This window comes from Pelobates fuscus, chromosome 5 (genome assembly GCF_036172605.1).
Source record: "Pelobates fuscus isolate aPelFus1 chromosome 5, aPelFus1.pri, whole genome shotgun sequence".
In the NCBI taxonomy this organism is placed as follows: domain Eukaryota; kingdom Metazoa; phylum Chordata; class Amphibia; order Anura; family Pelobatidae; genus Pelobates; species Pelobates fuscus.
This window is the reverse complement of record NC_086321.1, coordinates 379661853-379733941: the sequence shown is the minus strand read 5'-3', so window position 1 is coordinate 379733941 and position 72089 is coordinate 379661853. Positions and strand designations below refer to the sequence as shown.

Genomic DNA, 72089 nt, shown 5'->3' with positions numbered 1-72089 from the left:
AGCCTTACATTCCTCAAATAGGCTTTAAAAATGTATAAACAAATAGCCAATAAATGTTTTCTGCTGCTACCACCGAATGGTGTCACATAATGTCGGTACACTAATTACATGATTGACATCTCCAGTTCATAGGAACGAAGGTCACAGCCCTGACTGCACAGGCACGTCCGGCCAGTAATTCAGGAGCCCAGCTAGCCCTCTACTTAGCCAGTGTGTAGGAGAAACAAGAAAACCATGGTCCTTTGGCTGCCCTCATCGTATTCAATATTCATGGGTTTGATAAATGGGATTGGAGTCCAGAACAGGCAGACTGTCATTATCTGCACAAGTATTCCAAGTTACAGCCAGTGCAATGTGCGGCCAGAGCCACAGGGTGTGCCAGCATCCCTCCACAGTGCGAACCAACGTCAGACAAAGATTATAATCTGCAAACTGCAAAATACTGCATATTAACTGCACTGCACCCTGCAATATAATGTGTTTTAGCTGCACTGCCTACTGCAAAATACTGCATATTAACTGCACTGCACACTGCAATATAATGTGTTTTAGCTGCACTGCCCACTGCAAAATACTGCATATTAACTGCACTGCACACTGCAATATAATGTGTTTTAGCTGCACTGCCTACTGCAAAATACTGCATATTAACTGCACTGCACACTGCAATATAATGTGTTTTAGCTGCACTGCCCACTGCAAAATACTGCATATTAACTGCACTGCACACTGCAATATAATGTGTTTTAGCTGCACTGCCTACTGCAAAATACTGCATATTAACTGCACTGCACCCTGCAATATGTGTTTTAGCTGCACTGCCCACTGCAAAATACTGCATATTAACTGCACTGCACCCTGCAATATAATGTGTTTTAGCTGCACTGCCCACTGCAAAATACTGCATATTAACTGCACTGCACCCTGCAATATAATGTGATTTAGCTGCACTGCCTACTGCAGAACACTGCATATTAACTGCACTGCACACTGCAATATGTGTTTTAGCTGCACTGTCTACTGCAAAACACTGCATATTAACTGCACTGCACCCTGCAATATAATGTGTTTTAGCTGCACTGCCTACTGCAGAACACTGCATATTAACTGCACTGCACACTGCAATATAATGTGTTTTAGCTGCACTGCCTACTGCAAAACACTGCATATTAACTGCACTGCACACTGCAATATAATGTGTTTTAGCTGCACTGTCTACTGCAGAACACTGCATATTAACTGCACTGCACCCTGCAATATAATGTGTTTTAGCTGCACTGCCTACTGCAGAACACTGCATTTTAACTGCACTGCATCCTGCAATATAATGTGTTTTAGCTGCACTGCCTACTGCAAAACACTGCATATTAACTGCACTGCACACTGCAATATAATGTGTTTTAGCTGCACTGCCTACTGCAGAACACTGCATATTAACTGCACTGCACCCTGCAATATAATGTGTTTTAGCTGCACTGCCTACTGCAAAACACTGCATATTAATTACACTGGAACTGTAAAACCCAGCATGACAACACAAGCCATATAAACAGAGCGATGCATGTGATGGCAATTTCTTTGATGCTGTGACGTGAATGAACCTCTGATTTCCTCCAGATATTTCTGCATTTTGACGTGTAGGTAGACAAGTCATGCTTATGATGTTTGTAATATGTTATAATAACTCCTGGCCAATAAAACATGCTGCATTTTGTGAGATCAAAACACCCTCAATCACTGTTGGCCTTGCAGTTGTCTGAAGAACATATTGAATAGGTCCTATTGCTCCAGCAGTGTCCCTCGGCAGTCGGGGAGAGGCCTATCATCACAACACAGGCCTTTCCTAACTCAATAATCTAGATAAAGCACTGCCCAAACTAATACTACAACAGACCGTGTCCGCCCACAGGGACCTGAGGCCAAAAACCATGAGAACGTTCCGTCTTCCTACCTGCATACCCTAATATTAGTTATCTACCATTGTTATCTGCAGCTAGAACTGGTTTACCATAAATCCATGTGTAAAGAACTCACTCTTTTACATTCGTAATATTTTACCTCCTCGATCATCACAATGGGTGGTTAAAGCATTCCAACAGCAGTCACATCTGTCAAACCACCGGGTATTAAATAAATATTGTATCGAATGGACTATTTCACGCCAAATTACACATTTATGATGCAGTGTTTGTGTAATATTGTAACTTACAATATAACATGTTAGTGTTGATAAATAGTGATGTCCCGAACGGTTCGCTGGCGAATAGTTCCTGGCGAACATAGCTTGTTCGCGTTCGCCCCGGATGGCGAACATATGCAATGTTCGGTCCGCCCCCTATTCGTCATTATTGAGTAAACTTTGACCCTGTACCTCACAGTCAGCAGACACATTCCAGCCAATCAGCAGCAGACCCTCCCTCCCAGACCCTCCCACCTCCTAGACAGCATACAATTTAGATTAATTCTGAAGCTGAATTCTTTTTTTTTTGTATTATTTTTTTTTGTGTGTGTTTGTGTTTATTATACATTATCCTCCATAGCCAGTAACCTGTGTTTATTATACATTATCCCCCATAGCCAGTAACCTGTGTTTATTATACATTATCCCCCCATAGCCAGTAACCTGTGTTTATTATACATTATCCTCCCATAGCCAGTAACCTGTGTTTATTATACATTATCCTCCCATAGCCAGTAACCTGTGTTTATTATACATTATCCTCCATAGCCAGTAACCTGTGTTTATTATACATTATCCCCCATAGCCAGTAACCTGTGTTTATTATACATTATCCCCCCATAGCCAGTAACCTGTGTTTATTATACATTATCCCCCATAGCCAGTAACCTGTGTTTATTATACATTATCCTCCCATAGCCAGTAACCTGTGTTTATTATACATTATCCTCCCATAGCCAGTAACCTGTGTTTATTATACATTATCCCTCCACAACCACTAACCTGTGTTTATTATACATTATCCTCCCATAGCCAGTAACCTGTTTATTATACATTATCCTCCCATAGCCAGTAACCTGTGTTTATTATAAATTATCCCTCCCATAGCCAGTAACCTGTGTTTATTATACATTATCCCTCCATAGCCAGTAACCTGTGTTTATTATACATTATCCCCCCATAGCCATTAACTTGTGTTTATTATACATTATCCTCCCCATAGCCAGTAACCTGTGTTTATTATACATTATCCTCCCATAGCCAGTAACCTGTGTTTATTATACATTATCATCCCATAGCCAGTAACCTGTGTTTATTATACATTATCATCCCATAGCCAGTAACCTGTGTTTATTATACATTATCCCCCCCATAGCCAGTAACCTGTGCTTATTATACATTATCTCCCCCATAGCCAGTAACCTGTGTTTATTATACATTATCCCCCCATAGCCAGTAACCTGTGTTTATTATACATTATCCCTCCCATAGCCAGTAACCTGTGTTTATTATACATTATCCCCCCCATAGCCAGTAACCTGTGTTTATTATACATTATCCCCCCCATAGCCAGTAACCTGTGTTTATTATACATTATCCCCCATAGTCATTTATCGTTGGACCTAGGCAGCATGATGTCTTAGGCTGGCCCAGAGAGTGAGTGAGTGAATAATATAATATATATGTTCAGAAACATATTAGTAATATATGTAAATTGGGTTCATGCAAAGAGGGTGAAAAGGTATTAAAGAAAAACACACTTATTGCATCAAATTTACAAAGCCAAACTTTTAAAAGCTTTCCTCATTACTTTCTCGGGATGAGGAATATATCGGTTGTAGACTGAGGATTTCCATCTGCCCAATCTTTTAATAATATGCACTGGAGTGTCAGTGTTGAAGGAGACCGAAGCTGCCCCTATTCTAAATGAAAGACACAAGGCATGGATACAACCCAATCTTAGGAGTAGTGTTCTGATGTAGAAGATGAATTTAGCCGTACTCAGAGGGATTCAGGGAGAGTAGTGGTGAAATGTGTGTGGCATGACTGAGTGTGGGTAAGTAAGAGTCAAGTATTTTAACTGGGCACTAGTTCTAGGTGGGATAAAGTGGTATAGCGGATGGATGAGTAGTTTGGTTCGTTTTAGAGGTTTGTAGAGAAAGTATATAGTGATTTTTAGCGATATCCAATATTTTTAAGGTGGTCTCAAACAAACATAAAATGCTATATAAAATTTGTGGGAATATCGTTCAACAAGCTTTATTAGTGTCTTCAGTTCAAATTACAGCAGGATGGTCAAGATATAACGTAATAGACACGCAGGTCTCATGGAAACACATATAACAGTAACATAAAGCTTAGGATAAACAAGTGACATTGACATGAATTCCGATATGAAGCTTTTGTCAAGACAAGCATGAAATGTCGTCATGTGGCCTAATTGGCTTGAGTTTCGTCTGCTTTTAAGTTTAAAACGACTTCGTTCAGCACAGACATTTCGGAACGTGTCCTGAACTGTGTATAATAACAAGTAACTTTAAATTTAACAGGTAATCATAGTATTGGAGACATGCAGTTCCCAGTGAATATTGTATGGATAACAATTGGGACGCGATGTGCATTAGAAAGGAATGGTGCGAGAGTAAGTTTAACCCGTCAGAGTAGGCACATGTGTGACCAAGGTGTGGCGTAGGTATTAGGTAGTCTGATAGTTCGAATGTTATATCAGCCTGTAGGGTATTTCGGGTTCGGTCAATCCGCCTATGGTTCGCTTTTCCAATAAGGCGGTTGTGATAGTCAGGTCATATTTAGTGGTCATTTGCTGTGTGGGGTTGTTCCATGTTCGTGTTTTGTGAAACCGTGGCTGAGGTGTGTGTCTCTAATCTGATGAGTGAATGCAAGTGTGTGAAGCAACCGTTAGTAATCTCGGGTTGTATCGAGCTACTTCTGTTTTTCGATTAAGTCACTGAGCTTTGTCCGAGTACTGAAAGGCATGTTAAGTGAGAGACAGAAGGGGGAGATACAGAGGTGGGGGGGGGGGGCAGTAAGATGAGACAGCGGTTTGAAAAGAGGGAGAGATGGGGTGGGGTGGGTGGGTGGGGGTTCCACTGCCCGTGCCCATGGCATCGCGTGGATCGTAGCTTGGCTCAATCTCCATTCGGATGTGGGTGCGGGGTTCCTCGGGTCCGCAGACGAACGTTCCTGTCTGAGCTTTGGTCTGCCACATAAAGCAGCCACGGGCGCCATCTCTCCATATTCTTATCCTCGAGACCCAGAAGGGTGGCCTGTATTGATTCTGCTCTATATATCTCTTCTACTCGTTCCGTCCATTGCGTTATTGTAGGAATATTCGTCTGTTTCCAGTATAGTGGAATCAGCGCTTTGGCCGCATTTAGTAGGTGTCTACGAATGCTTCTCCTGTATGCCCCTATGGGGTCTGGTGTGGAATGTAGGAGGGCCGCCTCCGCGGTTAGGATTTCATCCGTTCCCAAGATTTCCCTTATTTTCCGTTGTACTTCTTCCCAAAATGGTTTAATGAGTGGGCAGTCCCACCATATGTGTAGCGGCGAGCCTCGGTCATCCTCGCATCTCCAGCATGTGTCCGGTATAGTTGGGAATATCCTGTGTAGGCTATCAGGCGTTCTGTACCAAAATGAGAGAAGTTTATAGTTGGTTTCTTGATATTGGGAACTTGACGAACATTTATGGTGCAGTATGAGGATCTTATCCCATTGTGCCGTGGTGAAGGATGTATCAAGCATGCGTTCCCAGCGTCTGCGGAACTGGTCATTGTTGGTGAGGTGTCCCACTAGCATGTGTTGGTACAACAGTGAAATCGACTTATCTAGGGTGGATTTGGTGTCGCAGAGTGTTTCGAACCATGTTAAGTCCCGATGTAGCGTTTCCTTGCCCGGGAGCGTCTGATAGTACGATCTGAGCTGCATGTAACGGAAGGTTTGGAGGCTGGTGGGCAGGTTGCCCTCTAATAGTTCCCTCAGGGGGATTATGCCTGCGTTGTTCAGTACTCTGTGTATGGGGAATGATTCTCCCTCTCCCAGGAAGGACAGAGCCGTCGTCGGCAGACCCCCTCCTATCAGAGGATTATGTTGGATCTGAGTCATCGGGCTCGGCGTTGGAGACACATGCGGTGCTCTCCTGATGGTATCCCACGTTTTCAGTGTCTGTGCTACAGTGGAGGTCGGTTCCAGAGTCGCTCTTGGCAGCCTCCTTGAGTTCCAGATGGATGTCAGGAAGGAGGGGCCTATGTGGGCCTTGTCTAGGTCGACCCATTGTTTGTGTGCCGGTTGGGAATGCCACTCCAGTACACGTTGGAGGACTGTCGCGTGATGGTATTTGCGGAGGTCAGGGAGCGCCAGCCCCCCCCGCGTTTGGGGCAAGCATAAGGTCTCATGTCGGAGCCGTGCCTGTTTCCCGTTCCAAACGAACTTCCCCATCGCAGATCGGAGTGATGTAAAATACGCTGTCGGTAGGGCTTGCGGGATTGTCTGGTATAGGTATAGTAGCCTCGGTAAAATATTCATCTTTAGTATTGCAATCCGCCCGAACCATGATATGTGGGGGTATGCCCATGCCTTCAGATCCTTTTGTATTCGTTGCATCAGCGGTACATAATTCGTCCGGTACATGTCGCCTAAGTCTCTGGTCAGTGTTATGCCTAGGTATCGCATGCGGTTTGTGCACCATCGGAATGGGAACTGTTGTTTCAGCGCGCTTACCTGGGTAGGCGGTGTGTTAATGTTGAGTACTTCGCATTTGTTCATGTTCAGTTTGAATCCTGAGACCTCCCCGTAGGCTGTGAGCATGGCAACTAGGCGGGGCATCGTCGCTTCCGGTTCTGTGATAAAAAATAGGAGGTCATCTGCGTATGCAGCTACCTTGTGTGCTGTAACGCCGTTTTTGAAGCCCGGGACGTCGTCTGAGTTGCGCACTGCCTCTAGGAACGGTTCAAGAGCTAGGGCGAAGAGCATGGGAGAGAGTGGGCATCCCTGTCTCGTCCCGTTATGAATCTGGAAGGATTCGGTGAGTGCCCCGTTCACTTTCACCTTCGCGTTGGGGCAGCGGTATAGCGCATCGATCCATTTCAGCATGTTTTCACCAAAGCCCATTTCTCGAAGTGTGGTCATAAGGAACGTCCAGTCGACCCGGTCGAACGCCTTCTCCGCATACGTGGACAATAGTAGGAGTTTGTCGTTCGACCTCGTCGCCAGGTGGTGGATGGACTGTACTCTAAGGGTGCTGTCCCTTGCTTCCCTTCCTGGGATGAACCCCGTCTGGTCTGCGTGGACCAGTGTTGGGAGTATACCCCCAATCCTGGTGGACAGGATTTTGGTAAAAAGCTTCACATCTACATTCAACAGTGAGATTGGTCTGTAGCTGCTGCATTGTTCGGGGTCCTTCCCCGGTTTCGGGAGGACTGTTATAGTCGCTGCCAGGGACTCGTGATGAAACTGGGCACCGTTTATCAGGGCGTTGAACGCGTTGGTGAGGTTCGGGAGCAATATGGATCGGAATTTCTTATAGTAGTCTAAAGTGAAGCCATCTGGGCCTGGTGCACGGCCCGTCTTGGCAGCCTTAATCGCTCCCGCCACTTCTGCTTCTGTGATCGGTGCGTCTAACATCTCTGCCTCCCCTTGCTGCAGCCGTGTCCCCACGTGCGACACGATGTAGTCCTTTATTTTGTCTAATCTGTGTGTTATTGCATCCGGGAGTGTCGGTCCAGGGGTGTTGTACAGCGAGGCGTAGAATGAGCGAAATTCGGAGGCTATTTTATCCGGGAATTGTGTGGTTGTGCCGTCTGGTAGTCGTAGTTTATGGACCTGGGTCACGCACTGGGGTCTCTTTAGCATTTTGGCCAGCAGCCTCCCCCCCTTGTTGGTGTGTTGGTAAAAGAAGGCCTTCGAGCGTTGTAAGGAACCGTAATAACGATTAGTTATGTGGGTATGCAGTGATCTTCGGGCTTCCAGGAGTTCCTTATATGTCTCTTCAAGGTGGGAGCGTTTGTGTTGTAGTTCGAGGGCATTTATGCGTGTAAGTAATTCCGTCACATGTGCTCGAGATTCCCTTTTCTTTTTGGAGGCCAAGTGCATCAACGTGCCTCTGAGTACACTTTTGTGAGCTTCCCATATAGTCGTCGCGGGCAGTTCGTCTGTGGCGTTTAATGTAAAATAGGATGTAAGTTCCTCAGCGATCTGTTCCTTCACCGCAGGGTCTAAAAGCAGAGAGTCCTGCAGCCTCCACGCCCATGTGGACGGGCGCACTCTGGGGGAGTCCAATTGGAGGGTCACAGGTCCATGATCCGACCAGCTTGCTGAATCAATGTCTACTTTTTGGATGGCGTCGAGGTGTTCCTGCTGGAGAAAGATATAGTCAATCCTCGCGTAGCGCTTATGTATCACGGAGTAGTGGGTATATTCCCTGTCTGCTGGGTGCATTGCGCGCCAGCAGTCCACCAGTCTGAGGTTCTTAAGTGATGTCTGTATACTACGGAGGGCTCCTTGGGAGATGCAGCTGTGACCCGTGGATGAGTCCAGTAGGGGGATGAGTGGTACATTGAAGTCTCCGCCAGCTATCAATATGCCCTCCGTGAACGAGGAGAGTTTGGAGATGGTTCTACGTATGAAGTGCGACTGGTTGGTATTCGGTACATAGAGTGTCGCAAATGTGTATCTACGATCCTGGATATCGCCCTTAAGGAATAAGTACCTGCCGTTAGGATCGGCCATTCGTTCCGTTTCCCTGAACTGCAGTTTAGCGTGGATGAGGACCGCCACGCCTGCCCTACGAGCAGTCGGGTGATAGCTATGGGCCGTGTTGGGATAGTGTTTGCTTTTCAGCTGTGGAGCATGTCCTTCTCTGAAGTGCGTTTCCTGTAGGAAAGCGACCGAAATATGTCTAGAGGCTAGTTCTCGAAGTAATTGCGATCTGCGCTCTGGTATATTTAGGCCTCTGCAGTTCATGGTCGTAACTCGTAGAGGATCAGGAATGTAAGCCATGCGTGTCGTGCGCGAGTAGCGAGTTGTGGTCTTCTATTGCTTGTGCGCCTTTCCAGGCAAAGCCTGCTGCCGAGTAGTACCCCGTGCGAGTTCCGTGGGCACTGTGGCAATGGTGGGGGGGGGGGGGGGGGAGGTAGGTGCGGGTTGGCTGGATAAGAATCACAGGAAGGATAGAGTAGGGAATAGAGATGTGATAAAGTCGGAGTGTGAAGAGATTCCTGACTGCACGAACGTGCAGGCGGGGGGGGGGCGGGGGGTAAGAAAGTGGAGATGAGTTATTCGTCCCTATGAAGAGACGGTTACGGCACCAAAAGATAGGTGTCGAATTCCCTCCTAGGAGGGTTGGTTCGCGTGACCACGGCAGCAGTTGGCAGTCGGGCCTGTCGGGGGATGTCCAACGGCCGCCAACTACCAACTCCCCGTGGATTGAGTTTGTTCACGCGAACTTGTCGGGGGTTAGTGGTTGTGTCCTTATTTGTAAATACCCAATCAGGGTGTGTTGTCTAGATATCGTTTTAAAGTCAGGAGTCCGAGATTACCTAACAGGTGTGCCACCACCATGTGAATGTGTGGATGTTTAATGCCCATGTAAGTGTAGTCAGTGGGCCCTATCTAGGGTCGTCAGAGATTATCATTATCGCCATTATTCGTTGTAAGTCTGGGGGGTAACGTGTGGGGGCGGAGAGTGGTATGTCAGTCCGTGAAGTCCCCCAGTATGTCTCCCCTCCCGGGTTAACATGGGGCGGGGGGCCGCGGAATAAAGTTGGGGCTCGTTTACACCCTCTGGGGGTTGGGTGGTGATTGTCGGGAGGGTTGGGTAGCTTAGTGCGTCTAATCAAACTAGTGGTCAGGGGCGTCATATGCATGTTCGGTCAGGGGTTAGCGGCCAAGGCTAACAGCTGTTTCGGGTGGAGTTTAGGTCTAGGTTCAGGAGCAAGGGCAGGGCGAGATCCCGGTGTGCCGCGGATGTCATGTCGTCCAGAGGGTATTGGGCAGAGTCAGGGGGGGAGGTGGGTGCATTACCATTCATCGCAATAGAGGAGCTGACGTGTCTGGTGTCTTGGCAACCTGTACAAAAAGCATATCATATACCGTATAACATTTCCTCCCCACATGGACAGCACAACATAACATACACAAAATGAGAGGAGCATGGATCCTCTCCTACATTCCCCATGTCCCCTATTCTACGCATGTGCCTCCCCCTTATCCCATCACTGTGTAACTTTTTTAACTTTAGCTTTATTTTTTAAATTAAATTAATTATATATATATCTTTTTTTTTATTTATTATCATTTTTTTTTTTTTTAAGTATGCGTAGAACCCCCTCTGGGCTCGTTGGGTTTGGGGCAGGATCGCTTATGTCTATGGTCCTACTATATCAAGCGTTTAGTGGAGGGGTCCCAGGCCCTATCCTCTCCCAACGTCCCTTTTAAGAGTTGTCAATCTAAGAACTTGGTTTCTTGTAGCCCTCTGGACTCATGGCAACCCCCATGTACATTTATTCTATCTTGAGCGTCCCGCCCTCCCATCTGTACCCCCCCCAGTCACAAAACGTATTGTTCATATAATGTTCACCTTCCCCCCCCAAACCTGGTGGCAGGAGTCCTCCTACTCGTGGGATCTCCGTCAGCAAGGCTGTGTAGCACCGGACCGGTTTCCTGCGCTGTCCCAGGGGAGGAATGGCTGTAGGGTAAATCAGACGGACCGGCCCAAGGATAATCAGCCCTAGTGGGCTTCCCATGTAGCTATCACAAGCTTTCCCCCCTCCCAATAGTAGTCCTGAGTCGGTGCCCCCCCCTTGGGCCGTAAGCCGTGAGCAGGTGATACAGTGCGGGATTGGATGTGGACAGGTAGGCTATGCAAATCAGGGGCCATCGGATCTGTTCCCCGTAGTCAACAAGGTATTACATTCCTCCCAATCCCCACCCCAGAGCATGAAGGGCACAAGGTGCGTGGTCACCCCAAAAACTCCGGTGTGCTGGACGCCTTGGACCTGGAAGCGGTAAAAAGTGGGAAAACGCCGTGGGCAACTATTCGTGTTTCAGACCACCGACAGTCGAGCTGTGTCATAGTGTCGGGGTCGATGTCATCGGGGGACGACTATTCCTCCGGGTTAGCTGGGTGTGGGGGCGCCTCGTGCATCCGGTTCTCTCTAGGGCCCCTCCGTGCATATCGTGGTTGTCTTTGGGGCCTGGGTTCCCGGTCCAGCGGCTCCAGTATCCAGTCTGGTACCGCTATGGGCAGGAGGTCTAGCCTTTGGAGGAAGCGCGGTATTTCGTCTGGCCAGCGTGCGGTGACCCATTCATTTTGGTGTCTCACTTGGATGCTGAACGGGAAGCCCCATTTGTATGGGATATTGCGTTCCCTCAGCGCTGTGGTGACTGGTCTGAGAGCGCGTCTCGCTTCTAATGTGGCAGGGGAGAGGTCATGGTATAGGGAGACTTCTGCCTCCTGATAACGCCAAGAGGGTCTGGTCCTGGCCCGCTGCATGATGCGTTCTTTAAGGGGAAATGAGTGCAAACAGCAGATAATGTCTCTGGGGTCCCCATCTCTTATTCTAGGTCTTAGGGCCCTGTGTGCCCGCTCAAAACGTATGTCTGGTGGCGCTGATGTCCCCAGGATTTGGAGGAAGAGTGCAGTAAGCAGCTCCTCCACGTTCTCCACCCCCTCACTCTCCGGTACCCCTCTTACCCGGATATTTGAGCGGCGGCTCCGGTTATCCAAGTCTTCCACTTGTCTGCGCAGTGTTAGTAGCATGTTACCCTGTCTTGTCAGGGCTGTGTCTGCTGCTGAAGATTGGTGCTGTGCTGCTTGGGCCTGTGCCTCTAAGGCCTGGATGCGGCCTCCTTGCTCCTCCAGGTCTGTGCGCAGTGCTGTGACCGCGGCAGGGAAGCTGTGAGGGTGGCTGTCTGGGACTGCATGTCAGCCTTTGTCACCATGTTAGCTGCCAGTCTCTTGAGTTCAGCTCCGATATCAGCCAGTGTGAGCTGCTCAGATTCCGAGCTGGGTGAAGCTGGGGAAACGGGCGCCATCTTGGAGCCATGTGCCTCGCGGCTCGGTCCCTGCGGGGTTTGGAGGAACCCGTCCATCGGTCCCACAGACGGCGTCGGCGGTGCTGCCCTGGGGGTCTGCTGGCTCTCCGGCTTCTTTGTGCGGCCCATTGAGGTATGCTGTCGGGCTAAGTGTGGCTTATGGTAGCTAGGTGGCGAGGAGCTCGGGACTCACACGTCCATGCCGGTCGGACTGCAGGCCACGCCCCCCAATTTGTGGGAATATCGAATAGTCGTGTACAGTAAATCAGAGAGGGCTCAGAATATCGAACCATCGATCGGTAACATGGATGAAGTAGTAACTATCTGTTTTATTAAATACGCGGTAATATGCTTTTAATGGGATAGGACATTAGGAAAGGTGTGTGATTGGGATAAGTGGTTGTGGCTGTATTTACTTTATCCTGGGACCGACCTGGCTCCTAAGCTTGAGCCGCGCGTGGCTGGATCATTCCTGCCTCCACACGAGCCGCTTGCGGCTTGATCTCCTCTTCTGACTTAGCCACGTGCACTGACCGCAGTGATCGGTCACATGGCCCGCCTGGCACTAAGAGCACGGCTCGAGTCACGAGCTCGCTCTTAAAGGGGCAGTGGGAGCCAAAAGTTGATTCAGGCTCCCATTGGCCCACGTCATTCCAGCACCCCCACACACGAATGTTTTGGGGGCACAATAGCTTGCATTAAAAAAAAACTAAACGTTTTTGACTGTAATATAATAGCAGTCAGTTTCCTTCACACGTGTGCATTTCAGGGCCTGCCACGGCACAGTGTCACACCAGTGAAACTCATATCTGGTGTAACAGTAGTGTACATTAAAAAAAAAAAAACACAGGGGGCTTGTTGTCACCTTTCGGGGACCATTGGTGTTGTACGTGGCTGGGTGGAGGAAGAGACCTTCAATGACATCAGTGAGGACAAGGAATGGGACATGGCTAGCTTGGTATCCAACCTTGTGCAAATGGGGAGTTTGCGGTTGTGCAAATGGACTGTTTGCGGTTGTTTGCGGTGCGTTAAACGGGGAGTTTGGTCTGTCACTGTGAAGCGGGCGTAACCCATACACTACCTGATCGATACAACATAATACCTGATGTTTTAAAGCACGTTATTCCAAACAATTTAGGAATGTTAGGTGATTTATGCCCTTTATGGATTAAAACCAGACTCTGCATCAACTATGTAATTTTCCATGGGAGTTTTGCCATGGATCCCCCTCCGGCATGCCACAGTCCAGGTGTTAGTCCCCTTGAAACAACTTTTCCATCACTATTGTGGCCAGAAAGAGTCCCTGTGGGTTTTAAAATTCGCCTGCTTATTGAAGTCTATGGCGGTTCGCCAGGTTCGCGAACATTTGCGGAAGTTCGCGTACGCCATTCGCGAACGGAAAATTTTATGTTCGCGACATCACTATTGATAAAGTGTCTGTTTAGGAGACGGAAATTGCATTCAGAGTCTCTCTCGAATTTTAGTATTCCCCCCCTTCTATCTCATACAAAGATTTATTTTCCTGTTTTATACACATTTGTCTTGGCTTTTTATTTTGGTTAGATTGTGCCATGTTTGTACTGTTCCCAATAAATTGGCACAGCAAGGAATGCTCTGTCTCATCTTATGTGTAAGTCCTCAGAATGAGGTTTACCTTTTTTAACATTACTTACTTTTGTGGAATTAGCTTGGAATCCTTTTGAAGAGTAAGTGAAAAAAACGTAATGTTACAACATTGTACTACGATTATTATACCTTCCTGATATAAAATTCTATAACTGGGGCAGCAACTTAATTTCTTTTTTTTTTGTTAAATGTTTTTGAAAGCCCAGTATTCTGCTGAAATCAAGTAACTCATTGAAAACTTCCCATTTGTGATTCATCCCGTCTCTCAGATAAAATGTTCCTGTCTGAGTGGGATTCTCCTTTCCTCGCGAAGTGCTTGTGATTCACTACGTGATCCAGTGATGTCATGATATACCTAAAGTAAAATGAATTTCTGTTTTCAGCATTGATGGCGACACTGTAGCCAAACAGCAGTGTTACCGCACAGTCCTACAATGCCACTGGCGGCATTGGGACAGTCAATTACTTATTGATAAATATATATTGTTCAGGCCCCTTCCAAAACTCTTCAATGATACATCTGGAATAATGAAACCTGTTTCTTTCACTGCCTACATTCTGTTCTTGCTCCTTTGCCTTTCCCCAGCCTAGGGCTCATAACTTTACATGTTATAACGTATCAACATTTACAATACAGGATACATGTGTTAGAAGAGCCTTATTCCTGCTATATTGATCCACATTTGTCTGAGAACGGTCACTTTTTCCCCTCAATGTTGTTCGTTCTAATTGCTTCGCCTCCTCTCCCCGGGTCAGCAGATTGTACCTGCTCACTGCAACCTCGTTCTGTCCATCTACCTGGATCTCTCTCTCTATTTCAAATCCAGTTGCTTTGCCCCTAGTCCTCTCTGGACCTAGCTCTCCTCTCACCCTCCTCCACCCTGCTCTCCGTTGCTCACTAATCCACTTTATCCTGTTTGCGCACCAAAGCCTACCTAATTGGAACCTGCTTCCTTAGGAATTTTAAATTTATCCACAAAAGAGCAAAGATACAACAAGCGGCCAACTTGACCATGAAACTCTGCATGACAATGAATCAGGTTATATAGAGTTTGGGTTTTATTGTAGACTATTTCCAAACTATTTGTATTAATTTGTTTACATTTACTCTCAGTACCTCTGAGACAATATCCCAGGATTGCTATCAGCAGTGCTCCTTCTGTGGAACTTCTGGAGATAGACATGTCTACTTGTTGTAGAACATCTCTCTGTAATACTCCATATTCAGTGAAAAGGAATGTATTCCAATGAACTTACTGATTGACACATAAACTGATCCATTGATAAATGGTGTTTTGCATGATGATGGATTTGCATCTTGCTGCCAGTTTTGCTTCTTACAACAAAGAAAATGCACCAAGTTATTCCTAACTTCTCGTCATCTACCTGTGTTTAAAGGACAACTTTTATCCAATTTTCACTTTGTTTACTAAAAGTTTATTATATTACATGAAATAAAATGAAAGGTTTACTCTAGCACCATGATCACTGTAGTGATTTAAAGTGGTTATGGTAATTGTAGTCTGTATGTGCTGCATTTTGCTTTGCGTTTAACCCCTCCACTTCCAGCGGCGTCTTTGGGATGTCATCAGCCAGTGTGGAACTAGAAATGCAATCATTGGCTGAAAGTGGTCAGCGGACACTCTCAGCCAATGTATGTTGACCTCTGCGACTCTGCAGAATCCAAGAGTGCGTCACTAGAGCACCAGGGAGCATCGCAGCCTGGCAAACCGTTACCAAACGCTTTGCCCCATTAGCGAGTAACTGAGCCAGAATACTCCTGGCATCATAACCGGTTACGTCAATAACCCTCCAGTTATATATTTTTAAATAATGTATATTGATTACATTTCAAACATATATTGAAACATTTCATTATATTTAATAAACTTCAGATAAGGAAAAGTAAAAATGTGATGACAATTGTTTTTTAAAATATATAATTATTTTTTCACAAAATTAAGTCAGTAAAACGAGCCCAGAGCATCTCTCTGCAGCCGAACACTTAGTTACATTAAGTGTTACAAGGATCTGTTACTCTAAACCGACTGTAGGCCTGCTAGGTAAAGCATACCTGCGAGCAGGTAAGAGATGATCTATTCGCAGCCGCTGGAAAGAGATAACACAGGCATAAAATAAACATAAGAACTCAAGCACTCGGACTTATTTTCAGGAACATAGAAGGGGGAGCGTGAAACACAACCTCTGCCTTTAGGGAAACAAGCAATGGCCTGGGGGGTTCTGTCTTCCTCAACCAATTACCATTAGACGAGAGACAATGAAAAGTGCTTGTATTGCTAAACGTGACCGAGACACTGAAACATGTATAAGTTATGCTACCATTTCTTTCATTAACTATATGGACTGGGCCGAAATAAATGTAAAACCTTGTATCAGTTTTTCTTAGTATCAGATGTTTTGGGATCCGTGATATAAGGGCCCAATATTGGGCAAGAAAACATATTTAGGGTGTACAGAAAAAGCCGCAGCAATTTGGTTCATACCCATCGTAGTGTCACAGCTATGTTTAGTTTTGGGTACCGAGCAGGACAGGTCCACCCTGAGCATGTTTCTGTTCTGACAGAGTATTCCTGTTACAATCCGTTTTTGCCCTTGAAAATTCATATGAACAGGAAGAGACAGGAACGTTAGGACATTCAGACCCTTCATGTCGCTGCTTATAAATAACAGCTAGAAATTTAAAAAAAATGTTTTGATCCATGTTTCCGTACAAGAAAAAACAACAACGTGAAAAAACAAAACAAAACTTAACATAAAGCTGTAAAAATGCACCTTGAAACTTGTAAATTCAAAACATCTGTAAAAATGGCCCTCATAATAACTACAGACTAAAGACGATTTCTCCTCTAAGTAAAACCACCTGCTTTGCAAAATGCTGGCTGAAATATGCCAAAGTTTTGTTTGCAAAGTTAATAAGGTCGAGTTGGTTTATCTAGAGCACAATGGGTCTCTTTCTAGAAGATAAACAGCACAGAACGCCGGGGATTTGAATTTCAGTGGCCGGGGCACATGCTGTTTGCTCTCTTGGGAAGGAGACTCATTGTACATGCCAAAAGTTCCCATAGTAAAAAGGGGGCAGTGGAATTAATAATACTCCTCTTTGTAGCCATTGTTAATAGATATTGGAATTGATCGGTTTCCAATTTCTCTTTCCTTTTTTTTTAGCACGGACCTGGTACGGGATGTTTGGCTGTGAGCATGGAGAGACTGACACGCTAATCTGGGATCCATTAACCAGGTTTCTCAATCAATATGCAGATATCCAGGTGCACTTCACCAATATGAAACAGAATTTAAAAAACAACTTGCTTTGCATAGACGGTAAACACTGTAACATTTTACAGGCGTATGGTACGCGGACAAGAAAACATTACAGAGTATTGTCCAAGAATAAGACTCGGATTATACTCTTTTTTTTTTTTTTTTAGAGTTGAGATGGTAGTTCATGTATGTTAATAAAAACAAATAACAAGCTCACAAATCATCAAATCATTGCCCAGTGCTGAAACAATGAATTCTATCTATCTATCTATCTATTATCTATCTGTCTATCTATCTGTCTGTCTGTCTGTCTGTCTGTCTGTCTGTCTGTCTATCTATCTGTCTGTCTGTCTGTCTATCTATCTGTCTATCTATCTGTCTGTCTGTCTGTCTGTCTGTCTATCTATCTGTCTGTCTGTCTATCTATCTGTCTATCTATCTGTCTGTCTGTCTGTCTGTCTGTCTATCTGTCTGTCTATCTATCTATCTGTCTGTCTGTCTGTCTATCTGTCTATCTATCTGTCTGTTTGTCTGTCTATCTATCTATCTATCTATTATCTATCTGTATGTCTCTCTATCTATCTGTCTATCTATCTATCTATCTGTCTGTCTGTCTGTCTGTCTGTCTGTCTATCTATCTGTCTGTCTGTCTGTCTATCTATCTGTCTATCTATCTGTCTGTCTGTCTGTCTGTCTGTCTATCTATCTGTCTGTCTGTCTGTCTATCTATCTGTCTATCTGTCTATCTATCTGTCTGTCTGTCTGTCTGTCTGTCTGTCTATCTATCTATCTGTCTGTCTGTCTGTCTATCTGTCTATCTATCTATCTGTCTGTTTGTCTGTCTATCTATCTATCTATCTATCTGTCTGTCTGTCTATCTGTCTATCTATCTGTCTATCTATCTATCTCTCTGTCTGTCTATCTATCTATATATATATCTCTTTATCTCTCTCTCTCTCTCTCTCTGTCTGTCTGTCTGTCTATCTATCTCTATCTATCTCTATCTCTGTCTATCTATCTATCTATCGATCTATCTATATCTCTCTTTCTCTCTCTGTCTGTCTGTCTGTCTATCTATCTCTATCTCTCTCTGTCTGTCTGTCTATCTATCTCTAACTCTGTCTGTCTGTCTGTCTGTCTATCTATCTATCTCTATATCTATCTCTCTGTCTGTCTATCTATCTCTATCTCTCACTGTCTGTCTGTCTGTCTATCTACCTATCTATCATCAAGGCATGACGGTGATACACAATGGTAATTTCAGTATTTATTTAAATAAGTCAGGAGTTTTTGTCACTTTTTCGATCTCACCACAACTTTAACATTGCTCATATATCGAATCTAATGTGCATTTACATTTTGAAACCTGGAAGACAAAAAATGTTTTTGCTGGGGAATGTGATGAGCTTTTATACAAGAAGATACCACTGCTGCGAGGTAAAGCTTTACTGTACACAGAAACCATGTCTCACATCCCTGTCGCAGCAATGCGAATGCGAATTTGCGTTGTCTGCCCCTTGTATCTCCGAGCAGGCGTTGTTCCGAGTAGTTTGTAAAGTGAGATAAGCAAAAGAGAGTAGTATGCATGTGCGGTTTGTCTTTATTGCACTGTGCTTTCCTTTTTGTTAGTACTGAAATCGAACTCGAATGTAATCTATTCGAGTAAATACGGGGTTCACACCTCAAAACCATCACAGATACATTGGAAACCAGAGCTGGATTCCGATTGGTTACGTGACATTCATGACCAATCATTAATACAGCTATAAAATCATGGTACCCAGATCATAAAAGCCAATACTAGCATTCTGTAAGAATCATTTTTTCAACTCAATAATAACAATAAAATGAATAGTATATTTAAGTTTGAGAACTAATGCACCATCGAATCTAATGCACATTCAAATTTTAGAGACTTTATTTTGCCAATAAAGGTGCTCATTAGATTAAATTCGGGGGAATTTATCTGTCACCAATCATAGACTCTTGCTCTCAAAGGGCAGAAGACGGATTGAGCGAGAGGGTATATAACGGCGAAACTGGATTTTACTGACATCATAGTCCACGGTGGTTTAAAGATGTCTCCAGGATCCCAGGATAACATTATTAGCTTTACCACACTTTATATATTGTAAATATTATATGCATTTTTTTTTTTATGTTTTTGTTGGGAGTTTTGTTTCGGGAGTTGAACTACCAGAGATGGCCGGTTTCCTTTAATTTCAGATACAGTTAAATAAAAACACATGAATACACTGCTATGTATCTTACTAGATTTTTTTTTTTTTATTGTATATAGATCAAAATACTGTACATATATTTTATTTATTATTGAATTACTTATATAGTGCCAGACATAATCCACAGTGCTCTTTACAAGTATAGAATTCAGTTATTTATTATTATTTATTAAATTTTAAGGAAGTTTTGTTCCACAGCAGCTGTAATAGAGAAGATCTGATCACTGCCATTCCGGTTGGTGTGAAATGACAAACAGACACACACAAACACACACACACAGACACAAACACATGCACACACACACACACACACAAACACACACACAGACACAAACACACGCGCACACACACACACACTCTCACTCATTATGGCTTGCCCATCAGAGCTGCCATTAATTCTGTACCTCTCTCCTTAACCACAAAATGGACAAGGTTCTGTGGATAGTGAGACACTTTATTTTTCTTTACCCCCCTCGCACAGCAAGCATGTATGGGTAGAAAATAGAAGTAATTCCAGTAGCTGTTCTTCTTATTGCACCAAATTATGTGTATTGCTAGGTCACACGAAAATTCTTTTAACATCATAACTATCTAATCTGAGGCCAATTCCAAACCTTTATCACCCCAGTCCGCACTGTTCCAGTCTGATTTACACAAACCAGGTAGATGTACTCTGTGCCTTCTCACTCCTGGCTCATCAATTGCTCCAGTGCACAGTGTACCCCAATAATACAAAGGCAGCACCTCAATACCGAACAGATACATTGGAAACCAGAGCTGGATTCCGATTGGTTACGTGACATTCATGACCAATCATTAATACAGCTATGAAATCATGGTACCCAGATCATAAAAGCCAATACTAGCATTCCGTACTAATTATTTTTTCAACTCAGTAATTCTAATAATAATAATAATAAAATGAATAGAATACGTTAAGTTCTCAAGATATTTAAATAGTAATGTTATAAATTATTACTGTTGTTTTTACCTTTTGCTCAGTGATCATCGATGGTAGTAATTGTGGCCGAATATCACTATATATAGGAAATCAGAATCCAAGTTTATAAAAGGCGGTAACCAGCTGATCTTTTTATTATTCCCTTCACCTTATCAAACTGTTCTTGAATGTTATCATAGCTTGTAATGACTGTTATCAAGGGGCTGACCTTGAATATGTCTCAAAGGGACCTCAAGGTCAATCCTAGAAGATGACAGTTTGACTCTGAAGAGAATGCTGTTGAATGTCGCAGTCTTGGAAATAGCGTCGTCTTGTTTAAACTTTCTGCTTTGTTCTGTGAATATTAAGAGGGTATTAGTGAGAGACATGCAGCGTAGGCTATATACATTCTCCTGTTACACCACGGAGGTCCAGGGATTTAGAGCAGTAGGGGTTACAGACAGATGGAGACACTGCACAGTGGGGAGTCATAGGAAGGCTAAACGGATTAAACTAAAAAAAAAAATATCAGGATGAAAGTTAAGGAGATTATAGCATGGGCTGCAGAATGGGGGACTGGGAGGTGACCTACAGAAGCAGTGCAGGAATCAGAGAAGCAGGTAATTTTATACAGGTGTAAAAAGGAAAAGATACAGAGAGAATTCGGCTGATGGCGAGGAGGGCAGGATTATATTACCCTACTGGCTTTTCCTTCTCTCTTGCTACCTGTAATTTTTGAGCCACAGGAAAGAGACGAAGTAGGGAAGAATTATTTTTTTTCTTTTTTTACATATGGGAACAATAAAAAGGAGATTCCCCCAGCGTTAATATATATATATATATATCCTCACATCCTTTGAATTCATGCAAATTAAAGAGCTTCTGCGTAAACCTGGGAGAAAGTGCTTATTCGTTTCAATTGAATATTTGAGAAGCAACCTCACAAAAGGACTATTGTTTTACCGTATACAGGCTCTTTGTGGCTTATGCAATTGGTTACTGGAGGCTCGCGGTTCATTGAAAACCAGAGACAGAGCTTTTGTAATTCTAGATGTGACCAATTAAACAAGCTGCAGCTACCACTTGGCTGAGCAGTCTGCATCCCAGCTAAATATGTAAAGAGGAAAGTCCGTCTCTGCATCCATTCTGGGAGGGTGATGCAAACGGCGTAATTGCGTGCAGATTATTGGAAAACCAACTGACACAGCCCAAAGTAGAGGCAATAGGAGCCGGATCAAGGCAGCGTCATTAGGTGTTAAGTTGAGGTGCTTTTAGGTTCATTCATTTTAATCCAGATCTCCCAGGGCTTCTAACAAAGTGCCTACACTTTGCGCTCAGACAAGGGAGCGCAGATAAAACGTACACATTTGCCTACGATCTTACGAGGAATATTCCTTTCAAAGGACAAAAATATGCCAACCAATGGAATACATCAGATCTTGAAGATTCAGTTTGGTCTGATCAACTGTGATAACAAGTATTTGACAGCAGAAGCTTTTGGTTTTAAGGTCTACGCCTCTGCTCCAAGCTTGAAAAAGAAGCAAATATGGACTCTAGAGCAGGATGAAGTAGACAGTTCAGTGGTCTATCTCAAAAGTCATCACCTGGCGAGGTACCTATCGGCTGACAAAGATGGCAAGGTGTCTTGCGACGCTGAGAAACCAGAAGGTGACTGTCGTTTCTCCATCACTGCCCAATCAGATGGGAGGTGGGCCCTCCAATCTGAACCCCATAAACGGTTCTTTGGGGGATCGGAGGACAAATTACAGTGTTTTGCCCAAACGATCACAGAGTCAGAACTCTGGGCTGTACATCTTGCCATTCACCCTCAGGCTAATCTCCTAAGCGTCAGCCGGAGGAGATATGCACATTTGAGCCAACAGGAGGATGAAATCTCTACAGACAGTAACATTCCCTGGGGTGTTGACTCCCTTATTACCTTAGTATTTCAGGACAAAAAGTACTGCTTGAAGACTTGTGACAACAGATACTTGCGGAATGATGGGAAGCTGGTTAAAGATCCTGATGACAGGACTGGCTACACTCTGGAGTTCAAAGCAGGGAAGTTGGCCTTCAAAGACTGCACTGGGAAGTATTTGACACCGATGGGACCCACTGGTACTCTGAAATCGGGGAGGAGCTCCAAACCTGGCAAAGACGAGCTCTTTGATCTGGAGGAAAGTCATCCACAAATTGTCTTCATGGCGTCCAACAGAAGATATATCTCTATAAGGCAAGGTAAACAAATCGGGACACCTCCATAGGTCATGTAACATCACCCCTATCCAAAACACAACACAGCATTTAAACAACCACTCATAATGCTCATAATCGGCAAAAACTTAATTTTAGATACATAGGTATTTATGTATTGCTCATGCTGTTTAATCATTTTATGGTCAATCGTACGTCATTTTTTTATATTCAGACAGAGATAATTAGTTCCATATATACTTCTAATCCCTAATGTGAAAATAATTTATTTGGGTAAGTCAATAAATTGTGAATTATAAAGATTTGTTAAAACACCTGCAAATTTAGGCCAAAATATGCAAGTTGGAAAGATTCTCCAAGTCAACTATAATTTCAAGTGTTGATGTTTTACCCTATTTGCCCCAAATTAAGCAGATTATAGTACACTTTAGACGGTTAACACATTAAAAATGGTAACAGAATAACTCCCGAAATTTCTATAAGTGGTGAGATCAGGTGCAGGGCTGTTCTGAGAAATTGTAAGTGACTTACTAAAAACTATTTATAAACTAAAATATAATATAGAACAAGTACAATGTATATTTTTTTATCTTATTTCTAAACATATTTATTGTAGTTTAAAGACACATTACTGGGAGTATTATTGCTGTGGAGCTCTGTTATACATTCAGACACATTACTGGGAGTATTATTGTTGTGGAGCTCTGTTATACACTCAGACACATTACTGGGAGTATTATTGCTGTGGAGCTCTGTTATACACTCAGACACATTACTGGGAGTATTATTGCTGTGGAGCTCTGTTATACACTCAGACACATTACTGGGAGTATTGTTGCTGTGGAGCTCTGTTATACACTCAGACACATTACTGGGAGTAGTATTGCTGTGGAGCTCTGTTATACACTCAGACACTTTACTGGGAGTATTATTGCTGTGGGGCTCTGTTATACACTCAGACACATTACTGGGAGTATTATTACTGTGGAGCTCTGTTATACACTCAAACACATTACTGGGAGTATTATTGCTGTGGGGCTCTGTTATACACTCAGACACATTACTGGGAGTATTTTTGCTGTGGGGCTCTGTTATACACTCAGACACATTACTGGGAGTATTATTACTGTGGGGCTCTGTTATACACTCAGACATATTACTGGGAGCATTATTACTGTGGAGCTCTGTTATACACTCAGACACATTACTGGGAGTATTATTGCTGTGGAGCTCTGTTATACACCCAGACACATTACTGGGAGTATTATTGCTGTGGAGCTCTGTTATACACTCAGACACATTACTGGGAGCATTATTACTGTGGAGCTCTGTTATACATTCAGACACATTACTGGGAGCATTATTACTGTGGAGCTCTGTTATACACTCAGACACATTACTGGGAGTATTATTGCTGTGGAGCTCTGTTATACACTCAGACACATTACTGGGAGTATTATTGCTGTGGAGCTCTGTTATACACTCAGACACATTACTGGGAGCATTATTACTGTGGGGCTCTGTTATACACTCAGACACATTACTGGGAGTATTATTGCTCGGGAGCTCTGTTATACACTCAGACACATTACTGGGAGTATTATTGCTGTGGAGCTCTGTTATACACTCAGACACATTACTGGGAGTATTATTGCTGTGGAGCTCTGTTATACACTCAGACACATTACTGGGAGTATTATTGCTCGGGAGCTCTGTTATACACTCAGACACATTACTGGGAGTATTATTGCTGTGGAGCTCTGTTATACACTCAGACACATTACTGGGAGTATTATTGCTGTGGAGCTCTGTTATACACTCAGACACATTACTGGGAGTATTATTGCTGTGTAGCTCTGTTATACACTCAGACACATTACTGGGAGTATTATTGCTCGGGAGCTCTGTTATACACTCAGACACATTACTGGGAGTATTATTGCTGTGGAGCTCTGTTATACACTCAGACACATTACTGGGAGTATTATTGCTGTGGAGCTCTGTTATACACTCAGACACATTACTGGGAGTATTATTGCTGTGGAGCTCTGTTATACACTCAGACACACCAACAATATGGAGCTGCTAGAAAAGAGGGACAGAAGGATTGGATTTGGGCCTAAAAGAGGACATTTAAAAATCAGAATATACAAATCGGCAACTTGCATTATGTGTTATAATCAATACTACACCACTGAGTGCAGCAGATAGAAGCGCATGTATAAGTTTGTTCAAAATAAACTATAACAATGTGCAGCCATTCCCATGCCATAAACGTACAAAAATGTGTTTATTTCGCTCTTAACTACGATGTTGTGGCATTATCAAACGCATGTTAACCTCTGCATAATAAAAAAAAAAAAAAATCAGAATATAGCCTGTGGGAGTTTACACAATTTAAACAGTGATTTGACGGAGGTGACCAACAAGTCCCTCACTACATGTTGTGGAACTATTACTCCCATGATACTTTGCAAGCTTGTAGACTTGTTGTTTATTACCTGTTGTGGCGCTATGACTGCCATGATGCATTGCTGACTTGCAGTCTGTCAATACATTATGTGAACGAAGATTACACACTATAGGTACTGCTTATATATTTGTTTTATAGATGCTTCACCACGGAGAATACAAATATGTATTTCTAATGCTATAGTGTTACCCTACCCGTTTGGATTATTGGGTCTGCAAAAAAAAAAGAAGTTTCCCTTTCCTTTGCTCATCCAGAGTGCTGGTCTCACAGCAGTCGCCCCTCTCCATGGCTGAAATCATCAATACGGAAGCATTGAGAGGCTAGTGCTCATGCGCAGCATATCGCAGAGCCAGCAGCAATCAGCATTTCCTCATTGAGTCAATGTATCTCTATGGGGAGTGTTTAGTGTCTGCTGAATGTCACTCCTGCAAACTTTGCAGTACTGCAATCAGGAAGTCCCTTTAGTGACTGTCAGAGTGACTGACAGTGAACCAGTTCCTTAATGCAAATATCTAAACAGCCAATTACGTGGCAGCAACACATTGCACAAACGCATGCTGACAGGGTGGTTTGAGTATCTCAGAAACTGGCGCCGTCCTGGAACGTTTTCAGAGAATGATGCAAAAAATAAAATATGGCTAGCTGCAGTTCCAGGAACAAAACCACTTTAAGTAATTTAACTCAGAGGAGGATGGCCACACTGGTTCAAGTTGACAGGAAGGTGACAGCAACAGAAAGAACCGCACATTACAAAAGTACAAAACATACAGGTATTTCTGAACACACAACACGTCCAATCTTGGAAACAGATGGGCTACAGAGGCACACCACACCAGGTTTCCATCCACGACCAGCTAAGAACTGGAAACCGAAGCTACAGCAGGCAAACTCACATAAAACCCCACCGTCGGAGACTGGAGAAATTATTTGGTAAATCCCGGTCCATCCCGACTCATGTCCCTGGTTCCGGCTGGTGGACTAGTGGCATAGAGAATATTTACCTGGTGAAACTAGGCCCCTTAATACCAAATGAGCACAGTGTAAATGTCACAGTCTACTTGAGGACTGCTGACCATTGTCCTGTTTGATTGTACATCCCTCCACGGCCAGTGTACCCTTCTTATCCTGGCTACTTCCAGCAGGATAACACCATGTGACAAAGCACGAAGCTGGTTCCACGTTTAGTTTCTTCAATGGCCTTCGCAGTCACCAGACGCCAATGCAATAGATCACCTTTAACATGCAGTGGTTGGGGAGATTTGCAGCCTGAATGTGAAGATGAATCTGCAGTAACCGGGTGAAGCTATCATGACACGGACCAGAATGTTTTCTAGCACCTTGCTGAATCCACGCATTGCGTTCTGCCTGCTCTGTATAGAAAGGTGTATTTAATAAAGTGGCCACTGACTATATGTTACTATGGAAATAAAATGCCCACATTTTATTCTGTGTGTCCATGTGGCTATTCCTTTTAGCAGAGATTTTAAAATCACAACCAAGAAAACAAACAATATCCAACACAGGTTTGGCTCAGTAAAGTGAGTATTTGTAGCGTCACATTGTAGCTCTGCGGACTGGTAATGTTCTCATCTCAAACTCCAGGCAGATGCAGTGATTCCTACTCACTGTGTATTTTCAATTACATTAAACAGACTAACATGTTTGTTCTTTGGCCTATTATACTCTGTGTCTGAGGAGCGTAGGCTTTAAGCCAACAAATACAGGTTTTTGGGGATGCAAGTATTTACTAAAAGAATGATCCTGTGAGCTCTAATTCTGGTAAAAGTCCACGTATCGGTGTGCAAGTCAAGATATCATAAAAAACTTTGAGTTATTTCTTTATTAGCTCTTTGAGAGCTGTACGAAGCCATACTCTGTAGAAAGCAATATCGCTGATAATGTGCAGTCATCATGGGAGTTTACATTCCGCTATGACATAATCCTTTATATGCCATGTCATTTTCCCCCAAACCTTCCCACGCCCCATTCAGAGCAGCCCAGCTGGCAATCACGGTGTAGATCTGGTCTGTCTGTTGCACGAGTTCACCTGTCCAGGTGTGAAGGCCGTTTCAAACAATAATCATACACCAAACTTGATGTATCATTTGATTACTTAGAGTCATGTCTCCAACAAGATAACTTTCCAGTTCCCACATAATTCTTCAAAACGTATGCTCTAGCTTTAGAAAGTTCAATTGAACTACATGGTCCTACACCCACTAGTACCTTACTTAACTTTTTTAATTTTTAGAGTCTCGGCAAACTGCTGAATATTTCCCTTGCAGAAGAAAAAAGACAACAAAATTAAACTAGAAAAGCTACAATTTCTGGGGAAATTGTGAAGTGTTCTTGCCTCCACCAGTAGTCTACAACTGGAGTGGGCGGAGTAACTGTTATTATTTATTTATATAGCACATTTAATTGCAATGTTGTTGCCCAAAGTGCTTTACATTTACATTAAAACATACAGTTATAAAAACATTAGCAGGTGTAAAAGGCTTTGTCTATGACATCACTTGCTGCTGCAGCCTGTAACAGGTCAGAGTATTTCTGCAGTTGCCATCTTCAAACGGTCGTATTTTAAAAACTATAATTCCTACAGTGAAGAGCTTTATATTGTGAGAATCACAAGACCCAGACCTACATTTTGATGTATAGTATGTCTCTGAGATTTTAACAATAAAGGCACAGTCGCAGTTTAGAAATTGCCCTTCAAATGTGAGCTTTGCAGAGTGGAGTTTCAATGAATGTCAATGTGAGGCGTGAGTTGCAAACAAATGGTCATATTGTGAAAACTATCAGGACTATGGCTTAGCCGTGGACATTTCTAGTGGCAGCAGGGATAGCTGAACGTTTTGATATAAGATTTGTGTAGGTGGGCCTGAAAATGAGGGAGTGGTGGCAGTTTAGAAATCATGACCTGATTTTTCAGCTTTTGCCAGCTCCCACTCTAGCTTTGCCATTCATTCCTATGGGACAAATTTCGCCACAAGAACGACGATATTCCGTGAACCATTCGGCGAAACGTTCCACAAAGTAATAGCAATCCGATCGGGAACAATCTGCACGTTTTGGTATATTTTTGTCTATGTAGTGTAAAAACTGTGGGAGGAGTTAGGGTGGCAAATTTGGCTATAATAAGAATAATAAGAATAATAATAATAATATATATGTGAGATAACATTAAGTGGTCTTGCTATGCAAGAACACTTAATTAAAAAAGAAAGTAAGGCGGACAGTGTACCCGTGTGCTGTAAAAGATGCCTTCTAGTGTGCTATTTACAAAGCCAGGTCCACAGAGAAGTGTAAGATGATGCTTTGAGCCAATGCTGGAAGTAATACGACTCTCATTCGTCCCATCGGATACTCTGTCAAAACTCACTAGCAGTAACCATGTCAACACATCCAGGTTTATAACCTTAGGGACGATGACAGACCGTACTTTGGACAGCTGGAGTAACACACTTTTTTTTAGATAGCAAAATATGCAAAAAAGTAATTATAATCAGTATAATAGCGATTATAAATGGTGTCTTATACATTAATAGTTTCACGTCCCAAGTTCTCCAGGCTTTGCCTTCAAGGTGATAATTAATACTTGTGTTCAGTTTGGATTTGACAAGATGGTGAAAACTAGAATCCTAAATTTGTCATATTACCATAGCAACCACAGCGCATGTTTTGATGCTATTACGCAGTGACAACCCAGGAACACAATATACAGTCCTGTCTTATAGGACACCCATGATCTGATGGACCAATGCAAAACCAATGTGTCATGTCAGAGATCATGTTTGATAAGACTAAGCATGTTTAAGAGATCAATACATAGAAAATGTGGCATTTCACCCAAAAATATTCACGTGATAAGTTGCTCAGCTCCTCAGCAGTATCTTCTGCCAACAATAAAGGGAGGGGAGGAATCAATCTTGAGAATTAATTATTATATATACAATGTTTTATTCTGAAACATACTTATCCCTAGCCCTTACCATGACAATAAAGGCTCGGGCAGGAGTGGGGCGGTGCGGGGGGTATTGTTACACCTGCCCACATGGACCTGTCTCCAATGGTGTAAGTAACAAAGAATGCACCATGTTATGACAACATTCCACGGTGCTGTACATTTTCAAGGCCCTACGTACAAAGCGTAAATACTAGTAGTGGACAGGTATCTCAATATGGAGACTGCCTCCTAAAGTGACACACATGGCAGAGTATTTGGCAATTCAGAAAAGGGAGAGAGCTATAACTGGATAACATTCACCCAAACTGTTCAAGGTTTTAGTATCCAACTACGGCGGACACTCAGAGTTTGGGAACAGACCTAAAGATGATGATACAGATATATTTCGACCAGCATTATCCTAGCGTTGACAAGAATTGTTTCAGTTCTTCTGCATCCGTTTACTCTCACAAACCCACACAGGAGGGGAAGGCCCAAATCATTTGTCTGTATCTCACAAGTATTCAAATCTAATTTTGTTGAACAACCAGGAGATAGTGTATCCTGCCAGTGAGACAGTGACATTGAGCTGAGCGGCCGAGAACTGCGGTATGTAGGCCAGAGCCTGATCCATCTCACCAGGAGCCTCGGAGCAGAGGAAAGAACTTATCAGCTTATATGACATTACTTGTTAACACAGCAGCAGAGGGGCTGGAGTTCAGTGCTTATCATTAATTCCTCAAGTATTACTCGAGTGCTTTACACCACTCCACTTGTACTGCTGACAATCCAATTGATGCCCTCCGTGCATTTAGTGGATTTAATCATATCCAGACGTATTCGGAGCTGCCAGGTCATTTTATAATTCAATGTTTATTTGTTATCAAGGCACAGCTGGTACAGACTGAGGCTAGCTCACCTTGTATATACGTATCTATCCTACATATCGTCATTCACTAATATACCTACAAATGAAAGCAGTTAATATGTGCATTAAAAATGCCAATGTGCGCAGACATGCTGTCTGCTTGACACGGGATTTTCATAATTAGATCACAGCAGGGAATCGGTTACTTATGAAGCAGCCTGATGTGTCAGGCCTTTTCTGTCAGGGTAAAATAGTCCCTTACTTATATCTAATTATATCTGAAACAATTAGCCAGAAAATAAAGAAACACAAACTGTAGTTTAGATGAATATCAATCTTTATTTCAGTATGAATTGTCAAGAATTCAAAGCAAATGTTGAATTTCAAGCCAAAATAACAATGTTTTCAGGTCACCTTAATAGCTTGCCTCATTTACCTATTGTACAGCGCTGTGGAATATGTTGGTGCTATATAAATAACTGTCGTCTATTTAGGCGTTAAATGTGAAGTTCCCTGTGAGTTCCTGGCAGTTCCCAGTTTAGTGAATAACCCTGACAGTGTTCTGATGAAATGAAGAATGGCTATGAAGGAGAACGCGTGGTGTGAATTAAAGCAGATTTATATCTAATAGGGTGTAGGCATTCTATAGAATATTAGACTTTACAATATTCCGTTTTCTATCGTAATATTTCCACATTCTAAGAAAACGATTACTTGACTATTTGGTTTCAGTGTCACAAATGATATATTCAGATCACACTTTATGTCATGCTGTAGTCTGTAGCTCAGTTGATGTACAACCCCTATAATTCTTAGCCAACCTATGGTAATTGCAGAGAATTCTGGGAGTTGCAGTACAACTGTTGGAGGGGCAGGTGTTTCCTGAGGACCACCTTGGTTAGATAGTGTCTTCTGCTTAAAGGGACATTATGGTTACCAAAACAACTTTAGTGTAATGAAGCAGTTTTAGTGTACAGATCATGCCCCTGCAGTTTCAATGCTCAATTCTCTGCCACTTAGGAGTTAAATCACTTTGTTTCTGTTTATGCAGCCCTAGCCACACCTCCCCTGGCTGTGACTGACACAGCATGTATGAAAGCAAAATGGTTTCATTTTCAATCAGATGTTACTTACTTTAAACGTTTTATCTCCTGCTTTGTAAATTTAGCTTTTTATTACATACAGGAGGCTCCTGTAGGGTCTAGCAAGCTGTTAACAGAGCAGGAGATAAGAATTTATAAACTAGAAAAGCTACAATTTCTGGGGAAATTGTGTGAAGTGTTCTTGCCTCCATCAGTAGTCTACAACTAGAGTGGGCGGAGTAACTGTTAGTATTTATTTATATAGCACATTTAATTGCAATGTTGTTGCCCAAAGTGCTTCACAGTTACATTAAAACATACAGTTATAAAAAATTAGCAGGTGTAAAAGGCTTTGTCTATGACATCACTTGCTGCTGCAGCCTTGCACAGGTCAGAGTATTTTGGCGGTTGCCATCTTCAAACGGTCGTATTTTAAAAACTATAATTCCTACAGTGAAGAGCTTTATATTGTGAGAATCACAAGACCCAGACCTACATTTTGATGTATAGTATGTCTCTGAGATTTTAACAATAAAGGCACAGTCGCAGTTTAGAAATTGCCCTTCAAATGTGAGCTTTGCAGAGTGGAGTTTCAATGAATGTCAATGGAAGGCGTGAGTTGCAAACAAATGGTCATATTGTGAAAACTATCAGGACTATGGCTTAGCCGTGGACATTTTTAGTGGCAGCAGGGATAGCTGAACGTTTTGATATAAGATTTATGTAGGTGGGCCTGAAAATGAGGGAGTGGTGGCAGTTTAGAAATCATGTCCTGATTTTTCAGCTTTTGCCAGCTCCCACTCTAGCTTTGCCATTCATTCCTATGGGACAAATTTCGCCACAAGAACGACGATATTCCGTGAACCATTCCGCAAAACGTTCCACAAAGTAATAGCAATCCGATCGGGAACAATCTGCACGTTTTGGTATATTTTTATCTATGTAGTGTAAAAACTGTGGGAGGAGTTAGGGTGGCAAATTTGGCTATAATAAGAATAATAATTACTAGAAAAGCTACAATTTCTGGGGAAATTGTGTGAAGTGTTCTTGCCTCCACCAGTAGTCTACAACTGGAGTGGGCGGAGTAACTGTTATTATTTATTTATATAGCACATTTAATTGCAACGTTGTTGCACAGTTACATTAACCCCTTAAGACCGCAGCCAAATGTACAAGTTGTGAACCAAAAAAAATGTAAACAAACCACAGATTTTGACTATATGTCTGTTCAACAATAATTTACCTCTTTCATATTAAATGCACCCACACTTATTATATATCATTTTGTTCAGGGGAAACAGGGCTTTCATTTAACATCAAATATTTAGGTATGGAACATAACGTAATATGAATAAAATATAAAAAAATGAGAGAAAATATGATTTTTTTTAAATTTTCTTAGTTCTATGTGACATTCTAACTGTGAATGTCATAATACTGTTTGCTTTTACTGCAATAAAATACACATATTTGTATTCAGCGATGTCTCACGTGTAAAACAGTACCCCCTATGTACAGGTTTTATGGTGTTTTGGGAAGTTACAGGGTCAAATATAGCATGTTACACTTTTCAGTTTTTTCACATTGAAATTTGCCAGTTTGGTTACGTTGCCTTTGAGACTGTATGGTAGCCCAGGAATGAAAATTACCCCCATGATGGCATACCATTTGCAAAAGTAGACAACCCAAGGTATTGCAAATGGGGTATGTCCAGTCTTTTTTAGTAGCCACTTGGTCACAAACACTAGCCAAAGTTAACGTTAATATTTGTTTGTGTGTGAAAAATGCAAAAAACTAATTTGAAAGCCAATTTTGGCCAGTGTTTGTGACTAAGTGGCTACTAAAAAAGACTGAACATACCCCATTTGCAATACCTTGGGTTGTCTACTTTTGCAAATGGTATGCCATTATGGAGGTAATTCTTATTTCTGGGCTACTATACGGTCTCAAAGCCAATGTAACCAATCTGGCGAATTTCATTATGAAAAAACTGAAACGCAAGCCTTATATTTGACTCTGTAACTTTTGAAAACACCATAAAACCTGTACATGAGGGGTACTGTTATACTCAGGAGACTTTGCTGAACACAAATATTTGTGTTTCAAAACAGTAAAAAGTATGACAGCAAAAATATCGTCAGTGTAAGTGCCGTTTGTGTGCGAAAAATGCAATAAATTTCACTTTCCCTGACGATATCATTGTTGTAATAAATTTTACGGTTTTGAAACACAAATATTTGTATTCAGCGATGTCTCCCGAGTAAAACAGTACCCCCCATGTACAGGTTTTATAGTGTCTTGGAAAGTTATAGGGTTAAATATAGTGCTAGCAAATTAAATTCCCTATACTTTCGGCCTGGGTTGTTAGGCAGGTCCTGCAAATTGTAATTAATAAAAGGACCTAATTATGTAAAATTATTACATAAATATATATGTAAAATTATTATATATACACGTGTGTGTGTGTGTATATATATATATGTATATATATGTATATAATTTTTTTACTATTATTTTTTATTTATATATAGTTATACATATAGTGATGTATACGTATATACTTGGGTATATACATATATATATTATTTTGTTCTACGTGTATTTTGATATATATATATATATATATATATATATATATTAATATCAAAATACAGTTAGAACGAAATTACACACATATATATATTTTTTTTTTTTATTTTTTTTTTTTACGTATTTACATATTTTTTATTATAATATATATATATAATTATAATTATGTATATATTTAATCAATATCCTTCTACGTGTATTTTGATATTAATATATATATATATATATATAATTATATATATATTATATATATATATTTATATATAAATATTAAAATACACTTAGTGTATGTGTAAATGTGTGCGTATATATATATATATTATATATAGATCATATATATAATATATATATAAATGATGTAAGTGTATTTTATTTTTTACTTTAATTTTTATTTTTATTTTACTTTAAGGGGTTAATAGGGGAGGAGAGGGGCAGAGACAGTGTCAGCCAGTGATTTTACATCACTGGCTGACACACAGGATCAGTGATCACAGTGACAGGCTGTCACTGTGATCACCTCCTGCAGATCGCGGTAATTGGCCACAGGGGGAGTGCCTGGGTGGCCAGGCATGCCCCCCACCGCGATCTGCAGGGGGATCCTGATTGGAGTTACTATGGGTCAGCCAATAGGCTGACACATAGTAACTCTGATCGCAGTGACAGGCTGTCACTGCGATCAGATCGCAGGGAGAGGCTGTCTCTGCATTCAGATCGCAGAGACAGCCTCTCCCTGCGATCAGACTCTGCAGATCGCGGTCACTGACCGCAGGGGGACTGCCTGGGGGGCCAGGCATGTCCCCCGACCGCGATCTGCACAGTGAAAACGCGGCCGGCTCCATGTGTCAGCCGATTTTAAAATCGGCTGACACATGGTAAATACCGATCGCAGTGACAGCCTGTCACTGCGATCGGAAGCTGCAGACCGCGGTCCCCAGGCACAGGGGGGCTGCCTGGGGGGCCAGGCATGCCCCCCGACCGCGATCTGCAGCGGCCATGTGCCGCCGGCCACGTGGGGCTGAAGACCGCCCAGGACGTACCATGCCGTCCTGCGGCGTTTAGAGCCGCCCAAATAAGGACGGCATGGTACGTCCTGCGGTCTTAAGGGGTTAAAACATACAGTTATAAAAACATTAGCAGGTGCAAATTGCCCTGTCTATGACATCACTTGCTGCTGCAGCCTTGCACAGGTCAGAGTATTTTTGCGGTTGCCATCTTCAAACGGTTGTATTTTAAAAACTATAAATCCTACAGTGAAGAGCTTTATATTGTGAGAATCACAAGACCCAGACCTACATTTTGATGTACAGTATGTCTCTGAGATATTAACAAGGAAGGCACAGTCGCAGTTTAGAAATTGCCCTTCAAATGTGAGCTTTGCAGAGTGGCGTTTCAATGAATGTCAATGGACTGCGTGAGTTGCAGACAAATGGTCATATTGCGAAAACAAACAGGACTATGGCTTAGCCGTGGACATTTTTAGTGGCAGCAGGGATAGCTGAACGTTTTGATATACGATTTATGTAGGTGGGCTTGAAAATGAGGGAGTAGTGGCAGTTTAGAAATCATGTCCTGATTTTTCAGCTTTTGCCAGCTCCCACTCTAGCTTTGCCATTCATTCCTATGGGACAAATTTCGCCACAAGAATGACGATATTCCGAGAACCATTCAGCGAAACGTTCCACAAAGTAATAGCAACGCGATCGGGAACAATCTGCACGTTTTGGTAAATTTTTGTCTATGTAGTGTAAAAACTGTGGGAGGAGTTAGGGTGGCAAATTTGGCTATAATAAGAATAATAATAACTAGAAAAGCTACAATTTCTGGGGAAATTGTGAAGTGTTCTTGCCTCCACCAGTAGTCTACAACTGGAGTGGGCGGAGTAACTGTTATTATTTATTTATATAGCACATTTAATTGCAATGTTGTTGCCCAAAGTGCTTTACATTTACATTAAAACATACAGTTATAAAAACATTAGCAGGTGTAAAAGGCTTTGTCTATGACATCACTTGCTGCTGCAGCCTGTAACAGGTCAGAGTATTTCTGCAGTTGCCATCTTCAAACGGTCGTATTTTAAAAACAATAATTCCTACAGTGAAGAGCTTTATATTGTGAGAATCACAAGACCCAGACCTACATTTTGATGTATAGTATGTCTCTGAGATTTTAACAATAAAGGCACAGTCGCAGTTTAGAAATTGCCCTTCAAATGTGAGCTTTGCAGAGTGGAGTTTCAATGAATGTCAATGGAAGGCGTGAGTTGCAAACAAATGGTCATATTGTGAAAACTATCAGGACTATGGCTTAGCCGTGGACATTTCTAGTGGCAGCAGGGATAGCTGAACGTTTTGATATAAGATTTGTGTAGGTGGGCCTGAAAATGAGGGAGTGGTGGCAGTTTAGAAATCATGACCTGATTTTTCAGCTTTTGCCAGCTCCCACTCTAGCTTTGCCATTCATTCCTATGGGACAAATTTCGCCACAAGAACGACGATATTCCGTGAACCATTCGGCGAAACGTTCCACAAAGTAATAGCAATCCGATCGGGAACAATCTGCACGTTTTGGTATATTTTTGTCTATGTAGTGTAAAAACTGTGGGAGGAGTTAGGGTGGCAAATTTGGCTATAATAAGAATAATAAGAATAATAATAATAATATATATGTGAGATAACATTAAGTGGTCTTGCTATGCAAGAACACTTAATAATAATAATATATATGTGACATAACATTAAGTGGTCTTGCTATGCAAGAACACTTAATTAAACAGAATTTGCAATAAAGGAAGTGTAAATATTAGATGAATCGTTACAGGAAGTGTTTAGGAAGGCGTGACTAAGCGATGGGTTCCTAAACAAAGTAATTTAACTCCTAAATGACAGATAACTGAGCAGTGAGACTGCAGGGGCATGATATATACATCAAAACTTCTTCATTACGCTAAAGTTATTTTGGTGACTATAGTATCCCTTTAACGTTCAGCACAAATTGCAGAATAATTTAAATTACCATTTGCCAGCACCAGCTTGCTAACTCTTGGTGTGCTGGCACTGTACACAGGGCACTGCAAGCTTTCTAACTCTTGGTGAGCTGGCACTGTACACTACACACTGCAAGCTTGCTAACTCTTGGTGTGCTGGCACTGTACACTACGCACTGCAAGCTAGCTAACTCTTGGTGTGCTGGCACTGTACACTGGTCACTGCAAGCTAGCTAACTCCTGGTGTGCTGGCACTGTACACTAGGCACTGCAAGCTTGCTAACTCTTGGTGTGCTGGCACTGTACACTGGGCACTGCAAGCTAGCTAACTCTTGGTGTGCTGGCACTGTACACAAGGCTCTCCCAGCTTGCTAACTCTTGGTGTGCTGGCACTGTACACTAGGCACTGCAAGCTTGCTAACTCCTGGTGTGCTGGCACTGTACACTAGGCACTGCAAACTTGCTAACTCTTGGTGTGCTGGCACTGTACACAGGGCACTGCAAGCTTGCTAACTCTTGTTGTGCTGGCACTGTACACAGGGCACTGCAAGCTTTCTAACTCTTGGTGTGCTGGCACTGTACACTACGCACTGCAAGCTTGCTAACTCTTGGTGTGCTGGCACTGTACACTACGCACTGCAAGCTTGCTAACTCTTGGTGTGCTGGCACTGTACACTAGGCACTGCAAGCTTGCTAACTCTTGGTGTGCTGGCACTGTACACTGGGCACTGCAAGCTTGCTAACTCTTGGTGTGCTGGCCCTGTACACTGGGCACTGCAAGCTTGCTAACTCTTGGTGTGCTGGCACTGTACACTACGCACTGCAAGCTTGCTAACTCTTGGTGTGCTGGCACTGTACACTGGGCACTGCAAGCTTGCTAACTCTTGGTGTGCTGGCCCTGTACACTGGGCACTGCAAGCTTGCTAACTCTTGGTTGCTGGCACTGTACACTGGGCACTGCAAGCTTGCTAACTCCTGGTGTGCTGGCACTGTACACTAGGCACTGCAAGCTTGCTAACTCTTGGTATGCTGGCACTGTACACAGGGCACTGCAAGCTTGCTAACTCTTGGTGTGCTGGCACTGTACACTAGGCACTGCAAGCTTGCTAACTCCTGGTGTGCTGGCACTGTACACTAGGCACTGCAAGCTTGCTAACTCCTGGTGTGCTGGCACTGTACACTAGGCACTGCAAGCTTGCTAACTCTTGGTATGCTGGCACTGTACACAGGGCACTGCAAGCTTGCTAACTCTTGGTTGCTGGCACTGTACACTGGGCACTGCAAGCTTGCTAACTCTTGGTTGCTGGCACTGTACACTGGGCACTGCAAGCTTGCTAACTCCTGGTGTGCTGGCACTGTACACTAGGCACTGCAAGCTTGCTAACTCTTGGTATGCTGGCACTGTACACTACGCACTGCAAGCTTGCTAACTCTTGGTGTGCTGGCACTGTACACTACGCACTGCAAGCTTGCTAACTCTTGGTGTGCTGGCACTGTACACTGGGCACTGCAAGCTTGCTAACTCTTGGTGTGCTGGCACTGTACACTACGCACTGCAAGCTTGCTAACTCTTGGTGTGCTGGCACTGTACACTAGGCACTGTCAGCTTGCTAACTCTTGGTGTGCTGGCACTGTACACTGGGCACTGCAAGCTTGCTAACTCTTGGTGTGCTGGCACTGTACACTACACACTGCAAGCTTGCTAACTCTTGGTGTACTGGCACTGTACACTACGCACTGCAAGCTAGCTAACTCTTGGTGTGCTGGCACTGTACACTACGCACTGCAAGCTTGCTAACTCTTGGTGTGCTGGCACTGTACACTGGTCACTGCAAGCTTGCTAACTCTTGGTGTGCTGGCACTGTACACTGGTCACTGCAAGCTTGCTAACTCTTGGTGTACTGGCACTGTACACTAGGCACTGCAAGCTTGCTAACTCTTGGTGTGCTGGCACTGTACACTAGGCACTGCACACTAGGCACTGCAAGCTTGCTAACTCTTGGTGTACTGGCACTGTACACAGGGCACTGCAAGCTTGCTAACTCTTGGTGTGCTGGCACTGTACACTAGGCACTGCAAGCTTGCTAACTCATGGTATGCTGGCACTGTACACTGGTCACTGCAAGCTTGCTAACTCATGGTATGCTGGCACTGTACACTACGCACTGCAAGCTTGCTAACTCTTGGTGAGCTGGCACTGTACACAAGGCTCTCCCAGCTGGCTAACTCTTGGTGTGCTGGCACTGTACACTGGTCACTGCAAGCTTGCTAACTCATGGTATGCTGGCACTGTACACTAGGCACTGCAAGCTTGCTAACTCATGGTATGCTGGCACTGTACACTACGCACTGCAAGCTTGCTAACTCTTGGTGTACTGGCACTGTACACTGGTCACTGCAAGCTTGCTAACTCTTGGTGTGCTGGCCCTGTACACTACGCACTGCAAGCTTGCTAACTCTTGGTGTGCTGGCACTGTACACTACGCACTGCAAGCTTGCTAACTCTTGGTGTGCTGGCCCTGTACACTAGGCACTGCAAGCTTGCTAACTCTTGGTGTGCTGGCACTGTACACTACGCACTGCAAGCTTGCTAACTCTTGGTGTGCTGGCCCTGTACACTAGGCACTGCAAGCTTGCTAACTCTTGGTGTGCTGGCACTGTACACTACGCACTGCAAGCTTGCTAACTCTTGGTGTGCTGGCACTGTACACTGGGCACTAAAGTTGCACAGAGTGTGCTTTTACCCTGAGAGTATTTGCTGTTAGAAAGTGCATTTTCCTGTGTGCAGCTATACCTTTCTATTGCTATTTCAAAGCTTGATTTGTCAATTTCAGAGATTCTATATGTTGCCAGTTGGTTATACAATTCAATCTAAAAATTAACAAATCAAAAAACATTTTTCCCTATGCACATTAGTATTGGTTAGAATAGGATAAATTCTGGGTTTAACCTTGCTCGCCATTATCTGGTTGCTAAACAATGTAATAGAGTTACTGGTGATGACACGGAATGCCCCAGAATGTTGTCTTATGAGGGTAACGGGAAAACTGCGTCAGATGGTAAATACTGAGCAATCAGACGTCCTGCCGCTGTTCTGCAGGTTCCTGTGTTCCGGACGCTATCCTGTAGCCATTTTAGTTTGCTAGAATAATAATTTTTATTTTGTCAGTTTCTAGTGAGTGAATAAAAGACATTTTCTTTTCCAGTAAGCCAGTTCCCTCTCTGCTGTGATCATTTAATACAGTCGCGCATGCAAAGTACTGCCATCGAGCCAACTAATGAAATGAATGCATACAAAGCGTAGGTGTACAGCCTATCCACAAGCAACTCCCATTCATTTCCATGTAGAGACACCAACCATCTCAGCCGCTGTGTTACACAAAATGACATTTATAGAGATGGGGCAAGAGTAAAGGCGAGGAAAGGAAATATAGAGATTCTTTCTCCTACATCTACATAAATACTAGCTGGCACAAAGCATTGGGTATTGATTCCAATATCTTAACATTTAGCATGCCAGCAGATATAGTCATACAAAATTAAGCCCTGCGCTCAAACTCCACGTACTTCTGGGAGGCAGCAATGACTATAGTACACATCAGCCCCAATACATAAAATAAAAAAAATTAAAAATCTAAAAAGGTTACCTGCACATTATACCAAATCCCCATACACATTTAAATAACTGGAGGTTGAGTGATGGAGCCTGACTGCCGAGCAAGCCGCTGAGCTCCGGGAATACCTCACTGAATAATCGCTGTCTCTCTACAGCTAGCAACATGCTTTATGCTCCTGTTAGTACCATTTGCTGTACAGGAGAGGGTGGTCAACGGTTCCAAGATGGGAAAAAATTGTGGCCTATGGCCGCTCACCTCTTTCCTCGGTCGTTGATGTGGATCCGTCATGTTCCCACCCCCCCTCCTTTGGCCAGTGGGGGTTACTCCGGTCCACACTAAGGCACTGACCCGCTCACCCAAGCTGGGCATGGCTGTTCCCGCTGAGCTGACTCTTGGCAACATGCGCTCTAAGATGGCCGCCGGCGGGAAGGCTACAAGTTCCCAAACATCCAAGATGTGGGCCTCACAGGAGGAGCGGATAACAAAGGCTTTTGACCACTTCTGGTCGCAACTCAGGGCTCAAATCCATAGACGATGGGAGAAACCTGCAGCAGCAGCAGACACCCATACTGACCCCTTACACAGAGGTACCAAGTCGCAACCTTCCAGACGCAACTCTGATGCGGCCCTGACATCCCTGAAGCGGAGGCAAGTGCCTCGGAAGACGCTTGGATGCAGACGGCGCTGCACTGCTGAGGATTTCTATCCTCCTGGGCCAAGGTACAAAATGGAACTACCCCCTGCACGCAACTCACACTCATGGAAGGCCCTTAGTCACTTAAAGAAGAAGCAACCTATGAGATCCCTATGGCGGATGGCCGCACCACACTGTACGGGCCCTTGTGCACGCTACCACATACCCAGAACCCGTGTCGACAAGCATGCTCCCTCCACATACAGCCCACACACCAGGATGGCTAGCGTCTCTGGGTTACGAAGTGGCAATAATCGGTGGATACCAGTGCCAGCAGAGTACCAAGATAATATCCTGAAGACCAATCTGCCGTATTCTTACCCCCTGGCATACTCTACTGACCTGCCGGCTTCAGGAGTTGAGTGAACGGGGACTGTGGCTGTAGATGAGCCTGTCGATACAGCCTGATTTATATACGTAAATTAGACCTATTGTCTCTTAGCTTCTTCTCACACACATAAGGCTCATTATGCCGTTACATTAATACAATGCCAAAGTGGTTTAATTCCAGCGGTGTGTACACCTTAACTCTAGTGACCGTGGCATAAACATACAACAATGTTAACTAATAACTGTCTTCTCAGTCACATCAACACTCTTGTCCCACTTATCTTCTTATAACAAAATGTGCTCATGATATGCATGCCAATGTCTTAATATGTCTGAATTTCTGTGTTTGACAATGCTGTCGTGGCATTGCTAGCCCTGTCTGTTATATTATGCACAAAAAATAAATAAAGAATTTACAATAACTGGAGGTTTTTTAGTATCACTCCAATAGCCGTTAAAGTGCTAGCTCACCTGCCACGTCAAGGCAAAGTCTCTAATGAGACAGAGAAGGGTATATTTCAAAACCCCTTATTTTCTGAACTTTGATAAAATTTTGTTTTCTTATCAAACTGAAATAAAATATTTCACCCTAAATCAATCAGTCAAGAACACAAGTTACTCAGACCGTAGCAAAATAAAATAATGTTCTGTTATGTTTGACAAATCTTGTAACGTGTTTATTAATGTATATAAATTGCATATTTTGTGAAAGGGAGCCCAACGTATGCTGCACACATGTTCTCCCCAGCCTCCTGAGCCTGTGCAAAGCCTCTTATGCAAAATGAAGACTAACAGTCAAGATTAATATCGGGTGAGGGTCGCGAGTGCTAGACCAGCCAGCCAGATGGAAATACGGCAATCAGATTAACAGGCTCAATTAGAGGCAATTGTTTGGGAAGGGAATTTGCAGGATTGGCCAAAGGAGGTGCAGTGATCACATCCGCAGACTGGGCGATGAGCTGATGCTGGGAGGTATAATTTGGAGAGGGCAATTGGTAGTGACAGACGGGCAAGGCATGTCACAAGAGGGATTACAGGCTGCTCATCTGATAAATGCCAACACAGACACAATAAAAAAGTGTGGGTTAGGGGATGGCTGGCAGGAGGGACCGGTGGGGTGAGGGGGGGGGGGAATTGCCCCCTGGGTCACTAGTACAGAGAGGATTGTTGGCTCACAGCAATTCTAAAATATATACTGTAGCTACATTGCTTTCTTGTCCTCCCAGTATTTTAGTCCTCCCAGTATTAGAATGAATCAATAAAAGATTAATCCACGCTCTATGTCCACTTACTAATTTTAAGTGGTCATGGTGCCTGGATTTTCTGCTCCTGTTGGTGTCCTCCAACTGCACTATTGAGGCATCTCTAAATGAGAATTCCGGGCTGGCCAATATGAATTCTGTGCATATTTGGCATGCGTGCTAGCTCCAGAAAGGCAATTGCGGCATGTTATTCTGTTATTAAAGGGGAACAATCACTCCGATGGATTTTTAAGATTATGTTAAATTATTCCCTAGATTTAAAAAAAAATGTGTTTGTGAGGTCTGTAAAATAAAATGTAGGAATTCACACGGCTGTATTTACATCTATCCTCCAACTGTGCGCCTACATCTTGGCTCCCTGTCAAACATTGTTACAAGCTCTGACCTTTCGATGAACATATGATGAATAAACATTGTTTCTGCATCTCCAAAAATACAACGTGTGCATTTATGGTTTCCTTTAAAAATGCTAAATTAATTTAAATGTAATCCTAATGAAGTTGTTATGGTGCAATGAGGCCCCTTGAGGCACTCTTACTTCATAGGGTTAAACCGTTCTCGAACGGTTTAACCCCAAAGTTGCCTCTAGTGACAATGCCATTGGAGGCAACTTTGGGGTTAAACTGGGGCCTCCAGGGGCCTCCTTGCATCATAACAACTTCATTTAGATTAAGTTGTTTTGGTGCCTGGAGTGTCCCTTTAAGTGGCTCTTCAATTCAAACCTGGAAAAATCCCAGGGTCAAGATGTTTCCGAGCTCAGAATAAATATAGGTGGTATCTATATTTTTATATAGATCTTATCCTGAAATATACAGGCTGGTTACTGAAAGCGTAGGGTTGCAGAATAAATTGTAGCTTATTTGTGATGGGCGTTGACATTGCATGAATTCTCCAAAACAATCTCAATTCTTTAACTTTCAGGTGTAAACGTCTCAGCCAACCAGGACGAGGAGACAGATTATGAAACATTCCAAATGCAAATCGACAAGGAGACCAAAAGGTGTAGTTTCCACACCAATGCAGGAAAGTACTGGACCCTGGTGAGCCACGGTGGCATTCAGTCCACAGCCACTGAAATGTAAGTGCCACATCCATCCTTTAATTGGTTCATTTCCTTGCTTTGCCCACGAAGTGCTAGGGCAAACCAAAGATGTCTGTTACTCGCGGTGGTTGGTGTATGAAATGCCATTTGCAATTTGTTTTTAATTAATTATTTTACGCAGACATATTGCATCATAAACAGGAATATACTTGTGTCATAGTTATAAAATTGAGTTGGTACAAGAGTGAGAATATTAAATATTATGACATGCAGTGACATTCTTGCACAGATTTTTATATAAGCTGACGGTTTTTCACAATTCGAACCAGGGGAGACACAAGGAGGAAAGATAGGGAAGGGTAGAGGGGGTTCTGTTGCTATTTCGTGGTGGACCAGTTCCTTTTTTAGGATCAAACTGAGTGGCCATCTTTGTAATCGAGCCAGGGGTCCCAGGTTATGGGATGTGGCGGAGGTCTTGCGTACTATAGCCGTTAAATTATCCATGATTTATTAATCTATATTTTACTCTTTTTTCGCGTTATACATCGATGGTAGACATAGAGTGAGCAGTACAGCCATTTTACAAGCCACCCTTATTAAGGATACTCCCCTGAATACCACCTATAGCTGGGGGTCTTTATTAATGCACCCTGCTAGCCATGTATTGGCTCCTAGCAGACAGCGAAATTATAAAAATGTGACCCTACTATATTAGTTGAGCTCTGGATGAGATGTCACAATTGTACTAAGTACTGAGTGTGCACAGACTGTACAAGACCGGGGAATTGCTGAAGATTACACGGTAAGGTTGGCGCACGGAGAATCAATGAAATGAGACAATGCCTCTATCTCTAGGTCTACGTGGGGCCCATTAACCGTCAAAAGTAATTACCCTCCATTGCTTTTGTAGTTGTAGTAATGCAATGTATTACCCATCATTCTGCTAAATTATTCGGACAGATTTCAGGTTTTTACAATCCCCCAATCTGCTGGTAGGCATATTCCATGTAATGGCTATGGTTTAGGACCCCTGAAGAGCCTTCTTTTCTGTTACTACTTTGCGATACAGAGCAGTTGTGGCAAACCATCTCCTTTCATCTTGTTTGGTGGCTGTCACCCCACCTCTTCTAGACTGTAAGCTTGCTTGAGAAGGGCCCTCATCTACCTATTGTTCCTGTGTAATTGTCTAATTTATTGTTAATTTCCCCCACCTTCATAATATTGTAAAGCGCTGCGGAATGAGTTGGCACTGTATAAACACCAATAATTATAATAACGGTGAATAAAGGAGCTGTAATACCTTGTCCTTGTGAGCAGCTCTGAGTGGTCTGTGAAGAATTAATTCACTGTCCCTAATTCCTAGTGGTCATGGGTTGAGAAAGACCCATGACTTGAGGTCAGATGAATGCTCCAGTCCTTGGGGGGAAACATGTACATTTCCAATACCGTCACATGTTATCATCTTCAACCCATTAAAGCCAATTAAATTATTGTCCCTCCCCCTTTAAACACAAATTCATTGCTGATTATTCAGAACAGCACAGAAGGCCTTGGAAATGCTCAGCTTAACAAGAAAGTCATTGTTCTGGGACTGAATGAATCATGAGACTTTCAGTCATTTACAGGATGAACCATTATGTTTTTTTGGACACTGATTGAGAGCATGGACACAAACATCCTCCACCATGGGAATGGCCCGATCTCTATCCGGTTCAGTGCAGAGATTTATATTAATTGTTCTGTTATAATATAAATCAAGGCTCCTCTCTAACTATGGCATTAATACAATAGTTTTAGAAGAGAAAAGTGATTTCATATTTAGAAAAAAATATTTTAATATTTTTTTTAATAAATTGATTTTTTTAATATGATTTAAAAAAACATATATAAGAGCAATGCTATGCAAGTTTAGCACAACACGTGTTTTTTAAATGTAGCTCACAACCATCTGCTGTGCAAAGATTAGCCATCAATATAAAACAGTGTCCAAAAATGGACATCGTCAGAGGAGTAAGTGCCAGTTTATCTATAAGTCCTAACAATTTTTTTATTATTATTTTTGAAAGGCATTTTTGGAAAATGTAACTGTCATAATGAATAAACTGCAATGCTACCTTGGATGCAAAGTATAAAGACACTGTGTGTTCTTCCATTGTCGAGCCTAACAGGGGGTCATACAAACAGGGAGTCTATGAAGTCTAGTTTGTGTTTCATGTGTGCGCATGGAATAATAGATACAATGATTGTCAAGGCTAGTGGCGTCTTGGAACTTGAGTCTCAGGCTGACTTCAGAAACGGCAAAGGATGTTTTTTCACAGTTTGGTAAATGAACGACTACATTACAATCCAGCATCGATAACCAATCAACAACATTTTCTGACTTTCGCAAAATATTGCGAGATGATGTTCAAAATTCTAAATTTGTGAATTTTTTTTCCCCTGCTAGTAATGAAGTCAGAAAATGATATCCTCTAAAAGCCATTCCAAAGCCATGGTGTCATTGTTAATTTCATGATATCAAGCTTGACATGCTGATATTGCAAGGTTAATGACAAAACAATAAATAAGTTGCCGCCTTGCAGGGGTCTTTCATTACATCGCAGGTTGAAGGATGTGGACAGCAAAGTGTATTGATGAGGTTACAAGGTCACATGCGCGACCTTGCAGTCTGTTTCTTGAAGGTATCTGTAAGGGACATTCCAAGTACCGTCCACATTTTTTGTTATGTTATCAAATGTGCTAGTTATATTTTAGTTGCAGCGCCTGTTTGTTAATGAATGAGGAATCGTCATTCGTCTGTATCGTTATTTAACATTGCACGCACACATCATCAAGCCACGAGAGGTTTTAGTGGCGTTCGTTCCGCTAAAACCAAGTACTGGTTATTAGTTAGTAAAGTCCTATTAAACTTCTATTCAAGTCCTTTCAGGTGATGAAATTGCTATTTGTTTCAATGGTTTTATTAAACAAACACTCCATTTAGTAGATATATGCCCAAAGAATGCATGCATGTATTTTGTCCTCCATGTTTTCTCTGTGGCCATATGAAAATACGGCTTACACAAGCTGCAGACCAGCTGTCTGCAGCCTTTGAAAGCCCTCCCCCTCATCCTAGGCATAGTTTGCAGTCTGTGCCGGGGAATACACCAATCAGAGGATTCTCACTGAGCAGGCTTGTCCTGGAGCCGATCATGGCTTTCCAATGCTTCTCAATGAGCTGTGGTATGGCTCATTGAAAAGGGGAAGGCAGTGCGCTCCATCTTAGTGTTACTGCCCCCAATTATAAAAGTTCCCATTTCTAATGAAGCGTCGATTTATCATTTGATAAGTTTTTTTTAAATTATTTAACATTATTGGATAAATTCTTCATAATATCATACCAAATGAGAGTGCGTCCAAAAATATCAAATCAGGGGGTGAAATTGTCACTTTTATAAACCCTCACAAATGTGACACATGACGCACCTCAGTAAGCTGTAGCGTCCCTTTAAACTGTTGAGCCCCTTTTTCATTGAACCGGTTATGGTCTCTTTGTTGCCCGAAAGTATCAGAAACGCGGGAATGTGATCATGTGGACATTGTTACCAGTTCTTCGCGCACTGATAATGTGTCGAGAAATATTGATTGATTTTTTCGTTAGTGGAAAGGATTTAAATATACTCTGGCTTATTATGAGAGATTACCTCCAGATTCTCAAATGAATGTAAATGATAGAAAAGGTCGTATCTGTGTTGGCTTCACCAGAATAGTAGGAAATGTTTTTTTGTTGGGGACTTTTTAGAGCCTCTATGATGGCGGGCTGTAATGAAAAAAAATCCCTAAACAATCGTTTTTGTTTTCTCAATATATCAAAATGTATTGTCTCACATATCTATCGAACTTTACACATATTTCAGCGAGGTACAAACGGTGATAATGTGACTGGTATTCAAGTCAGGGACTTTCCACTGAAGAGGTTTAACTGAGACTGAAACATGGTTTCGTTTTGTGTCTTCATAGTGCTGCCAACACGATGTTTGAAATTGAATGGCGAGGCAGGAAAGTCGCTCTGAAAGCCAGCAATGGAAAGTATATCTGTACAAAGAAGAACGGGCAACTGGCAGCAGTCAGCGACTCAGTTGGTGAGTCATAATGCAAGGAGTACCATGACTATGTGTGATGTGCCAGCACTGTTGGACAGCAATGGCTACTGGCTCATGCCAACCACTTCCTATCCTTGCTTGGTGCTCATCACAAAATATCAGCAGAGACTGGTGATCCTCTATGCCCATCACAGAATACCAGCCATGACTGGTGATCCTCCATGCCCATCACAGAATACCAGCCGTGACTGGTGATCCTCTATGCCCATCACAGAATACCAGCCGTGACTGGTGATTCTCTATGCCCATCACAGAATACCAGCCGTGACTGGTGATCCTCTATGCTCATCACAGAATACCAGCCATGACTGGTGATCCTCTATGCCCATCACAGAATACCAGCCGTGACTGGTGATCCTCTATGCCCATCACAGAATACCAGCCGTGACTGGTGACCTCCATGTCCATCACAGAATACCAGCCGTGACTGGTAATTATCTATGCCCATCACAGAATGCCAGCCGTGACTGGTGATCCTCCATGTCCATCACAGAATACCAGCCGTGACTGGTGATCCTCCATGCCCATCACAGAATACCAGCCGTGACTGGTGATCCTCCATGCCCATCACAGAATACCAGCTGTGACTGGTGATCCTCTATGCACATCACAGAATACCAGCCGTGACTGGTGATCCTCCATGCCCATCACAGAATACCAGCCGTGACTGGTGATCCTCACTGCTAGTCCCATTACACCAGCAACTTACCCTTACTTAACCTAGATGTTCCTCTCATAGAATGTCAGCCATTTCCACATCCTGTTTGGTACATTTCTGCAGAATCTAAAAATAATGTTACCCACCTGCTCACCCGCACAAAGCTTACTCTAGCCATTTCCTAGTAAAACCCTGTAGTTTGACTTAATTGTATAAACTTCACCCATATATAGTTAGAAGAAGAGGACCACTCTACTCAATGTCACACAATGTAGCTTCAGCAAACACGAGTCTGTTCAGATTTTGTACATGTAAATAAGGGAAGCAGGTGGCACGATTGTACACAAAGGATAGTAAACAGAGCCAGGAAACTGTACACAATATCTCCTATTACTGTGCTGGTAATGGGACAATAACTCCAGCAACACAAAGGACATAGAGCCATTTACATATTCTATTGTTGTTGTTGTTTTTTTTTAATAATGATATTAAAGGGACAGTGTAAGTAACATAAAAACTGCAGCGCAACTATTCCAACTCAATATAGAATGTCAAGTCTATGGGCCACATTCCTTGGGTTTTTTGTTAAACCAATTTGGAGCAGTTTGACAAAAGGCAGGGCTTTCCGTGGCACCCAGAGACCATCCTCAGTTGCATTGATAATGCAGAATTTACATTTATCAATATCAATCAATACCAACTGGGATAACTACCCGAGGCTGCGCGCACAGGGATTGGGATTCCCCAGAGCTCTCTGCCCGAGATATAAATTCTGCATTATTAAATCGGCTTGGAGAGGGTCTGTCTCTGAGTGCCTTTAAGAGTCCTGGAGTCCCCAGAGTCTTAGGGTCAAACCCAGACAGTACTCTATGCCAACAAGTCTTCACCTATGACTCCCTTCTGTAAGTCTACATGTCAAGTACTCCACTAGTCTCCACATTACAGTAAGATAAAGAATTATCCAAGACAGATTTACCTAAACGAAAGAACTAGAGACGTGGTAAAAACAACAATATATCTAATAATATAAAGGCCTTTACTGTGTACTTCGATTGAGATATTACCAGAGTGAATTGTTTTCTGTTTTATCTTATTTTAAAGGTGAAGATGAGGAATTTATACTAAAGCTGATAAACAGACCAATTCTGGTCCTGCGTGGAGATCTGGGCTTCGTCTGCTACCATAAAACATCAAACACGCTCGATGCAAACCGTTCCTCCTACGATGTTTTCCAGATCATCTTTAACAATGGCGCCTACCAAATTAAAGGTCAGGTACAAACACAACGCTCGAGGGGTAACAACCAACTCAAATATCAGATTGGGGCCACGTGGACGACAACCTTGGCCATTTGCTATCATTTTACCCTTTAGGTTCTGGGTTGCCCCGACCAGGCAGTCCAAGACTTACAGCACTGAATGTATGTATATATATATAGACAGGGCACATCTTCATCCTGTCTTTAACCCCTTAAGGACACATGACATGTCTGACATGTCATGATTCCCTTTTATTCCAGAAGTTTGGTCCTTAAGGGGTTAAGCACGCCTATGTTTAATTTTTGGGTGATGCCTTTTCAGTGTGTATGTAGAATTCATTTCTATATAGAAATTATAGATACTGTAGGCTAATAATTGGTACAGGAAAAACGTGATCCAGCCTGCCAGAATGAAATTATGAATCATTGGCTTTCACAATGTAGGGTGAGCTTCGGAAAATAAATATATTAAGAAGTGCTGAAGAGATTAGAATAGCAGGCTTCCCGCAACACATGGCAACCTTGAATTCAATAAAACAACAGTCCAGAAAAACAAATAGATATTTATGTCGACTGACACCAATATGAAACAAAAGGAATCTAACACAGTCCCAGTACACATGCCATTATACATGTATTATCAATAAATGCTACTGCAACACTGCGTACTTTTTATCTTAATTAATGTAATGTTCTTTGCTGTTTCCTCAGGCCAGGCCGGCAAGTTCTGGTACATCTCCAGTAATGGTACTATTTGCAGCGATGGAGACATGTCGGAGGACTTCTTCTTTGAGTTTCGAGAACATAACCGTCTGGCCATCAAGGGCAAGAATGGCAAATACCTGCGTGGGGACCAGGCCGGCACGCTCAAGGCAGATGCAGAATCGGTTAATACAGCTACCCTATGGGAGTACTGAGGGACACAGAGCGCCACTTAGGACATTAGATGAGCGGCCTGGTGACCTGGGTCAAAGAAGGACAGAATAAATAGGGTCGAGGTCCAAACTAGGACCATTATTAGAGACTGGAAAAGAGAGACTGTTGACCCTGAGACTTTATATTTTATAGTGGTCCACAGTTTTGATTAGATTGTTGTAAAGCTATAGAGGGCACAGTGACTCTCTAGAAACACTTTAGAATCCGGGGAGATGCATGTAATTACCCACCGAAGAGTTTAATATTTCTATTATAGAGTAAGATATGTATGTTATAAAATTTGTATATTTGTCCTCTGTGTGTACAGTGTGCTACATGCAGGTACAATCAGTTATACTCTGAGGGTGGAATTAGAAATGTAATACTATTACCGTATGATTGAACTACCGTATATATACTCTGTTATGTTACATGTTCCATAGTTGGACACTGCAGTCATACGAGCAGTTAATAATTCCAGGATAGGTCTAAAAACAAATCAAATAAGTATTTCAATAAATGGACTGAGCTCCACCCCGTTACTGACCAAGAGGTACGACTAGCTAAAACCTAACACACCTCCTTGGCTGGAAAAGGGGCGACTGATTCACAAATATCTAGTTTAATAAAGATTTCTTTGGCGACAAATTAACTCTGTGTTGATGTAAGCGGTCTTCTTGGGATGTAGGAAGATCACTTAAAAAATAGAGACTGAATGAATGGAAGCATCTGCCAAGAGAAACTCATATCTGGAAACGCTCTGGTTTTGCCCCAAACTATGGATTTTACAGTTAACTGAAGGGTCCCCAGGGCACGACCTGATTCTGTGCACGTGGCAGCCATACTTGGTAACATTATTAGGAAACGGGTCCATAGCTCTTCCACTGCCTTTTAAGGCAAAGAAAGGATGTTTCCAGACCCGAATGTAGGTAAGGCTGAGTATGATGGGGTGGGTAGTTCACAAAAATCTGCAGAATCAAACTACCACTGGTAGCGCTCTAGAGAGCTGCTTATGGCAAACAAACAGAACATTCTGTAAATAAACAGAACATTCCATTAATAAACAGAACATTCCATTAATAGGCAGAACATTCCATTAATAAACAGAAAATTCCATATAAAAAGAGATTTCCATAAATAAATAAACAGAACAGAATAAACAGAACACTCCACATATAAACAGAATTCCACAAATATATCGGGTCAGACAATAATAATGCCTACACCGACATTAACATTATCTGGAAAAATGTTCAAACATTTACAAATATTGAGAGAAAAAAAAAGTGTTAGCTTCCTTTTAAGTGACAGTTTCCAGCCCTTCCCTTGTAAATACCAAGTAGGAACCCGAGGGGAAGACTCAGACTTCCTGTAGTAATAGCTAAAAAGGGTGCTGATTCTGATTCTAGCCAATCCCCGCTCACACAATATTCACATTTCAAGCTTCTCTGTATGGAAATCCTTAGCTGGACCTGCCTGAATGGAGCTGAGTCACTCACTGACTCAGAAGCGAGAAACCATGTTATTTTATGGTTTGACAGAGAGATGTATGAGAGATCCGAATTGCAAAATCCAACCGCTGCCACCATGGGGATTACTTGCTTCGTAGTGAGCCGAGAAACTCACATCTCTGGTTTAAAAAAAAACACAAATCTGGCCTAATCTGAGATTTCCTACACCTCAGTTATTTTCTTGCTCAGCCATAGCACAAACATACACAGCAGCGCTGTACAGGATTATTGTCTTATTCAGAGACAAAATGTGCTGATGGCTTGCTTACATTGGAACATTGAGAACGACATGGTCACAGTTATAGTGTATTTATCTGTGTCTGGTCACGCCGAGCTGCATTAAAACACAGGATTCTATTATTTGGACTCAGAAAATGGAAACATTCTAACTGCGGCATTCCACGTACATTCCTTACTTCTGAAGGGTAACAAGGGTGCCAGCTCTCTGATAGCACTAAATATCTGCCCCAGAGACATCGGGATATATTGATTTTTGCACAGCAAATCACAAGAATGCATAAACTAATACTATTTATATATACACACACACACATAACTGAGACCAGGCCAAGGCTGAAAGACATCGACAAAATAATTCTGTCCAAATATGACATCACAGCTGGAAATGGGCCAATGGTGAGGCTGCCATCATTGAATTACTATCAAACACAGAGGGCGGAGAGACCTTGACAATCTGTCTGTGCTTAGAATGTGTATAGTATTATCTAGATCTCTATATAAAGGGCAGACTACGGATAGTGTGCTATATCCATACAAAGCACTGACGATAGCAGGAAGCAGCTTCCATTAAACTGAAACTTGCTGGCTAATTATTAAGTTAGCGCCGCGTACAATGATATGGATTGGCATGTAATAACGCATAAAGCCATGTATTAAAGGGAAACTGTCACAATTCTGGAAATGACACCATTACATAAAGTATTCAAAATCACCTATAACTGGTGTTACCCTTCCTTCATGTGATTCTTGTGTTTTCTTTTAAATGTATATTAAAGTCTTAGCTAATGAAATAATCCCAGTCCGGTTCAGTCCTGGCACAGCCAAGGCACAGGTTGCATTGGAGGAGGAGAAATAGACACATTGTTGCTGTTTCCCAACCTCTATGCTGACTGCCAGGTGCAAAGGGCGGAGCTTATAATAATGATTGTCAGGGAGCTAAGATGGAGGCGCCCAGTTCTAAATACAATGCTTTGGACTGTTACATCCTATTGTAAACATATAAATATAGTACTGACAAAATGGCATCTGTGTAATAGTAAGAGTTACACAGACAAACTGATTAATTGGAGCACACCATAGAGCTCTGTATAACCTCTACAGTTACTCCAACAAGTTACAGGCTCAAAGCTTTAAAAATGACCTCCAAAGTGGAAGTTAGGTTCTAGAACGCCATGACTGCTTGGTAAAGTAGATATTTGGACACCATTAGTAAGCCTTCACCAGAAAGCAGACTATCAGTGCTCTTAAAGGGCTAGTCCCTGCATTCCGAGGGAATAGCAGCTAAACTCAGCTCCACTTCCATCTATAGAAGGAATCTTACCTACACAGTGGTGTATCCTGGTTTTGTGCTGAATAGGCAGGACAAAACTCAGGTGCCCCCCTCCCCCACGCCACCCATTCCGCCCGCCCCACCTTCTAAATACACACACACACATTCACTGACAGATACGCATACACTAACAGAAACACACACACACTAACAGACACACACACTAACAGACACACACACACACACACACTGACAGACACACACTAACAGACACACACACTCACCTTACCTACACAGTGGTGTATCCTGGTTTTGTGCTGAATAGGCAGGACAAAACTCAGGCGCCCCCCTCCCCCACGCCACCCATTCCCCCCGCCCCACCTTCTAAATACACACACACATTCACTGACAGATACGCATACACTAACAGAAACACACACACACTAACAGACACACACACTAACAGACACACACACACACTAACAGACACACACACACACTAACAGACACTAACAGACACACACACTCACACTGACAGACACACACTAACTAACAGACACACACACACTCCTTCACATTAACACTATTTTTTTTTTACTTTAACCCCCCCCAGCCTCCTCACCTTTGGGAATGCTGGGGGGGGTCATCTTTCTCCCTGGTGGTCCAGTGGCTGCTGGGCGGTCGGGCGACTGGCGAGGGAGCACTTCCTCTGAGCTGTCTGCTCAGCTCCCTCGCGCGCCGCAGAGTGAGGCTGGGAGGCGGAGCCAGAATATGACGTCATATTCCGGCTCCCAGCCTCACTCTGCGGCGCGCGAGGGAGCTGAGCAGACAGCTCAGAGGAAGTGCTCCCTCGCCAGCCGTCCGCCAGCGCCGCCCAGCAGCCCGCCGGCATGTCTGTTAGCCGCAAGGCTAACAAGACATTTGCCCAGGCATTTGGGGGTGGCTTTTTTTGCCGCCCCTGAAAAATGCCACCCAAGGCAAATGCCTTGTTTGCCTCGTGGCTAAAACGTCCCTGTACCTACATGTATGTAATAAATGATTAATATACACCCGGCTCTCATTGTGGCAGACCGAAGGCTGCACTATATGCTTCTCATTGACTGTTACAGACCGAAGGCTGCACTATATGCTTCTCATTGACTGTTACAATGTATTCTCTCTCGAACACACAGTAACTTTGCGGCTGGAAGGCCAGTTTCAGTGATGGACCAGTGTCTGCTTTTACCATATGTAGGGAGACTCGGCCCCTTTGTGTTAGAGATCTGGATCCTCCTACAGTACACAAACTCCTTCCTAAAATGGAAGTCCCTTTATTGCTGTTGTAGAGTTCTAGAAGGAAGGGCCGAGAGTTATTTTTGGGTTTTTTAAATACTTTAACTGCTTCTAAGCAATGCATTGGTCCCGGTGTAGTCATGGCTTTGTTTGTGCAGTCTCAATAGCTGAAATGCCTATCCAGTTTTATACAATAAACGACGTGCAATTTGTACCATTAACCCATGCGTTACTATATCATTTTGAAATAGTAGCAAACTGTGTTTTTCATAGGATTCACAAATACACGGTCCCGGTACATTTTGCTGATGGTGCCATCTAAGGTTGCCAGACCACGTTTGCTGGACACACTCTACTTGTACATGCCATGATTCCTCGGACAGCACTTTTCATGTACTGCTTCGGATTGTTGGGCAGTTGTCTGTATTGAAGAAAGATATAAACCTGCCATCTCTGGTGACACCTGGGAACATACAGAAATATCCGTCACCCATTTACTGGACTCACGTGTGGACGGCCCACACCTTAACCTTCGGAGCCTTGCAAAATGTTAACCATTTAAAGACTCTTTGACATGTATCCTGATGGTGGATGTGTTCTCCCTTGTTTTTTGCGAAGGGTAATACTGTTACTGTTAGAACACAAAGTTCTATCCCTGCTATTGGCTTCATTAAAGGGACACTCCAGACCCTTAAAGTGCTCTATGTGTGAAGAGTGTGTCCTCTTTATTCAGCAAAAGGGCAGATTTTAACAGAAACTGACAAATTCATAAATTAACCTTGTTACGCCCATCTGGCTTTCAATCAGACAGCAGATCCGGTTACTTCTTGGTTTGGTTAGCTCAGTGGAGCTAAATTCAAGATGCAGCAATTGCCCAGAGCACCCGCCTTGCAAAGACTTCTCATTGAGCTGCATTGGGAAGTCTGTGATTGGACAGCCACAGAAAGTCTGGGCGGGGTTAGAAGGGGAAGGTTTGAAAAGGCTGCAGACAAGAGATCTGAATCTTTTGCAAACTGAATTTAAATATACCAAGAGTGAAAAAAATTCATAATTAAACGTGTGCATGTTTTTATCCATGAAATATTGATATTTTTGGTATTCAAGCAGTGGAGTTTCACTTCAAGCTGTATGGGCAGACCGTAGAGGTGGGTGCCTGACAATGCACAGATACCTGCTCTCTTAATAATGGGCACTGGCACAGATGAAGATTATCATAACAGAGGTAAAACGGGGAGAGGAAGGGAAGGCAGCGACTGGCACTTACCCAGACACTTCCTTTGACATATTAAACAGATATTATAAAGCTTTGGTGAAAGTGGGTTATTCGCCATTACCCCTCATTGGTATTACGTAGAGGAGACACAGCCTTATCTGAGTCAGTAATGGATTAGCTCTCTTCCGATGCCAGCTATTACCAGTCCGGTAGGTGTGCATATTCTACATATACCTACGTATATTGTGATGCTGACAAGAGAGAGAAGTGAACTGGAGATAAGCAGACGCAGCCTGGAAGTGGGTGAAATGCGGCTGTTTAGCGAGTAAGTCCCTTCACAGATAGCGAGTGCTACAGGGACAGACTACACTCTCTTCAAATGAAAGCTGTATTCCGCCCAATCAGAATTCAAATCATGCTTACAAATAAACCAGGGCATCCGCACAAGGCTCACAGTTAGCATCCGAGTGGCCCTTCCGGTGAGTTCAGAGGACATAAGCCTGTGTTTAAGGTCAAAGCCAGTTCCTGCTTCCCCACTACCTGTTAGTTTAACATTTCCTTTCTTGGTTTCGTGTGACTCAAGCCATTAAGTTATTTACTTAAGGCAAAGCCTTTAACAATGAAGAATAGATAAGCATGGATTTATATAGGTGTTACTTACTACATCCCTGCGTGGCCAATGGATGGGTGGACTCAGCAATGAGTCTTATTCATCCAAATTGTATTATTGTGTTTTGTATTTTAATATGTTCGTCACTGCCATACATCATAGGAAATAGACAATATTTTATGTTCATTGATTTATTAATTTGAAACCATAACCTACATGTTCTGCTATAGTTTCTGGACCCCATGCTTTGGCCTGTACATCGTACCATATATATTTTACGGAGCTTCTACTAAAACAAGCTAGAATCCAGAAAAAAAGATCACAGGGGTGAGTTCTGGGACCGGATTCTGACACAAACTTCACTACATACCTTAATATTAAAACGTTTATGTTCTTTGTATGTTTGTATGTTTATAATGAAAGTTTATTTAACAGCCTTTTCATATGACTTCATCAGATCTCCTGCCTGATTCTCTGATAGGGTCTCACAATCTTTATCATCAAATTCATTCATCGAGTAATCGGTGTATTATCCGTACAAACCTTTCTTATCGTTACCTTATCTTTATTTCTATGCTCAAATAGTTAACTTGGTTGTAGCTCTAACTGATAAATAAATTAAAATAAATAAATACAATGACACCTAGTAGAATAAACAACATGTGTTCCTTAACATAGTCCATATGCTGTGAAGCTGATTGGCACAGCAGAAGGTAACGTGGTATTTACAAATTATCTCACTGAAATTGTATGTTAGGAAACCACCAATAAGCCCTGGGAAAGCCTATAGACATAAAATATTAGGTGGGTCTCTTCTAAATGATATCTATTCCTGCTCTAAAACATTTCATAAAGATATTTACTTGGTCCTGCACAGAAACATTTCATATATATACACTGTATCCCGTGCAGCCAGCCTTTGCAGCAGTTACGAGATTAAATTGTTGCTGACTGAGAGAATTTAAATTTACTCATCCATTGTCTTATGTTATGTTGAAAGTCAATTCGAAAATGAATAGTAGAGATTGGATTCAAACAGGATTAACATAGGACAACGAAAACATATTTTGTTATTATTCAATAACCTCTGTGCCAGGCAGTGGAGACCAGTCCATGGTAGCAGATGTAGCGTCAACCCCTCCCAGTTATGAAGCAAATTAAAAAAATACAAAAAACAAATCTATTGGCAATGTAAGGATTACTGATAAGTGTGTGTTAGAAAAAACTTCTGTTTGCCATGATGATATCTGCAGTTTCCGTTCTCCCTTTTATTTATGACTGGAGATGCAGCTGGGTTTGAACAGGCCATGGTATCTTATGGAGTTAAGTGGGTAGAGCCTAACCAGTCAGGACTTATGTCCTCATATGTCCCCCTTTTGCATTTAAACCAAATAAAGGTAAATAAAATTTACTCACCCATGTTCCAGCACTGGGACTCCACCCTTGTAGCCCCCAGCTCCGCCTTCAAAGATGTCAACATGCCGGCTGATGTCTTCTTGATCTCCAACGATTCTTCAAGAGAAGCAATGGATTGGAGCTAGGCATGAGCGGACAAACGCCGCTCTCCTCCAATGAAATGTTACTAAAGGAAGCACCTCTAGTGGTATGAGGAAGACAGCCACTAGGGGTGGATTTAACCCCGCAATATAATCATTGTGCTTCTACAAAACAGCAATGTTTTACACTGCAGAGTTAAAATTACACAAACCCAAGCCCAACGTGCGAGGGCACTCATTAACCCAGTGTGGACCCTGCAGAAAATGAACCCAGGGACACATCGCAGGGCACTACCCACATGATCCCAACCAGGGCATGTTCCATGAGAACCCATTGTGCACACTGCAGGAAGATGAACCCAGGGACACATCGCAGGGCATTACCCACATGATCCCAACCAGGGCATGTTCCATTAGAACCCAGTGTGCACCCTACAGGAAGATGAACCCAGGGACACACCGCAAGGCACTACCTACGAGATCTCAACCAGGTCACATCCTATGAGAACACAGTGTGGACCCTGCAGAAAGATGAACCCAAGGACACATCGCAGGGCTCTCCCCACATGATCTCAATCAGGGCACGTTTTATTAGAACACAGTGTGGACCCTGCAGGAAGAAGAAAGCAGGGACACATCGCAGGGCACAACCCACATGATCTCAACCAGGGCACGTTTTATTAGAACACAGTGTGGACCCTGCAGGAAGATGAAACCAGGGACACATCGCAGGGCACAACCCACATGATCTCAACCAGGGCATGTTCCATGAGAAAACGGTGTTGTCCATTTCCACCTTGGAACCTGCTATGTGCAATGAATGAGAAGTCCACTGGCAGCTGCGGTAAATAGCTCGACCTGACCTGAACTGACAATTATTCTGGCCAAGCCAAATCCTCCTTTAGTTCAGCTGTAGAAGCAAGTCCCCCACTGGAGCCAACTTGGCTGAGTTTGGAATTGCTGAGCAACGTGACAAAAGTGAACTTGTACTATTTACTATGATCCAACTTTGTGAATAGCCTCAGAAGTGGGCTACTCGGACCTGAAATTATAATAAGGACTATTGACCCATTAATCACCACTGTATTAAAACTCAATGGAAATCACTGAGAAGTTAGGTCAAGTTTACTTTTTACATAGTGGAAATGCAAATAAAAATATAATCTTTTTATTTAGTATATACTTAGTATTAATTGTCAACTTTTTATTATTTCTGGAAACAATGGATGCTTGTAATATAGACTTTGAGCGCATTATTTAACAATGAATGTGTATAAGTCAATCATTAAATCCCTATTTTTTCAGTGAAAATCCTTGTTTACCCAAAATAACCACTTATCTGCGAAAACCATCTAAAAGGTAAAGCTTTGAAGTCACCCCAGAGTGCTCTTTGAGAGGCTGAATGCTTGCTCATGATTTTAGGATTCGTGAACAAACACTTACTCTTGCCACCATGGTTTTGGGTCAGACAAGCTGAGTCTCTGATCAAAGAGGAGAAGACAGGGTGAAGGAGGAAAGCAATGAAAAGGAGTATTTACTAATGTGTGAGAATAATGAAATGATACACACCGACTCTGTAACTTATATACACAAATTTATTTTATTCATAATATTGTAAAGCACTGCGGGATCTGTTGGCGCTATATAAATGGCAATATATAATAATAATTTTAAATAAAAATAATGATAGTTTTCCTTTAACCCGGGAAGCAATGAACCTGTATTGGTGCAATGGAAGCTCTTTAGACCGATTTATCGGATATCGGAGTTATCGGATATTTATGGCAGAAACGTCACATCACATCCTGTAAAAGATTGGCGAGAATAAAATCACGTTTCATTCCACGAATTTGTTAAATGAATGGCTCAGGGCTTACTGCTCATTACAAGCATAACCTCTTGTCGTAGCCAAGTTTTCAAAAGAAAGAGAAAAAAAAAAAAGGCGGCTTTCCACATGTAAATAGTTTTATTCCATAATTTCGAGATTCTGCTGAATGTGTGAAGGGGTTAATGAGTTCTGGGCCAGCGAGAGGTAAGACTCTCTCACAGGGCTGTACTACAATGCTATGCAGTAATTCCAGTGGAATGTAAAACAGCCAGAGGGCTCTCCAGTGCTCATGGGGAGCAGGGAGGGGTAGAAAAGAGTTCACACAGAAACACACAGAAGTTTCACCTTATAAGGACAGAGCCAGGAAAGAGGAAGTTTAGGATTGGTCCGTGAGACGTGTTCAAACTGCACATTATTCACATTTTTTAAAAACAAAGGGCATAATCACTGCAGCACAGTTTAAAATGCACCTGTCAGAAATGCCACAGTCGACACTTTAAATATAACAATATTTCTTTTATACTTTGTATTCACAAAATTGTTAGAAAAAGCCTTGATAAAACTAATTATCTGAAGTTATCAGAAGTTATCTGCATATATGCCCATTCTGCCTGCACTGATAAACTCCATGCGAGGGTAACTGCGATGGCTTCCATAATGCAATGCACACAGCTGCAATAACTGCATGTTAGAACCGTGCATTAGGGAACACTATAGTACTGGAATACATATTTATCTCCCAGAACCTGCTCTCTGTGGAGATTAAAGGTTCTTACACGTATCATTTTTCCACCACCGCAGCTGGCCCCACCTCCCTGGCTGAAATTATCAGACCCTAAGCTTTTCCATAGGAAAACATTGGAAGGCTGTTGTGCATGTGTGACGAAATGCTGTGCAAATTAAATGAATGCCTCTCTATGGAATGTTCATTGCCTCTGTACCAGACTAGGAAGCATGTTATCCACTGTGTGATTGACAAAAGGTGACAGACCATCTATTGTCCATCAATTGTCCAAGTGATCCTATGTTTGGCAGTTTAGTGAACGGAAAGAAGGTAAAAATGTTGCTGCAGATCATATCTTCCAAGGCTGGAAAGCTCCATATTGGTGGGGATTGTGGGAGCTATAGATTAACAGCAAGCAGAGAGCCTCTGGCTTCATAAGGATCATGGGATATGTAGTTCAATAGCTCTAGAGCTAAAATCAGCTATGGTTATACAGTCAGGTCCATAAATATTGTCACATCGACACAATTCTTATCTTTTTGGCTCTATACACCACCACAATGGATTTGAAATGAAATGAACAAGGTGTGCTTTAACTGCAGACTTTTCAGGTATTTACATCCAAATCAGGTGAACGGTGTAGGAATTACAACAGTTTGTATATATGCCTCACACTTTTCAAGGGACCAAAAGTAATGGGACAATTGGCTGCTCAGCTGTTCCATGGCCAGGTGTGTGTTATTCCCTCATTATCCCATTTACAAGGAGCAGATAAAAGATCCAGAGTTAATTTCAAGTGTGCTATTTGCATTTGGAATATGTTGCTGTCAACTCTCAATATGAGATCCAAAGAGCTGTCACTATCAGTGAAGCAAGCCATCAATAGGCTGAAAAAACAAAACAAACCCATCAGAGAGATAGCAAAAACATTAGGTGTGGCCAAATCAACTGTTTGGAACATCCTTAAAAAGAAAGAATGCACCGGTGAGCTCAGCAACACCAAAAGACCCGGAAGACCACGGAAAACAACTGTGGTGGATGACCGAAGAATTCTTTCCCTGGTGAAGAAAACACCCTTCACAACAGTTGGCCAGATCAAGAACACTCTCCAGGAGGTGTGTGTGTGTTTGTCAAAGTCAACAATAAAGAGAAGAGTTCACCAGAGTGAATACAGAGGGTTCACCACAAGATGTAAACCATTGGTGAGCCTCAAAAACAGGAAGGCCAGATTAGAGTTTGCCAAACAACATCTAAAAAGCCTTCACAGTTCTGGAACAACATCCTATGGACAGATGAGACCAAGATCAACTTGTAACAGAGTGATGGGAAGAGAAGAGTATGGAGAAGGAAAGGAACTGGTCATGATCCAAAGCATACCACCTCATCAGTGAAGCATGATGGTGGTAGTGTCATGGCGTAGGGGAATGTATGGCTGCCAATGGAACTGGTTCTCTTGTATTTATTGATGATGTGACTGCTGACAAAAGCAGCAGGATGAATTCTGAAGTGTTTTGGGCAATATTATCTGCTCATATTCAGCCAAATGCTTCAGAACTCATTGGACAGCGCTTCACAGTGCAGATGGACAATGACCCGAAGCATACTGCAAAAGCAACCAAATAGTTTTTTAAGGAAAAGAAGTGGAATGTTATGGAATGGCCAAGTCAATCACCTGACCTGAATCCGATTGAGCATGCATTTCACCTGATGAAGACAAAACTGAAGGGAAAACGCCCCAAGAACAAGCAGGAACTGAAGACAGTTGCAGTAGAGGCCTGGCAGAGCATCACCAGGGATGAAACCCAGCGTCTGGTGATGTCTATGCGTTCCAGACTTCAGGCTGTAATTGACTGCAAAGGATTTGCAACCAAGTATTAAAAAGTGAAAGTTTGATTTATGACTGTTAATCTGTCCCATTACTTTTGGTCCCTTAAAAAGTGGGAGGCACATATACAAACTGTTGTAATTCCTACACCGTTCACCTGATTTGGATGTAAATACCCTCAAATTAAAGCTGAAAGTCTGCAATTAAAGCACACCTTGTTCATTTCATTTCAAATCCATTGTGGTGGTGTATAGAGCCAAAAAGATTAGAATTGTGTCGATGTCCCAATATTTATGGACCTGACTGTAGTTTAATATCTGCTTAAGAGAGCCGAGCTAGCACTTTCTACGACCATGCCTTAGTGACAATTGATTAGACCAGGGATGGGTAACCATTGGCACTCACTCCAGATGTTGTGAACTAAATCTCCCATAATTCTCTCACAGCCATAATGCTGGCAATGCATCAGAGGAGATGTAGTCCACAGAATTGAAGGTTGCCTAACCTACACTCAATAGAGCATACTATCAGAAAACACTCTCACCAGCAACCTTGACTTGCTGAATTCACGCTACACATCACTCATGTTTCCTGTAATTGGTTTTATAATAAACTGAAAATGGTGCATACTGTGTCACTAGTACAACATTGCCATCCCATCTCCTGGAATCGTCATGCACATGGTAAAGACAAACATTAGCTTTCTCTTGTTTAAAAAGGGTGAGCTGTCTAAACAGTGATTTTCCATACTGGTAGTTCTCTCTTGATATAGTTAAGGCAGGCATTGTTTACCCTGCCCCAGGATCAATTCGTTTTGTCCTAATGTCTTATTATAAAATAGCAGGGAGGGGCTGCACAATGTCCAAATGTGGTCAGCAATCGATAATCATGGCTGTACAAAAATTCTCACCTCGCACTGTGTGTTACAAAAAAACAACTAAACTAAACAACTGATTGGGCAAACACTGAGTCTATTGGGAACATTCTACCACCTTTTTCACGATCCTCCCACAAGCCTGCCTGAGAGTAATGGGAGTTGCCTCCCAAATATTTTCCCGTTAAACGATACATGGCAGAAGCTTTGTAGTGCAATGCAAATTAAAATGCCACTCAAAAGCTACGAGTGAATAATACGTGAATTTAATTCTTAACAGGGAATTGTTACATTTGATTTATTTTATTTTGAATCCAGCACATCAATATTTGCAATACATATACAGCATTTATGCATCTCCTATGTCACTATATCGATTTGTTTTATAATATTTGATTACTTAAACTGTAATCTGAGAGCACAGTTACTTTCTTAAGAGGCATAAACTGGGCATCTTTATTCAAATTAACTCTTCCCATAACCCAACAGCTAAATAAAATTGTCATTAAACACGACTAATATTATGTAAATTTTCCAGTATTTAATTTTCTCTCATATTTATGAAGATTCAGCTTGTTAACCGATACATGATTATTTACTAAATTCTAAATTTTTGCAAATTAATTCCACATTTCAAAACTAGAGCTGAGTTTCTGAATGTCTCCAAGTTAATCTTTTAGCCCAACATTTGCAATTCATATAGAGGACGATGGGAGATTAATTTGCATGAAATGCCCTGCCTGTGCCTTTCCAGGAGGAAGCTGTAATAAGTGCAGATTATTAATCAAATTTAATTTACAGGCAGCGTGATTTGCATTCCATGATGCTCTAGGGCAGGCTTCCCCAAACTTCAGCCCTCCAGATGTTGCTGAACTACTACTCCCATGATTCTCAGCCTATCTGTTTCATTCATAGAATCAGTAGTTGTAGTTTAGCAACATCTGGAGGGCCGAAGTTTGGGGAAGCCTGCTCTAGAGGAAACACCGCTGGTGGGTGCATTGTCCCTTTAAGAAGGGCACCTATACCACAGGTGGGTGGTCAGTTAGTATTTATATAGCGCCAGCAAATTCCGTAGCGCTGTTACTACTAAGGCTACTCTGGCCTTAAATTTGAAATTCACTTTGAATACTCACTTTAGTAAATACCTCTATAAGAATATTGTATAAACCTGGAAGGGCAGAGACTATAGAGGACACAATTGGGCAGCCGTGCTTTAATAAACATATTTGTTTGTGCAGCCCCCCTTTGACCAGATGCTGGGAAATCTGCCGCTTAGCAGTTAGCCATCTGACATACTGTCTCGAGAACCATATCTTGTTTTTTTGTTTATTGCCGTTTCATGGTTTGCGCAAAAAAACCTGTTTATGTGTTCTCTTTTTAGAATGTGCAAATAGTGATTTTTAGGCAACATATGTATTATCTAAGCAATTGCGAAATCTAGTTCCCTGTCTTTGCATTTTCTCAAAGCAAATGCCCATAAATAGAAAGGTTTGGAGCATTAGTAACCAATACAATACGTTGCAGTCCGGTATTGTTCCACCACAGGTTATCCAGTCCATACAGTCAGATTCTATCCGGTCATTATTTTAAAAGCACATAGGTTTTCTTCATATGGACCAGCCACTCGGAGGGCCCACAATGGCCAACATTTTACCCCCAGGACCATCATTCACAGGGATAAGAGAAAAGAGGCAACACAATCTTTTCATTAGGTTCCCAGCCCCCACAAAAATAAGGAAATGGCAGTATAATTTTTGTCTAAGATCCCAGCCACCTATGAGCTTGTCACCCACTTAGGCCATCTTGAAATTGTTAATACATGAGTTTATATTTTAACAATTAATTATCACACTTGATTTATTTTATTTTCCAGCACTTTAATAATTACTACGCAATAATTATTTCTGTATATGGATTTGTTTTCAAATAATTTGATTACTAAAACTATAATCAGATCAGTTGCTTTCTTAAAAGGCATAAACGGGGTAACCTCGGGTTCTCAGTTGGCAATGAACAGTCAATTTCAACTGTTGTTTACTTCATCAACAAGGGGCCTTGGCAGAAACCAGTTAAGATCCCACAGGACCCAAGCCAGGTTACCAGTTTGTCTCCCCCCATTCATTCTTCACATAAGGATGGTTAAGTATGACAAGCAAATTCATGGTTCCGGGGCCCCTGTTCAACCTCTGTATCCTAGGTAGCTGACTTGTGATTAATTCTGCTCTTGGCATGGGAGAAGCATGCCTGTAGGATATAGGAGATGGATGTTGCCCAATTATATTGTTCTCCTAATTGTAGCAGTGTCTAGCAATGTAACCTGCAAACCACATCTTTTGAATTCAAAGCTTCACAGTGAATGCATAGTCTTTCCCTCTCAACATTTCACCAACACGCTCAATGCAAATAGTGCTTATAGTGACTAAAGCCTCTCAACCATCTGGTGGACCCCAGTTCTTACATAGTTGACCGTTTGTGGAACCTGTCCCCAGGTGTTATCCACTAATTCCCAAGATTATGTTAGAAACTCTGGAGAGAAGATGGGTGCTGACAAGCTGAACATCACCAATAACATCCAATGAGTTCAGATTCTGCTGAAAGCCCCAGAATTTAGCAGTTTGTACTTCCATTTTCTTCAATGAGGACTGTTTGACAGCTCACAGTATTTGGATCCATCTCTCCACCAACATTGTGTGCATTTTGGGTTCCACCAAAATGCTTGAGCTTGGCTATAACCATATTTGTCATCATAATATCTCTACCCAACCTCTTGCCTTGGTATATCTGCCTCTTGCCAGGGTATCTCTGAGCCCAATCCATGGTTTATAATGAGTCTAATGCCTATACCGCTATAATAAACTAAGAAGAATATATGGCTTCCTGTATCTCCAATCCACAAGCTTTTAGCTACAATGATGCTAAGGCAGACCTTCTTGCAAACCTTAAGCTTAATCTAAAGGCAATGCTGGAGATATTAATACACAAATAAAGACGTAAATAAGCAGTATTTTATAATGAGAACTGATGTGGTAGCTATATTCTATTATCTAAAATTACTCGCTGTCTATCGTCATTGATGTTGCAACTAAAACCCATTATATATTATATACAAGTTCTATTAAACATGATGGGAAATGGAATATTCTATATATTATGCCCCACTCCTGCTTTCCAGAGTGCAGGGTTCCTGCACTAACATGACCCCATGCTAGACAAAATGCTTTCTACCTTCTAAAAATATCTCAAATAGACTCTATTTAATAAAAGAATTACCCTACAATCACCGTCTCTTGCCCATCTGCAACTCTCGAATTCCTTAAAATGTTTGAGTTTTGCATTAACACAGGTAGGCTCCACCGAGGTTCAGGTGAACCCCTAAAATCCCCTAAACAGTTTACTCTGTCTCTACGTTATTAAACATGAATGTTCCTTCATTCTGCTTTTGAACTAGAATTTCATCAGCAAAATAGTTTAATGAATCCTGGGCCCCTGTCAGCATCAAATTCACTTCCAGCAAACTATGCCTTACTGATGGAAGGCTAAAGGCTTGCTGAAAATTGCCACTAGGTTCAAAACTTCTTAATATGCAACAATTATAGCAGGAGCACTGTCTGCTACATTATTTGCCTTCCTGTTGTCCAAGATCATGGTCATTATGGTTTCTGAAATGTATTTATCCCATGTAGACCCCCACCCCCCAATAGCCCGTCACACCCTACCCTATCTCCAATCCATATCTCATCATTCCTTTCCATGCTGCAGTTTGTATCTGTCATCATTTTGTGTGCCCTAACAGTACAGCATCCTATGACCAATGGCCGTGATAACGCCTTTTTATAAATGTAATTACAATGAGTACCTACTAGGACTGGCTGCTCGTTTATATCAAGACCTCATTTCTAGGTTAGTTCCCTTTTTAGCCGTTTCCTGATTGCTGCTTCCGACCTGACATTATCTGGCCTTCTTCTTTTTCTCTTCCTGCCCAGTAATTCCAAAAACACTTTCACTTCTATTTTGATGCAAAGTAACGCAACAATAACAGTTATTCCCTTTCTGATCTTACTTTATTTGGACTGAGAAGAAAGGCCTCCCAAAATACAGACCAACGGAAAAAACTATCAAACTAAAGAATTTGTTTTGTTTTGAATTATCCGTCAGCTTCTAGAAGGTTGAAGATTATAGTCTCCCGAGGCGTGGCAACCTTATTTTTACTGAGGCCTGTGATTTTGTGTTACTCAGTCTGTAAATGGATTGGGGTTCTCTAATTTTGATGACACTGAATATTAGGTCACAGTGATAGGTGTCACACTGCAGCTCAGGCAGCAACGCAGAATTAAACATCCTTACTGCTAACACAGAAGGGTGAGGTGCTATGAAAACAGAGTTGGATTGACCATTCTGTCACGGTATGATCTAATAATTGGTCACCACGTTGATTTATTTTACATTTCGTGATACGTCATCATATGACACTTTGAATGACAGCATGGGGAGAGGACAAGCTGTTTAAAGGCTGTAAGGAGTAACAGGTTATATATGTCAGTGATTGTTTTCAATGATATGTGAGGACGGTGGAGGCAGGCACCTAACAATGGCATTTACTGAATCATCTGAGTTCATAGATTGCTATGTCTCTTTAATGACATCTGCAGCACCAAGGCACATAGAGGTGACCGCCCAAACCATGTCACCCTGTGCTACAGCTCCTTATAAGGAAACTTACCTGATGGAGCAGTGAACACGCAGCCAGTCTCAACCCTTCCTGGGAGAGATCAGATAAAGCTGAGATACTATGTAACACTGATAAACAAAGTCATATAAAGGATCACTTCTCTTTACAACTCTTTAAAGTATTTCGTGAAACAATGTAAGCTGCGGCTTATCTTTACGTGTATCCCCATGTCACCATAAATGTAAATATTATTTGAAGCAGGTCGGGCACGCCCCGGTACTGTGTGACTGGCAACGGACTCCAGTTAGAGCCTGAATACAAAGGATGGAAACACATGAAGGCAGGACGTGAAGGGCAGCAAGTTACATTCAAAGTACATCAGATGTGAACGTTTACGCAGCCAGTTCCGTTTGCAGAACTGACACTAGGACTAGCTGAGCGTGCCAAATTAGCAATCCTCACATCCTCTTCTGCCCCAGCAGCAATCGGCAGGCAGCAGCCCAGCTGGACAGACCTTTAAATAATTGATGGTGACATGTGGATATAGGAATCAGGAAGTGATATTAACTGTGCTTTGTGAACTGGATATCTCATTGGATGCCCCAATCCCCAATCCGCATCCCCCCCATCATCTAATTCTGTTATGAGGAAACAGGAACTCAGTAACAGGAAGTCAAAGTTCTGCTTTACCTCCAGGCAATGAAAATCAACTCAAAACACGGGGTATGGCAGTATGGAAAACTATTTTTAAACTATGTTAGGAATTAAATGCACATTAGGTCTGGCTTTTGTAGCCAGAATGATTGGTTTATTTTTTTAAAGAAACAATTTTTTTTATATTATTTCCAATTAACATTAGACAAATATAGATAGAAGGAGCTGCAAAGTGATGGCCTGATCAAGGGGTCAAGTTAGTAAATTATAAAACGATGAAAATAAAATATGGAGATAAGTGTGTAAACGGCACTGTGAGAGGTGTAGACGGAAGTCAATCCTCTGCTGATTGATGGAAGCTGTTGGGTAAAAGACCATTGTATTGGAAGAACAGTGATGGGTCCCTAGTTTAACTGAGAAAGATTAATGAAACATGGGTTAACCAGAGCGACAAAACGTAGACCCCCAGCTGCAGCAGTACCTCAACTCCCATGGTGCTTTGCCAGTTTTACAGCTGTTCCATTGTAACTGTTAATGGAAAGTTAAGCCAGACTCAAAGTTTAGTGTTATGAGCGGGTTTAGATGTTTGGTATCATCCGCTGGGGATTAACCAGAGTGAGGAGATTCTAGAACATGGGGGTCAGGAGCCAAAACAATGACTAATGGTCATTGCCACCAGACACGTTTAAAAATTCCGCGGCATCTCACTTACGATGGTATAGGTATGAGTGTAATGAATCAGTTAGAAAAACGTATGTTTTTTTTTATCCAAACACCAATCTATCCTGAATTGGCAGCTGCATCGTCCATTACAATATAATGGAGATTTCATTAAACTCACCAATTTTGACAGACATTTTGCAAATTTACCCGACTCACTGGTTAGTAAATAAACCTCCTAAGATACAATACTAATCATACCTATACACAATGGGTTAAAAAAAAAAAAACTGAAAATTTGCTGAAAAATGGGGAAAAAGAAAGAATATCACATAAAAAAAATGTCAGTGCCCCATACAAGGACAAGAAAGGATTTATAGTCTTACAGGAAATATCAGCCGCGTCAACATAACTGTCCGAGCGAACAAGATTTAAGGCAAAGCCTTAACAAGCTGGGGACTATCCCATGTTTATAAACCAAGACATACTCTATGTTCTATAACAAATATAGCAAATACAAGGTGCAGTTAACATCTAAAATGTGTTTTAGAACAGGTGTGTTTCAGCAAGGAAAGCTATGTTGTGAAATTGCTAGGCCAAGGGGATTGCCAGAGGATATGATAAAACGTTCACAGATCTAGGTCTGACAAATACCTGTGAGGTCAGTAATGTAATCTAATGTATAATCTATATGCTGTGTTTACAAAGTCGTCACGAAACGTTACATTGCACAGATGCTTAGTTTTGGAATACGAGAGGAATGATCCCAATATGGGCTAATTCCCAGAAAGCCATGTGCATCGCACATACATGCCACACTAGAAATAAAAATTTTAAAATCATAAAAAAGATACTCGCCTATTATTATTTATATAGCACCAACAAACTCTGTGTGCTGTACAAATGGCGGACTAATAGACAAGTAGTTGCAACAAGACAAGCTGAACGTAGGGGAACAGAATGTAAGGGCCCTACTCAAACCAGTTTATATTATAAACATCGAATCCTTAGGATCTGCTCATTTTACGGTGAGGTGTGTTGCTACCAGGATGTGGCTGGCTCTCTCAGCCAATTCCGGTCCTTCAACAGTTTTCAAAAGCTCTTGCAGATCAGGGGTTTAGAGTGGCTTTTTAAACCACGGAACCAGAGAGCCTCTAGAAATAATTCCTAGCCCGTACCGGCCGGCTGCACTCTGGCCTTTATCTTTGTTTGGCAATCACACAGAAAGGGCAGTTAATTTGGAATATGCTCTAATTTGGGCATGCGTTGGTTATGTCCACATTTGGCTGCCTAACATAGTAATAAGGATCAGCAGGTCCTTGTTGGGAGTCAGTGTGTGGTCGCAGGATTTTCAAATTCCTCTGGAATTCAGAAGCTGAAATGTTTCTGAGCAAATAGAGTAAGGGCCCATACTTCCCTGGACATGAGACGGAGAGCAGGAGGAGGAAACAGGATGGAGGGTAGGTGGGGGACGTTACCTAATGACAGAGCACAGAGCCCACTGTAAAAGCCTGTAATGTATGCCCTCTGGGGAGCCTTGGCTCACATCAGCTCTGACCAGCTGCCAAAGTCTGTGCTAATGGGTTAAATGGGATTGAGAAGCTGAGAGTAAGGCTCAGAGCAGTAATGAAAAGAGAAGACCCATCTGTCCCCCCGGTTATAAACAGGGGGAGGGAGGGGTGGGTGACAATTAACCCGCTCTGGGCATTAAACTCCTTGATTATCCTGCATCTACTTAGGTACAACAGCACTCATTCACCATCAATATCCTGAGTCTCAGGAGCATTGCTAAAACAGTGTGCTGACTAGAAGAACAGAGATTGTACTGTTCAAAGTCCACACACAGCTTTTATTATGGAGACAAGTCCCCATTTCACTTGTATGGTGCTCAGAATGAAACGATGTCGCCCCAGAGGGCCATCCAGCAGAACTGTAATACTGTCACCGTGAAGAGACGAACATTCATGGATTGGAAGGCCGCCATTCAACTGAAAAGGGAGGCGTCCCGTCAACATAAAAAGAAATCGCAGGTTTAGCACAATTTTCTAAAACTACAAGTAATCTTATACTTTGCATTCTCGAGCAGGCGTAAGCAACCAGGCTGTGCCCTTAGATACTTGTCCATTGTACGCTTTTTACAGCCTGTAATATACTTACGTGTTTGATAATGCCTTACGTCACATGTAAAGAAAATCAGAAAATATTGATCGAGTCTCTCAATAGAAAAGATATCACTGGATTTCAACTATATCACTATTGGCGTCATTAGCAGGTTCTGTAGGAAAACGTAAGCCAATAGGTAGATCCATAACTGCTGCAGAGCTATAACTGTCGTGTTGTTAGGATGATGGGAATCATTGTCCCAGAAAAGTTTGGGATCTTCTTTCTGGCCACCCCTGCCCTATTGACCTGCATGTCAATGTAGAGAGTGAATTCCGATACTAAATAAATAAAAAGTCACCAGTATTCCTGTTACACAGTTACTACAAAAACAAATTCTCTCTCAGAATGAACATTATTTCAAGGTAAATGTTCTCTTTTCGAAGACATAGGTTTTTTTTCAATAACAGCACATTAGGAGGAATTCACAAGCGACTTGTAACATTTAGGATAAAATAACACAGCTGGCAAAATCTAAACGTCATGCTCACTTGTTACATTTTACAACCTGGTTGCCAATAGTCCGAGTTTTTTTGAATAAAGCACTGAGCGTCTGTTTGACTGGTGTTAGGGCACAGGAAGGAGAGCTGCTCCGTATTAGTGTACTGCACTACCACTCGGACTCCACATTCATTTCATTTCACCCGTCTCCCACAAAATACACGTTTCTCCACCCCACTGTTACAGGAACTGCGGCTCTAATTAGATGCTAGGGCGATTCATCGTCCGTCCCAGTCACTGTATTAGCAGTTGCGCCGTATGTTTGCAGTCTTACGCTCCAGAGGCGGCTGCATACAAAACGAGTAAATGTCAGACAGACCTTGCTCTATGCTGCAGCTGCTGTCCGTCTCCCTGCAGCTGTGATGAGTGAAGCATTTTATAATCTATAAAAGATTTAGCACAGCTAGCGGCT

The 72089-nt window shown here is 42.3% G+C and overlaps 1 protein-coding gene across 1 annotated transcript; it reads left to right on the top strand.

Annotated features, from left to right (window-relative positions):
- The first annotated feature begins 20740 nt into the window (after positions 1 to 20740).
- FSCN2 (fascin actin-bundling protein 2, retinal) lies at positions 20741 to 50822 on the top strand. Its single transcript, XM_063456300.1, has 5 exons — positions 20741 to 22335; positions 43077 to 43233; positions 47197 to 47318; positions 49099 to 49266; positions 49967 to 50822. The coding sequence occupies exons 1-5, from the start codon at positions 21510 to 21512 to the stop codon at positions 50170 to 50172; spliced, it is 1479 nt and encodes a 492-aa protein (XP_063312370.1). The 5' UTR covers positions 20741 to 21509; the 3' UTR covers positions 50173 to 50822.
- The last annotated feature ends 21267 nt before the right edge of the window (positions 50823 to 72089 follow it).

Coding starts and splice junctions, on each gene's coding strand:
- FSCN2 (XM_063456300.1), top strand. CDS start 21,510: ATGCCAACCAATGGAATACATCAGATCTTGAAGATTCAGTTTGGTCTG. Junction 43,234..47,196: donor CAGTCCACAGCCACTGAAAT/GTAAGTGCCACA, acceptor GTGTCTTCATAG/TGCTGCCAACACGATGTTTG. Junction 49,267..49,966: donor TGGCGCCTACCAAATTAAAG/GTCAGGTACAAA, acceptor CTGTTTCCTCAG/GCCAGGCCGGCAAGTTCTGG.